Source organism: Tasmannia lanceolata, unplaced genomic scaffold (assembly GCF_043159265.1).
Source record: "Tasmannia lanceolata isolate RefF3 unplaced genomic scaffold, GAP_Taslan_0.1 ptg000020l, whole genome shotgun sequence".
In the NCBI taxonomy this organism is placed as follows: domain Eukaryota; kingdom Viridiplantae; phylum Streptophyta; class Magnoliopsida; order Canellales; family Winteraceae; genus Tasmannia; species Tasmannia lanceolata.
The window spans coordinates 31,022,477-31,094,565 of record NW_027518697.1 but is presented as its reverse complement, the minus strand read 5'-3'; the positions used below and the strand labels follow the sequence as shown (position 1 = coordinate 31,094,565).

The 72,089-nt window shown below is 42.4% G+C and overlaps 2 protein-coding genes and 1 non-coding gene across 3 annotated transcripts; 2 read left to right on the top strand and 1 right to left on the bottom strand.

The window, feature by feature from the left end:
- Nucleotides 1-11,045: 11,045 nt before the first annotated feature.
- LOC143855211 (uncharacterized) lies at nt 11,046-12,302 on the top strand. Its single transcript, XM_077365435.1, has 2 exons — nt 11,046-11,850; nt 11,962-12,302. The coding sequence occupies exons 1-2, from the start codon at nt 11,050-11,052 to the stop codon at nt 12,157-12,159; spliced, it is 999 nt and encodes a 332-aa protein (XP_077221550.1). The 5' UTR covers nt 11,046-11,049; the 3' UTR covers nt 12,160-12,302.
- Nucleotides 12,303-45,517: 33,215 nt separating this feature from the next.
- Nucleotides 45,518-45,624, top strand: LOC143855367 (small nucleolar RNA R71). The gene has a single exon (XR_013237859.1). It is a non-coding gene; the product is annotated as a small nucleolar RNA R71 (small nucleolar RNA).
- Nucleotides 45,625-49,075: 3,451 nt separating this feature from the next.
- On the bottom strand, nt 49,076-51,627 carry LOC143853957 (uncharacterized). The gene is made up of 5 exons (XM_077363651.1): nt 50,931-51,627; nt 50,414-50,762; nt 50,287-50,325; nt 49,528-49,992; nt 49,076-49,415 (listed from the first exon to the last, which is right to left on the bottom strand). Exons 1-5 carry the CDS (start codon nt 51,625-51,627, stop codon nt 49,076-49,078), a joined length of 1,890 nt encoding a protein of 629 aa, XP_077219766.1.
- Between the last annotated feature and the right edge of the window lie 20,462 nt (nt 51,628-72,089).

Sequence of the window (72,089 nt, the reverse complement as noted above, 5' to 3'; positions counted from 1 at the left end):
TATACATATGACAATATAGGATACAGGTGCCATAGGGAAGCAGATAAAAGATGGAGTAAGAGTGATGGGTCGTGCTGCTGAACATATGAAATGGCCAATTCATCTTGAGGTAACCTTCATTTATGATCTTCAAGCTATTTCAAGATGAGCCTTTTCTTATATTGTATAACCATGACCTTCATTTTAGTTCATTAACTGGGAGAGAAGGAAGCTTCCGCTACACCTCCATTAGCTCCATTAGCTTCATAAACACTAGTAAGCATTAGATTGACTCATTAGAATCCTTGGCTAGATCTCTTTGTTGTCATGACCCCTTTTTTTTAAACTGTTGTTGTCCTGACACCATTTACAAGTTTACTCTATGTTGTACTTGGGGTAGTTCAATGGGCTTCTTGGTTACCCAACTATTGATTAATTGATTGATTATCCTCCTATGTGTTTGTTAGTGATGAATTTGGTTAAAATTCTTATTTATTATTTATGATATTAGTGGGTTTACATACAGATTCCTCTGTTTGGACTATTCTCATACCGCGCAATGGGAGTCAGTGAGGTTATTTCCGTAGCATTATTTAATTATCACTTTATCTTTTAATTCTACATCGTACTTTCTTTCTTTAATTTTCCTTCATCTATCTAACCAATTTTTACCAAATAATGTTCTGCTACCTTTTTGGCTGCAATTTGGAGGATTTTCTGCAGATCTGTGGCTGAGTTTGGGGGTAGAATTCTCTGTTCGGGATTTGGGCTCTCATGTTAGAGGTCTACGTAGGTTTTTATATGTTTCTTGAGGTTGTGGTCTGCTCTTGGGGCAGAGGATTGCTATTTGGTTTCTCTGTTGTGGAAGGCTTTCTTCATCAAAATTTAGTGAAATGTATTTCCGATAAAACATTATCTCTATTTCGACTTTTCTAGAATCTTATTTGTATCACTAAATTCTGTACCCACTTTTATTGATGCCGATTATTATCACTAAATTATCTACTCTATGTAGTCTCTCTAATTTTAGTGTTTGTTCCAAATTCTGTTGGATCCTTTTATTGCTTTACCTAATTAACATTTCTAATGAGTTGGAACATTTAGTGTAGTTTTAGGCACCGTTTGGATGGCATGAATTGCTTGGAAAAGAAAAGATTTTCCAAAATTTCTTGTTTTCCATCGTTTGATTAAAAATAAAAACAATAACTGGAACCACTGTGGTTCAATATTTAGAGGGATCTTCAATTTTTAGTGATATCCTCTTAAATAAGCCATAATCATATGATTTCCCTATGAATCAGGGAAATGGAAAAAAAAATTAGGAAAAGAAATTCCATGAGAAATGTTTTTCTTGCAATCCAATCAGGGCATTTGATTTGAGTTAATTCATTCTAATCAGATTTTATTTTAGTTATCTACTTCTCTCAAATGCATTTCATTTTATCAAGGCTACTGATATTTGCACTACCAAGTTTTGATAATGAGATAAACTCACCTTGTTCTTTCCTTTGTGATAACTGTTTCATAAAAGATAACCTTCTATTTTCATAGCAATAAAGAAATTACCTGTCACTTGGGCCTAATGTATGCGTCTGGGTTCAAATGTTGAATTACAGTTCCTATTTGCTATTACTAGCCATACATAGTTTATTTAGTTATTCCTCCCTTATTTGCAGTTTATTTATTTATTCTCTTCAATTACAGGTTAGCAGTGGCTCTTATTTCTCATTGTATTCTAGTAGCAGCTTCATTTCCATAGGATGATCCTAGCACTCAGATCTATAGATGAACTGCATATTATGGAAACCTCTATAGATCAGAGGGTTGGGATCATCATATGGAAATGATTATTTGGGCACAACCTATTTACATTGGGGATCATCCTATGGTAGGGCCGTACTGTACTTTTTGAAAAATAGTGGACTATGCGGGCTTACACCGTATAAAATCTCTCAATTTCAAGTGCCGTTCAATTATCGTCTTCCAGTTTTTGGCATCATCTCCTGATAAGTTCTGTTGAACTAATGTATCTCATACATTTGATTTCTGTGACTGATATAATCCAAAATCCAATGCTGAACATCGGCAGAGCTCTGTTCCGCTACATTTAAAAATTAGTTTGAAAATTACTGAATAATTTGCTTATTATTATAATACATATTGTTGTTCTAACCTACAAGTTTGATTTTAGATGCTGAACAAAGAACATGAGAAAGCCGAGGACACGAAGAAGCCAACAGCTATACCAGCTGCAGCTGGAAGCTAGGTTTGTTCCCTCCCTGATTTACATTTCCGTCACAAGGGATGGAGTTCTGTGTACCAGGCCTATTTCTTTCGGCAATCACCGGAGAATTTTGTACTCTATTGATTAGAGATAACTGGTTCTCACTTGATATCCCTTTGTTTTTAATATTTATAGCTCTTGTTTTATCCATATTATACAAAATACAAATCAGCATGCCTCATCATTCAAAACATTTATCTGTTTAATCTTTGATCATGGTTTTCTCAGCCTACCTTTCTCACTCGCATAGGTTGGCGAATGATTATTGAGGTGCTTTGGATCATATTATTGAGGTGCCTATTCTCTACTCCCCTTGTGTTTATATCCTTAGTTGCATGTGAAACCAGGTGATAGTTATGACTTAGTACGATGTTGGTGAGTAATATATATATATATATATATATATATATATATATATATATATATATATATATATATATATATATATATATATTTCTATTGTGATCATTGGCAAGCATGGAACTTTTGGTTACATATGATTTTGTCTTCATGACACAGATTTGGAGGAGGCTGCTGTAGGGTGTGGATTTCTTGAAGTTTATGGGTGTGATGCTTACTTGCTTGGGAAGAACATATATTACCAAGCCTAGACAGCCTTTATGTTAGTGTGAAGAAAATATTTGTAGGGATGAGTTGGGCCAAGAATTGTAGGCTTTGGCCCAATGTAGCTCCCCAGTCATGGATTCATGTGGATGTATTATATAGATGTTGTGTATACAGGAGATTAACTCATGTGGATGTATACTTTTCTTCAGTTCATGTGAGATGTGGATGTTGTGTATACAGGTTCTATTAATAAAATTTGTGGATGTAGTTACTTGTACTTGTCAACAGGTTGTGCATAATGTAATGGTTGTGTATCCAAACAAGTTGTGGATGTGGATATATTTATGTGGTTGTTTGTATTCAAATGTAAACAGGTGTACACCAGATTAACACGTGTTGCAGTGTAAATGTACCGAAATTTAGGGAGAATTAAACAATCAGTGATTTTTTATTAGAAAAAAAAAACCAAGATTCACCGATGGTCATGTGAACGTCGCTTTATAGTGACGGACTCACATTTAGCGACGGTTATGACCATCGGTAATATTAACGACGGTTACTAAACCTTTGGAGATTCAAATCATAAATCCCCATGATTCTGTTAGTGACAGACTTTACCGTTGGTCAATAAGACATCGGTAATCCTTATACCGACGGTCAATAAAACATCGGTAATTCTTATACCGATGGTCAACTAAACATCGATAATTCTTATAAGTACAACCCTTATGGTTCTATCACCGACGATCGTGGCCGTCGGTAATTATACCGACGGTCAATAAAACATCGGTGAATGGATAATCTACACCGATGCTTTATAAACCGTCGGTGTAGAAATATATACACCGACGTTTGTTAGAAAGAGTCGGTAAACACCTTTAGGCACGGTTGAATTGGCAACAGTCCATGAAACCGTCGGTGCATCATATACCGACATTTTTGGGTATATACACCGACGGTCGTGACCGTCGGTGAAACTCATTTTTCTTGTAGTGTGGGGGATACAAAAAAATACTAAACGTGAAAAAGAGAGAGAGATATGGACGAAAATTAGGGGGGGGGGGGGGGGGGGGGGGGAGGAGGAATTGTGTTGGGCGAAATTTTGGAGGAGAAGATAAAGAGAGAGTGATGGGCAAAATTGGTAGAGAGAGATAGAAAGGAATCCCCTCAACGCAACCGACCATCCTCATTTTTTGCCTTGGTCGTCGCCCAACTGTATATAGAATGAGTATTGCTCGGTGGATAGAAAGTTGCCAATTTTCCAAAGTCCCAGAGCAGCCCCAATCACTCCCTTTTTCTAGAATCTTTTCTGCTCTAACTCTCTCTTACCGTAGATACATGGAATCCAAAGAAACCACACAATTGCTTCTACATTGAATTGGGTATCTTCCCAATTAAATTCCACACCCTACTTTTAGAAAATGAATAATACAAGAAAGATAAGAAATGGTTGGTCAAAGAAAATGGATGTGATAGTGGGTTGCCAAAGGAAATATGCCAAGTGACATGGGTTGCCTTTTAAAATAATGGAAAAAGACAAAAGATGTTGGATGCTTGCCAATTTTTTAATCGAAAAAATGTGGAGGCTTGCCTCTTTCTTCTTAGACCATAAGAAGAGAGTGATGGCTTTCCCTTTTTTTAGAATAGGTCGGTGGATATTTTACGTGCATGAGAGGATGATCCAAAACGGCTCCTATTGGTGGCTACAATATAAACAGGCCGTTCCTCTAATTTATCTCCACAAGCTAATCCGACCATCCATTGAATGGCCAAAGATGTGAATTAATAAAACCCATAATCCATTTCCATAGGTTGATCTGAACCGTCGGCATTGTAGCCTATCACATGATTGGTTTGGATCATCCATGGTGTAGGCAATGGTTGGGTGGAACTTGTCACATTAATATTGGGCTCATCATCTTGTGGTGAGTGCAGTACACATGGAGGCCTTTCATATTCAATGATTTCCTGAAATTTCTTGTTGGGTTATCAAGTTGATGGCTCAGATTATCCCATGATGTGGTCTGTACCACATGACCAAATTGTTGTGTGGGCTTATCAAAGGGGTGATCCGAATCGTCCATGTAATTGGCTCCAATATAAATTAGTTGTGTCTCCAAATCAGTTCCATAGATAATCCAGACCGTCCAATTAGTGGGCCAAAATGTGAATTAGTTGTGGTCCATAAATCAACTCCATAAGATTGTTCTAATGGTCTACTTGATGGGCGATGATGTAAATTAGTTGCATCCCCATCTTGGCAATAAATTGATTTTCAATTCTAAGATAAATTTCCGAAACATGGTGGTCCTCTCCCACTGTCGACCAAGACCTCATGGCATAAAATTCGAATATGGGCCTTTCCCCAAACCAAGTTGACCGAATTCCATCTCTTGGAATTAATTTTTCCATAAGGAGAATCCCTTGGAAAATGATCGAAAATTCTTTAATTTTCGATCTTCTTAGCTCCATTTTCCATTGAAAATTCAAGAACAACCCTGAAACACAAAAAACAAAGAAAATACCTTAGTAGTACCTCTCTAAACATGAAATATGCATGCTTTTCCTACCTACAATTCACACATAAATGTACTCATCATCCATAACGATAAATGCCCTCTCCCTAGTCATCTCCGACCCCTCCTCCAAAGTTGTCTCGATGCCTCATCTTCCAGATCAGGAGACCCACGGTTCAGTGAAGTTATCCTATGACGGGGGTACTCTCCGAAGACGTCTCCCCGGCCTCAGACAGAGGGACATCCTCTAAACCTCAGAAGGTCTCCTCTTCCTTAGAAGATAGGTTGGGAAGCGGATTTAACCCCCCCCCCCCACTGAGTGTCGAAGTCCCAATAAAGTAGAGTTGCATTCTCCCTACTAAGGCTCACTCCTCTGCCTATCCAAGCAAAGAAGTATCTACTCTGAGAAAACTCGACCCCTCAGATAAAGGACCTATCGAAGGTCGATGACTTAAATAGAATCGTCCCATCCTACTGGGGCACGTCCTCAGAAGAAAGTACATCCGATAGAGATCCATATTGACGCACCTCCTCAGGCCCACCACAGAATTAATAAAGGTCATAATACATCGCCAAGACTCTAGGATCATTTGTGCAGGAGCCAACCCATAATATCTAAGGATCTGGGGGCTGACCTCATGCAAAGGAAACTGAAGGCAGACTCATTATTTTCATAGAGACATGCATCGACCGGCCTACCCCCTGTAGCACGCTCCCAAGGGTGTAGGAAGCACAACGTAACAGATTTAGGCACATGGTATTCAGACCTAATCCTGTCGAGATAATCATCTATCAATAAAGACACCTCATACCAAAGGTCAAAGCCACGTGGCACATCTTCCTCAGCAGGGACGCCCTTCTCTCCCAAAGATCGAGGTCAACATATGAATCCTTGAAAGAAGGTTTGACACCAACATATTGGCTATAACTACTTCCTGCCACATTGCCTGGGCTAGAGAGATCCACCCAAATCTAGACTAGGACGACTCTCCGATCTTTCCCAAGACATGGTTAGGATAAACGAAAAGAAGTAGGAAAAGAGGAAACTTACTACAGAAGAAATGAGATAATGAAGATTAAATCAGATGTCAAAACACCAGTTCTTCCTGAAATACAAGTGTGGCAACCCAAGAGGGGGTTTGTCCTAATTAAGTGTATTGTTAAAACCAATTTTAACAATTAGCAATTATAGGTTTAATTAGAATTTTGAAAAGCATTACAAGTTTGAATCTAACCCTTGTTCATATAGCAAGATGATAGAATTAGGGTTTAGACTTCACTATCAATTGTATTCTCTAATCCTTGTTCAATAAAACATAAACATAAATAAGGGTTAGAATTTACCAATCACCACATGTAAGAAGAGGGAAAGCAAGAGAAGAAGAGACACCAAGATTTATAGTGGTTCGGTCTATCAACAAGACCTACTCCACTCTTCCAAGTTTAGCTCCTTGGGTACTCCACTAACTGTGAGATTCTTCATGCCAAATCTCCAAGCTTTAATAAATGCCTTCTCCACCTCCGAGGGAACAAACCCTCTTCGCTTTGGATTCTCCTTTCTTAACGAGTCGAATCGGAGACCCTCTTACAATCAAGCTTCTCCTTAAGGCCGAAGCAAAAATCCTCTTCTAGAATCACCTTTCTTACCAGGCTGAATCGAAGACCCTCAATACAACTCCAAGATTCGCCTTTCTTAACGGGCCGAATCAGAGACCCTCAATACATAGAAGAACAAAAATGAAAAACCTCCTCTCTTAGCCTCTTGATAGGCTTGATAAAAAGATAGAAGCTCTCAATCTCTCCAAAAGATAACAAATGTAAAATCCCTATGGAGATCCTCTTGATAAATGAAATTGCACAAATCAAAGTTCAAAGAGGAAAAACTAAAAACCTTTAGATTTGAAGGTGTAAGCTCACAGAGATGTTAAATGATCTTCCAAAAGGTTGTTTAGTTGGTTTAGGATACGGTATAAATAGCCCATTTGAAAATATGACCGTTTGGGGGTAAAACCGTAAAAAACTGGGTTGAAAAAGTCAAGCCCTGCAAGCACCAACGGCTAGTTTTTCAGACCGTCGCGGTCAACCGAGGTGTCATGGTCGCCCGCCCTATCAGGCACTATCTTTTTTATTTTACGATTTCTATCGCCGCGGTTGACCGAGCTTATCGCGGTCGCCCGTCGAGAGCAACCTGGATATTTTTATTTTTGTCCAAATCCCTATCCGCGGTCAGCCGGCCCTATGGCGGTCGACCGGCGCGACCATGCTGGCTTGTTTCTAGATTTTAGAAACACATCTGCAGTCGCCCGGGAGGTCCCGGTCGACCGGCTAGCTAAAATTCGATAGGTGCTGGACTTCCAGCCACCTTACCGCGGTCACCCGGGGAACCCCGGTCGACCGGCCCTGGTCTTTGGGCTTTTGTCCAAGGTTTTCAAATATGTTTTGGGGAGTGTTGATGGTTTCTAAAGATATCAAATTTGTTTTAAGAAACTATTTTAAAAACCTTTCAAACTGCAAATACATTTAAAACAAAATGACTCCAAATACAATCTAAAAAGATAAAACCTTGAGTCTTCTTGGATTGCTTGGCTCCACCGCACTTTCTTGGACATCTTGAACTTGCGAGTGAACTCTTCGACTTGATTTGGCTCTTGTGACATCCTCCATTCTTCGAATCATGTTGAGGATACATGAGGTGTCACCAATGCTTGTTCAACTCCAAGCTTCTACTAGCACCGCATGCTTGTGGGATCTTCATCTTGAGCTCTTGACTTGAATTATCTTCCAAGGATGATGTCTTCAATGTATGTGCAAGCTCTTTGGTTCCTTTGTGCATGTTGATCCGCAAGCCATGTGTTGAGTTGAGTTGTGTAATGGCGATATGACATGTGAAATTCCTATATAAGGCACAACACTTCAAAGCAACACATTAGTCCATAAAGTCTAATCAATTTGGGTTTGCTAGCATCAAAACAAGAAGAAAAAGGTGAATGATTGAACCCATGGGAATCCTTGGGCTTACACTTCTAACGGCAAAAGAGAGAACTGATTCATCACTCTAGAACTCTACGGACTTGGCTTCGGATGAATTAGCAAAAAGGAAAGCTAAACTCTCCCATATATAGACTCTAAACCACCTCCTGTGGGAAACTGCGCCATTCATCGCAGTTCAACTGTTCACACATGTGGCACTACCCCAATGGTTACTACCATGAATCACATCAATATTCTCCTCAAACAACGTGCCACCATGTTTACTAATGCAACGGCTCAGTAAACCATAAACATAAGATTTATTCCATTTACCAGCACAGCGATTGGACGAACAAAGTGACTCATTTTTATGGAAACAATTGAAATAACCACCCACGCCATCATTAATGCGACAAAAAATTCAACCTTCGCCGCCTAAATCAACGCCTTAGAAGATATTCTATACTAATCATTACAAGGCAAACCAACAGGATCTCAAGGGGTAAAGATGAAAGCCCGCCTCGATCGCATTTACTTGACCAGATCCAATCCAGGAAAGTCCCCTCGAAGCCGAGAGTCCCCTCGAAGACAAGTCTAGACCCATTTAAAATGTGTATACTTTCTCTCACTAAAAATTGGCCCCATAAAGTAGGGAGCTTTATGTTAGGAGAAAAACCGGACATCAACGCGTGGCATAGGACTCATAGAAACCCTTTTGCATACATCTGCCACACGGCACTAGATAAGCACCACGAAGGTAGGAGCCCAGCTTTTCATCCGACACGGAACCCTCAATCTACACGGCATCCCGAAGCCATGTGCCACCTCATTACTCAATCAGATGTCATCGTGAATGTCCTAGAACATTGCAATAGCAGGGCTAAGCATGCCTTTCACCAAGCGACTAAACGATTCCTACAACATCGATGCAATCACCAATGCCAAAAATGGCATGGCATGTTAGAAACAGGATGTGCAAATCTGTAATTTAAGGATTCAAGAATACCTTATAATTAGGGTTGCAACATGGTCGGGTTGGGTCGGGTTTTTCAAAACCCTAGCCCAACCATGGAACCCATTATCTCGGCCTTGACCCGCCCTGATCCTGAGTCAGGGCCGAAAAACCTCAACCCATTGCCCGCCCAGGCATTCTTCTTTCGAGAGTTCCTTGGTAGAGCTCTCCATTCACGTGGATGATCCATAGAGACCTTAGCGCGTGGGGGGCCGTCCCTCACCGCCGCCTCTCTCGGATCGGGGTCCACAGGCTGGCGACTCTGCTGGGGAATTCTTTCAAGATATTGCCTAACTCTGTTAAAATGCCATTTGTCATTAATTTTGAAGAATTTTGAGCTAAAATCATTATAAATGGGAATTTAATCGCTTAGAATCCAGGGGCACCAAATAGGTGTTTAAAACAAGGGATTCACACACTGCACAGCATACATTATTTTTGTTCTTTATTTTCTTTTATTGATTTTATTATTATTAGCTCCATGGGATAGATATAATGCGTGCCTCATGGGATATAACTATCCAGATGGTGCTGTTGTATCTATTACCAAGATATGCGCCGGTGCTGCAGTCGTAAACACTAGGCGTACTTGTGTTTACAGCAGCCGATGAGCAATGAAGCATACTATGTATAACACTAGGCGTACTTGTGTTATACATTTTAAGTATGGATCATAAGCATAGTACCCGATATATTGAGTCCGGAGCTCTACTTTCATTTTACATATATTATGTATATTTGCTAACTTAGTGAAACCCAATTAGGATCTGCATGTGCTTATATATATATATTGCATTCATATAAGGACGAACATGTGTTGCTTATACATGTTGGAGCCTAGATTTAGGAGCCTTGTCCTATCCATTGATTATTGTAGCTCACCTTATGTGGCTACAACGCAGTCCTAGTGCACTTACATGTCTGTCTTGAGTCAAGTATCTTGACTCTATGGGATTATATTTAGGGCTGGTGCCCCTGGTTAGGGTATATATGTATATATGTATATATTGATTATCAGATTGAGGGCCTACTCTTTAGTGAGGTTTCCTTGTCTAATCTAATCAGTTGTGTCAGTCCGTTTTTCAGATCTAGACCCGACCAGTGGTTTTTGCTTGCCCCTCTCATGGTCGTGGCCTCTCTGTTGTTCTATTTATTGAGATTATGCCCCTATATCTGTTGATTATAAGATCAGGACCTACTTTCTAGTAGAGATTTCTGGCTTGGATCAATCAGTCATGTCTATGCATCTCTCAGATCTAAACCTAGCTAGTGGCTTCTACTTGTCACCCTCATAGCTACGGTTTATTCTTTGACTCGATGATGATAAAATTCACTTGTTTTTATCCCTCAGATTGAAACTTCATTTATCCATTCTTTTGTTGTGTCATATATTATTCAGATTGTTTTCTTCTCTTGTCTTTAGATATGGTCGACAGTTTGTCTGCTGTCTTCATGGCCATAGTCTATTATTGATCTCTTTGATCGTTCAGTTTTGACATCCATCTTCCAGATTTAGATCCGGTCTATGATCTACTTTTGTCATTTTGTGACCGTGGTCTCGTTTCTGAGTTTCTGATCATCTTTGATCAGTAGTGGAACATTCGATGTCATCCATAATATCCTTCTTATGCTTGATCGTTAAGTTTATTTTTATTCTTTGTTTATTCGAAGTTATCTTCATTCCCTCATTATCCCGTCCTATCTTTGTGTCAGGTCTGATTATGGCAAACCTTTTGTTGGACAACTGGATAGCCGATACCATTAAAGCTCTTCCGCGTGAACTGTCACAGAGAAATATGGCTGATCATTTCATCAATTCGTTCACCTATTTGAACAGTCGGGATATAAATTGGAAGTTTCTCCAAGCAGCTGCTGGACTTTGGAATCCTGTTCTTCATGTCTTTCGATTTAGCCGTTTTGAACTTTGTCCCATATTTGAAGATTGGTGTACCATACTAGAGCTCCCATCTGAGGGACTCTGGATCAAACCTTCAAGGATAGAATCTCCTCATGGTCTGTTTTGCAAACTGTTCAAAAATGAGACTGTGGATGCTCTGCCATGTTTAACGGATACGTGCGTGAAAATTCAAGACCTTGTTAAACTTTTTTCGAAAAACGTCGATCCTACTAACTCTCGTTTTCAGGATTGCAGACGTAATGCTTTAATTTTTATGGTCTTCGCACGTCATGTTCTTCGCAGAAATTCCCATGTTGCATCTTTGATACTATTGGGAGTGGTAGATCAGATCAATGAGGGGAGGAATCATATCCCTACCATGTTAGCAGAGACCTTCTTGGGACTAGATCTTATTGCTTCCCAAGAGATCAAGGACAATTTCTATGGATGTGTCAAGTTGTTGTATGTATGGCTTAGTGAAAAACTTCAAATTCTTCAGCGACAAAACCAAAATCCATATGCCCTGAAGAATTTCCATACATGGAAACCAATAGCCCATCAACCTCAGTCTATCGATGAATGGCACAATTGGTTACAACATGTAGAGGAGAGCCAGTTTCGCTGGGTAAGTCATTCATGTTTCCACGTTTTTACTAGCACTTACCCGCATTCATTTGTTTACCTCATGGGTACTGAGAAATCTTCCTTTTATGCACCCATGCGAATTCTCCATCAGATTACGGGAATTCCATGTCCTCCCGGAATCATAGTCCCTCCTCTTTGTGAAGATCTCACTCCTGATCTCGTCCGATCCATTGTGGCTGCTTGGGGAAACAAAAATATAGAAAGGAGGTTAGGTTTATCTCGCAAATTCCGACGTGGAGAAATATCGGAAGAGCCCGCAAGCAAGAGAGCTCGGATGGAGGAGCTTTGAAGATCTGTATCATGTTTTGTTATTCCGATTTCTGCATTTCCCATTATTGTCAGTCTGTTTATCCAGCTGTGATCAGAGATTAATATTTTTCATCCGTTGTAATCACAATTTGAATTTTATTAATGAAAGTGTGTTTTTGCCTCTTTTGTCATTGTTTGATCAAAATAGTTTATCTCGATTATCAAAATTTTAATCTAGTGTTTATATTTCCATATCAGGATTCTTGATTGAGCAGCCATTGCTCCTAAGAAAACCCTTGTTTCAAAATCAACCTGGTCCCGTCAGTCCGCTGATTCCAGGCTGAGTCGATTTTCTTCCTCACCAATTTCTTTTACCTCCCCTGCATTACCTTTCTCCAATCTCCAGGAAATCCCTTCGCCCGTCCAATTTCCTATTGCACAGATGGCTGACTCTGGAAGTGCTTTGGCCGAGATGAGTGAGATGATGAAGGCTATGCTTCAACAGATGAATAACATGAATGAGGAGATAGCCCGTCTGAAAAATGATAGAGAATCTACCTCCAAGGAGCATGTAGCTCAACACCCTTCAGCTATACCTCCTCACCCTCCTGCAATGGCCAGGCCTGCTGTTTTAAATGTCGAAGATGATATTGATGATGAGCAGTATGCAGAAGAAAATTGTCATCCTAATCTAAATAGAGCCAATGAGGACAGAGCGATGGCGGACAGAATGGATATGTTAGCCCGAGAGATGGAAAACATAAAATTTCAAGGCCCGAAAAAGTTGAACATGGCTGATTTTATGTTGTATCCAGGAGTCACATTGCCCCCCTAGATTCAAAGTTCCGGACATGGATAAATATGACGGGACCGGGTGTCCTAGAAGCCATCTAATGTCTGTCCTTCCGCTTCTTCAGCAGCATGGTTTATCTCCAGAGCAAGTTGCTCTTCTATTCCCTAGATCCCTTGTTGGAACAGCTAAGAAGTGGTTCCTGAGTTTGAAATCAGAGGAGATTCGAACTCTAGAGAATATTGCAATATAGGTTCGTCGAGCAATTCTCTATGGAAGAGGGGATCGATGTAACTAAGAGGGATCTTAAGGCTTTGAAGCAGGGTCACAATGAAACCTTTACTTCCTTCATCCGCAGATGGAGAAGGAAAGCTGCACAAATGGCTCATCGTCTTTCAGATGAGGAGCAAATCAAAATTGTGGTGAAAAATTTGTCGCCGCAATATTATCATCATATGGCTATTCAGTATTTCCTCGATTTTAACCATCTCATTAAGACTGGGACCCAGATAGAAGATGCATTGGCTAAAGGCCTGAGATCAAGAATTCCATCTGATGTTCGAGAGGGAAAGCGACCTGTGATGGCGCCGAAGGAAGTACATAATGTCAATTATGTCAGGCCCCCACCCAGGGTAATCACTGAAGTGAGAAGGCCGCCAATGGAGCAGAAACCTCCTCGTCATTTTGATCCCCTTCCATATTCTTTGTCCGTAGCTTTGAAGAAGCTGTTGAAGGACAGAAAGATCAAGCTGCCTGATATTAAGCCTCCTCCCAACCCGTTGCCGAGATCCTGGAGAGAGGATCAGTTCTGTGATTATCATCGTAACACAGGTCATATAACTGATAGGTGTTTAGCTTTGAAACACCAAATACAGAACATGATTGATAGGAAGGAGCTGTCAATAGAGTTACCAAATGTAACCAGAAATCCCCTGCCTACACATGCAATGCCTCCTCCGCCTTCAGTCAATGTCATTTGTGCTGAAGAGTCTGTAATTGATCCTGCTTCCTACATATTCGCTATTGAATCTGAAGGGAACTATGTTTGGAAATTTGAAGAAGAAGATCAATGGACAGAATCAGAAAAGCCATATGTTTTATCCTGGAACGACCCTGATGTGGCTGGGCCATCAAACCAGTCATATGTTTTCCAGTGTGAGGATGAAGAGAAAGAGTCCGAATCTCTGTACATCTTAAGGGTGAGTGATGATGAGGAAGAAGAAATAAAAACCCCATACATCCTTAAGATAGATGATGACGATTTGTTGCTCTTGAACGATCAATGCGATGAGCTCCGCCACGTCACACGTGGTGGACGAGTCTTCAAACCAGCTGAGCTTAGAGTTGAAAATCCCGCTGAAGTTGCAAGAGGGGTTGACAGTCAGAGGCAGAAACAGAGACTTGAGGAAGAAGAAGATAACTTGTTGAATCAGCTCAAGAAGACACAAGCTAATGTGTTCATTTGGGGTTTATTGATGGCATCGCCGAAGCACAGACAAGTTGTACTTCGTGAGTTGAATTCGTCTCAAGTATCAGTTGAGATTACTCCAGACGAGTTGGTCGGTTTGGTGGCCATGACCAAGGCTTCAAAAGCCTTATCTTTCTCAGATGAGGACTTGCCTTCAGAAGGAAAGGATCATACTCGTCCTCTCAAGATTACCCTTCTATGCAATAGGAAGAAAGTATCAGAGGTGCTGGTAGACAATGGGTCAGCTTTGAACGTGTGTCCTTTGAGTACTGCCACTACTTTGGGGTTTGGGCCTGAAGACTTCATTCCATCTGAGCAAGGCATACTGGCATATGATGGTACTCGAAGGGACGTTATCGGAACGTTGGCTACTGAGATTGTCATCGGAGGAGAAACCTTTGACATTGAATTCCAAGTGTTGGATATCAAGACTTCCTTTTGTCTCTTTCTTGGTCGACCTTGGTTACACAAGGTTGGAGTCATTCCTTCCACACTTCATCAAAAACTGAAGTTCATTCGAAACAACCGGGTGATCACAGTCAAGGGAGATCCCGAGCCAGAAGTCAGACAAATATCTCAAGAGCTTGTTACTGAAAACACAAGAGATATCAGTCTGACAGGATTTTCAGTGGAAGTTTCAGCTATCACTATGAAAGAGGCTATGAGTGAAGAAATTATGTTTCTCTCTAGCACCAATACTCGGGTAGTCAAGATGATGCGCCGATTTGGATATCTCCCAGGGGCAGGTTTGGGAAAGAATATGCAGGGTCCGACTGAGCGGCCTGAGTTGAAAGCGGTTGACGGATTATTTGGGTTGGGATACAAGCCAACTCGCAAGGAGATGCAAGAAATGAGAGCTTACATGTTCAAATGGGCCGAGTGTCGCCGCAAGGGTTTAGAATTTCCAATGGGACCCTTTAGTATGATCATGAATGGCAGATTCCGGAAAGAAGGAGCTGATTGCCCTTATTACGGTTTCTCAGAGCCATGGTATGATGAGAGCGGGGTAAAGCTGCTTGGTCTTGAGATCTTCTTCGCAGATGAGCTGCCAGCAGAATTTTACAGTAAGCAGATTGCAGAGTCAGTTGTGACAGAGGAATCAGACTTAGACTGGGTTGAGAACTTCGAACCGGAACTCTTGAATTCTTTGTTTCAGACCGAGGCACCAGTCATTACTATATCACCCCAGCCGAGGGACATCTGGATAACTGGACGTCACAGGTTATACCCCATATAGTCCTTCAGTATATTCCAGTCCCTTCAAAAGAGTCAGTTGTTTCAAAGTATGTGTCAGTTTCTGAGTCCGTTCCAGAGTCTGTCATTTCTAACTTTTCTTTTGATGCAGGTACTGTAGAGGTCGGGTCTACCTCTGGAATAGGTGACGAGTCTGTCCTTGGTGGCGTTGAGTCCGAGTCTGAGGGCGTATTCATTGATTCTTTGGCGGTACATGTTTCTAGTTGTGTCGATACTAATGTCGACTTATTTTTTCATCCTGTTTTAGAATCTGTAACGCCTGATGTGGGCAAGTCATCTGATGTAATCATTGATTCTGATGAAATAAAAGACTCTTTTGCTTATATTCCTGTACTTGTCTCTTCTGCTGATTCTGCTTCTGAACCTGATCAAGTAAATAATAATAACAATCAAGACTCCCCCTCTAATGAGGAAGCCGATGACACTCCTTTTGAAATCAAACATATGATTCAACAAGAGGAGAGTCACCGAGCTAAACCACTTGAAGAGGAAATTGAAACCGTAAATATAGGTGATGAAACCTTAATTCGGGAAATACGAATTGGCAAAATTTTATCTCCTGAGGAGCGCGAAGAATTAATCACCTTGCTAAAGGAGTTTAAGGAGGTTTTTGCTTGGTCTTACGACGACATGCCAGGATTGAGTGAGGACATTGTCCAACACAGATTACCTCTAATCCCTGGCATCAAGCCGAAGAAGCAAAAACTCCGAAAACTTAAAACAGAATGGGAGTTGAAAGTTCATGATGAGGTTAAGAAACTACTAGAAGTGAAATTCATCGAAGTAGTTGAGTACCCTGAATGGCTTGCAAATACTGTACCGGTGCCCAAGAAAGATGGGAAAGTCAGGATGTGTGTCGATTTCAGAGATCTGAACAAGGAAAGTCCAAAAGATGATTTTCCGCTTCCGAACATTGATCTCCTGGTTGACAATACGGCTGGTCATGCACTCTTATCCTTTATGGATGGATTCTCAGGGTATAACCAGATCAAAATGGCGCCTGAGGACATGATGAAGACGGCATTTATTACTCAGTGGGGGACATATTGCTACAGAGTGATGCCATTTGGTCTCAAGAATGCTGGTGCCACATATCAAAGGGCTGCGACTACTCTTCTTCATGACATGATTCATAAGGAAGTCGAGGTCTATGTAGATGACATGATTGTCAAAGGCAAAACTCGGCCAGAGCATACAATCGCTTTGAGAAAGTTCTTCGAGCGAATCCGGAAGTTTCAACTTCGCTTGAACCCAAATAAATGTGTATTTGGGGTCACATCAGGAAAGTTGCTCGGATTCATGGTCAGCGAGAGAGGAATTGAAGTGGATCCTCAGAAGATCAAGGCTATCCAAGAAATGCAACCACCAAAGACATAAAAGCAGATTCGTGGATTCCTGGGCAAAGTGCAATATTTGAGGAGTTTCATATCTCATTTAACTATGACGTGTGAACCCATCTTCAAGTTATTAAAAAAGAATTCTTCCAAGAAATGGAATGAAGAATGTCAGGAAGCATTTGAAAAGGTCAAGCAATGCTTATCTTTGCCGCCTGTTCTATCCCCAGTCAACCATTGTTGATGTATTTGTCCATCACAGATACAACAATGGGTTGTATGCTTGCTCAGCAGGAGGCAGGGTCTAAGAAAGAAAAGCCCATCTACTATATCAGTAAGAAAATGCTAGAGTATGAAATCAAATACACTGTTTTGGAAAAGACATGTTTAGCATTGGTTTGGGCAACTCAAAGGCTTAGACATTATCTTCTGTCGAACAAGATATTTTTGCTCTCACGGATGGATCCGTTGAAGTATTTGTTCGAAAAACCCGCTCTTACTGGAAGAACAGCTAGATGGTTGCTATTGTTGTCTGAGTTTGATATCACTTATGTCACTCAGAAATCAATTAAGGGACGGGTAATTGCTGAGCAGCTGGCTGATGCTCCTGTTGAAGAGAATGCTTTTCTGAAAGCTGATTTTCCTGATGAAGAGATTATGGACATTGAAGAAGAAACTCCGAGTTCCAAGTGGCTTATGTACTTTGACGGAGCTGTCAATAATCATAGTCAAGGAATAGGGGCAGTTTTGGTATCTCCAAAGAAGGAGTACATTCCGTTATCCATCAAGTTGCAATTTGAGTGCACCAATAATATGGCAGAATATGAAGCATGCATCGCAGGGCTTGAGGCAGCTTTGGCTTTGCGAATTCAAGACATCGATGTATTTGGAGATTCAATCCTGATCATTTGTCAAATAAATGGGGATTGGAAGACAAAAGAGGCGAGGTTGATCTCATATCACACTTATCTCGAATCTCTGGTCAAAAAGTTCAGGAATGTCACCTTCACTCATCTGTCGAGGACAAGGAATCACTTTGCTGATGCTCTGGCTACTCTGGCATCAATGTTGGACATTTCTGCGACAATGGAGGTTCAACCTTTAGCTGTAAGGTTGCAATGGGCTCCAGCACATGTGAATGCCATTGAAATATCTGCCAGGTGTCCAGATGGTAAACCATGGTATACAGATATCAGAAATTTCATTTCAGGCAATGGGCATCCGCCTGAAGCTTCCAGCAAAGAGAGGAAAACTCTTCAGAAGTTCGCTGCCAACTTCATCATTTGTGGTGAAGAGTTGTACAGAAGGTCATTTGACGGTATTCAGCTTCTGTGTGTTGATGAAGATCAGGCTGCAGAGCTCATAGAGCAAACACATGAAGGTGTTTGCGGTCCTCACATGAATGGTAAAATGCTATCAAGGAAGATCCTTAGACTCGGTTTCTATTGGCCCTCAATGGAAACAGATTGTTTCGCATTTGTGAAGAAATGTCATAAATGCCAAGTCTATGCGAATCTTATTCATGTGCCTCCATCAGAGCTGCACTCTATGACCTCTCCATGGCCATTCTCAGTATGGGGGATTGATATCATCGGAAAAGTCTATCCTAAATCGTCAAGTGGACACGAATACATCTTGGTGGCCATTGACTATTTCACGAAGTGGATAGAAGCTGCTTCATACGCTTCCATAACTTCCAATACAGTTGCGAAGTTCATCCGTGCAAACATCATTTGCAGATATGGAGTACCTCATGAGTTGATTTCTGACAATGGATCTCACTTCAAGAAAGAGGTAGTGCACCTGTGCGAAGAGTTCAAAATCAAGCATCACAAGTCATCTCCTTACAGACCGCAGACAAACGGGGCTGTAGAAGCAGCGAATAAGAATGTCAAGGTCATAATCAGTAAGATGACCGAGACTTATAAGGACTGGTCGAACAAGCTTCCTTTTGCTTTGTGGGCTTACAGGACATCGATCAGATCTTCTACAGGTGTAACTCCATATTCTCTAGTGTATGGAATGGAAGCAGTCCTCCCTGTTGAAGTAAGAATCCCGTCCCTAAGAGTTATGATGGAAGCGAATCTGTCAGAGTCTGAGTGGGCCAAAGCCAGACATCAGGAATTGCAGATGATTGATGAAAAGAGGTTGAGAGCCTTGTATCACATCCAAGGGTATCAGAGAAGAACTGAAAGAGCCTTCAACAAGAAAGTCAAGGTCCGAGAGTTGAAGCCAGGAGATCTCGTCTTAAAGTCTTACCGGGCACCAGTGTTTGATCCCAGAGGGAAGTTCAGGCCAAATTGGTCAGGTCCTTACATTGTTGATGAAGTCCTGCCTGGAAAAGCCGTAAGACTCCTCAATGAAAATGGAGAAAAATTAGCAGAACCTACAAACCTGGACCAACTAAAGAAGTACTATGCTTAAATACACCAGGAGGCCGTCTTTGATCGATCAGAGCTTAAAAGCCAACAACCTCAAAGTCAAAAATCATTTACAAACCTTTTGAGCCTAAAAACAAAAATATTCTTTCTTTGATAAACTTAAACCAGGGGCATCTTTTATGACTTGCGTCATAAAAGATATTTAGCCTGAACTACGTCATGACCTGATCCCTCTCTACAGGGTACGTAGGTAGCCTGATTAATTCGGGTTCGGTCAAAGCCTTCAAACCTTTCAAATCCTTAAAAAAAAAAAAGAAGGAAAGAAAGAACAAAATAAATAATTTTTGAAACCCAAATGGGCGAACTACGCGGACCTGATTCTCATTTCTTTGGGGATACGTAGGCAGTCTGGAGGGCCAGATTCGGTCAAATACATGAAAACTTACCAAATGTTAACCTGTTTGAACCCAAGCCTACCTAAAAGTCCTTCTGGTATACTTAGGCCCAGGTTTGTAGAGAAATAGAAAGAAAATAAAAAAATAATGGAGTCTTAGACCCGCTAGGCTGAAAACCCGAAAGGGCGGCTTAGGCAAAAAAATTAGGGTGTTGAACCTGCTGGATGGAAAATCTGCAAGGGCAGACAGTCCAGGCAAAAATTAAGGCATACGGTCCATCAAATCGAAAACCTGAGAAGGCGATTTGGTCATGGCAGTGACTTCATAAAGGACAGAACCTCTGAAAGCCAGCAAGACTTTCATTTCTTCGGCAGCACTACTCCAAAGTCTGAGTAAGTGCTGTCAGAAATTCTTCTGACACTCTTAAGGCTAAGGGGGTTAAGACTAAGCAATTCAAGGGAATAATAACCATGATGGAAATACCGGAAAAAGGAATGAAACACCTTTAAATATGGTTTTCAAAAGATTCTAAGAGTGGTAGACTGTACCATTTTAAAAAATACTTATCAGACTAAGAAGCAGATTCAGTCTCTCTTAGAGTTTAAGTCATTGTGCCCGTCGAAGTCCTCATTTGCTGGTTGTACAAGTCTTTTTCTATGTCGAGTCAAGGTCAAATTCCAGAGTCCTGTGTGGTTAGTATTCCTCCCAAGGCTGGGGTGATGAAAAAAAAAATATGATGAATTTGTATCCCCTCAAGGATGATGCGCAGCAGAGTGAAGTTCAGAGGATGATTGATTCTCAAATCCGTATGACGGACTTTCAAGCCCATATGAAATGGCAGAGATCGTCACAATTGAAAGACAATTGTCGGGCAGATACAGTCTGTTGTAAACCTGAAAGCTTTGTAACCTCAAGTATTCAATGAAATGAAAATTTTTGACCTTTTCCCTGTGTTTTGCTCTCTTACGAATCTGTCATGGAAGTATTTCATACTAGGGGCATCTTTTATGACTTACGTCATAAAAGATATCAAAAGTGATGATAACTGGGATAACTATTCTCAGCAAATGAAAACTAGAGAAGCTTGAGCACAATCTTTGAGCCAGTCTCTTCAATCAAATTGTTTTCTTTTAAAGTCAAGTTTTCAGAAAATTTTATCCCTAGCGGAGTCTAGAATTTGCTCCTGCAATCGTCAAATCCTCAGCAAAATGCTTTTCACTCATTCTAAAAGGGTCAATACCTGAAATTTTCTTCAAGTTTCTTGAGTTTTATCTTCAGCAAAGATCATGCATTTTCAATCATTCTTGGCAAAGAATGACTTTTCACCTTGTAAAATCGATCAAAGTTGGTCATTTCTTTCACCATTTGAAAGATTTTAAAAGCTGTTTTCGCCAATGGCTCCGCGATTTGGAGTTTGGTCATTTCTTTCACCATTTGAAAGATTTTAAAAGCTGTTTTCGCCAATGGCTCCGCGATTTGGAGTTTGGTCATTTCTTTCACCATTTGAAAGATTTTAAAAGCTGTTTTTGCCAATGGCTCCGCGATTTGGAGTTTGGTCATTTCTTTCACCATTTGAAAGATTTTAAAAGCTGTTTTTACCAATGGCTCCGCGATTTGGAGTTTGGTCATTTCTTTCACCATTTGAAAGATTTTAAAAGCTGTTTTCGCCAATGGCTCCGTGATTTGGAGTTTGGTCCTTTCTTTCACCATTTGAAAGATTTTAAAAGCTGTTTTCGCCAATGGCTCCGCGATTTGGAGTTTGGTCATTTCTTTCACTATTTGAAAGATTTAAAAAAGAAAAAAAAAAGAAAAAAAAATGTGTGTTTTCACCATGGCATTCAAAGACCGTTTTCACACGGCATCCAAAGTATTCAAAGACCGTTTTCACACGGCATCCAAATCATTCAAATCCATTTTCTCTCCAAATTTCAAGATCATTTACAATCAAATCTATCCTTTAATATTTTGCAAGAGAGGCTATCTCGTCAATATGTACTGAGTTAAGAGTTGGAGAGAGGCTATCTCACCAGCGTTTGCAGAGTCAGAGTATGGTGAAAGGCTATTTCACCATGTTATCTTGTGGATATCATTTTCAAAAATTAAAAAATCAAAAAGTCTAAACTCTTTAATCTTGGGCCAGTCAAAATGTGCTGTCTGTTCAGCTTTGACATTCGCGTGACAAACACGCTCTGCCAAAGAGGGGCATCTGTAGACACCCCATTTTGACCGTGCCCTAATCCCTTCAGTTTGAGCAAAACCCCATCAAATCAATAAGGTAGAATCCCAAACTCCACCCTTAGCTAGGTTAGGGTTTCATCTAGGTCCCTCCAAAATTTTGTCAGAATCCGAGCGCGTTTGCCTAGCAAACGAACCCAGGCGAAGCCGTAGTGTAAAACAGAAGAGGGGGGTGTGTTTATCCTGAGAGGGGGGCGATTTTATTCTGGAATGGTGTATTTTTTATCCGAATGGGACGCGCAAAATCGCGCGCTCATCAAATGGAGTGTCAATATCATCATCAAAATTTTCTATAAATGTCGTCTTAATCTCATTTTTTTTTAAAAAAAAGAGAGAAATCGGCAGAAGAAAAGAGAGAGAGAGAGATTCCAAACCCACCTTTTCTCCGTTGTCTTCTCCGGCAGATCTCCGGTCAGATCCCGGCAAATCTCCGGTCAAATCTCCGGTCTTCTTCTTCTCCATTGTTTTCTTTGTATTTCAACCTTAGATCTCTCTCTTGAAACCCTAATTCATTGCTCTTTACTCTTCGATCCTTTTTTTCGGCCATTTCTGATCGAAATTCCATTCCAAATCTCGATCGATCTGCAGAGAGAGAGAGAGAGAGAGAGGAAGAAAATTTTTTCGTATGTTTAGAGAGAGAGTGAGAAAAGAGAGAAACCTAGTGAGAGAAACTAGATCTGGTTCTCCGATCGTCTTCTCCGGTGAGAATTGTCGGAATTTTCGCTGAAATCTTTGCCGGAGGCTCCTATTCGAAGCTATTAGCAGTTGTTTCTCTTCTTGATAAGTTTTATCCCCATTTTTTTCTTTTCGATCAATCCTCTTCTTATCTTCTCCGACCAAATGCTGGTGAGATTCTGGCAAAATTTCTGCCATTTTTTGTAGTCAGCAAGCTTTTCTACACTCTGTTTTCTCTGTTCTTTAACCTCAAATCACAAGCACGTGCTTGAAACCCTAAATTTTTCTAAAATCCGAAGTCATAAACCTTAGATCTAGTCTTCTAAACCCTAGATCCACATCCTTTCTATTCTGAACCTTGAAACTCCAGATTTTTGCAGAGAAGAGAGATATCTGTGAGAGATCTGCGAGCAGATCTGAGAAAAAGAGAAGAGAGAGTTTTCCCCAAATCTAAAACCTAAATCTCATTTTTCTTCTTTTTTCCGATCAAAATCTCTTCTTCTCCGGTCAAATTCCGGCTCATTTCTTCTTCTCCAATCGATCATTTCTGCCCTAGAATTTCTAATCTCCTTTGGAAACCTTCATTTTCTCTGATCTACTCTCATCACTCGAATTCTTTGCCATTACTGACGAGATCTATTCCGATCTGTATATTTCTGGAAGGAAATTAACTGAGAAGGAGGAAGGAGAAGCAGGAGAGATTAGTTCACTACAATGAGTTGAGAAGAGCATAGAAAAGGGTCTGTGAGAAAGACAAAGCAGCGAGAAGAGAATTTTCATCTTCCCCGGTCACTTTTGCCGGAAATCGGAGAGAGGAATTTCAGATCTAAAATCGCTAGCCTCAAAACAACAGCAGCTGGTTTGTCTTCGTCATTATCTTCTATTAAAGAAGAAAAGGTGAAAATTCGGCAAACCAAGGAATCAAGAAGAAGAAGGAGAGGTAGATTTTGGATATGAAATCTCAGATTTAGAAGCAGAGGAGATCTATGATCTCAAATGAAGCAAGTGTGAGCATTCCTCTGCAATTTTGAAAGCAATTTTCAGAGAAGAAGAAAGGAATTGCCTATATTTTGCATCTTGTGCAAGCAATCTCTTCAATTACAAGTAAGTATCTTTGATTCATGGTATTTTCATTATGAAATTCTAAGTAATGTGTGAAATTAGCTTGTTCATATTGATTTGTCAGATGATGACATTTGAAAGAGACAATAATTTTAAGGCTTATCCTTCTAATATATTGGATCTTCTTTTGTATTTCTGTTATTTGGTGTATTTCTTACGCTTTTATCTGACTGTTGTTTTGAGAAGTTTATATATGTCTGGATTTTTTTTTTTAGAAAAAAATGTTTGCTTCATTGTGTCTTCTTGAAAAGATGATGTCAGACAGTCTATTATATTTTTAATGAGCAAATATGAGCTTTCCCTTCGCATTGTCAGTTATATTAGGGATCATCATGATATGAGATAGTTTCATTCTGAGTTTACAAGTTGAGTCATTCATTTCCATAAAAATATTAGTCTTGGGAGCTATTTAATATGAGTTGAAAGGGAGGGCCTGCTATGAACATTATGATGGGAGTGTAGCCATTGTTATTACCTATACCTTTGAGAATAACAGCCCCTCACACACTTACGGTTGTATCAGCTCTTATCCTCTTGATTTGTAGCAGCCATCCCCTTGATCATAACAGCCCTTATGGTTTTGTGTTGTCAGCTGTCTCTCTGATAATAACATCTCTTATAACATTGTTTTGGCAGCCACATTGAAACCTCATTTATATTTCTCTCTGTTACCTCATAGCTCAAGGCTTCCAATATCATTTCCTTTTGCTTATGTCTATTTCTCTTCTTAATTCTTAGATTGTATAAGACTGAAATTATGTGGGCTCGAGATGCTTAGTTTTTTTATGTCCATAGTTTAAATCCTATAATTACATTTTTAGAATTTTTTTTGAAAATGGCATTAGCATGATCATGTTTTGGTTCAAATTTTTAAGTCTTGTATCAGTGACATATTGTGCTACTTGTACAGTTCAGAGTAGTTTTTATGTGAACAATATTTTAATTCAAACATATTTCCTTATAATCCTTATCACTGATTATTTATATCATTTAGCCAAGGTGTTATACTAGTTCAGTTTTGCTCTAATAATGGCATAAACTCATCTATCCATTTTGTAGTTGCTATGTAAGGATTTCTTTTTAGAAATCGTAATAATGTTTCAAGGGTAAAAATTCTAGATTCAATTATGAAATTAAAGTTAAGATGTAGAAGTATCATTATTATCTAAGCCCATTTTTGATGTGTATATCAATCCCATGTCAGCCCTGCGTGTATCAGCCCCATGTCAGCCCTGCGTGTATCAGCCCCATGTCAGCCCTGTGTGTGTCAATCCCATGTCAGCCCTGCGTGTATCAGCCCCATGTCAGCCCTGTGTGTGTCAATCCCATGTCAGCCCTGTGTGTATCATTCCCATGTCATACCTGTGTGTATCAACCTCATAAGTCAGCCCTTGTTTGAGATACCCCCATTTCAGCCCTGGATCATGCACAAAACAGCCCCTGTTTTGGCACAATTCGACCCCGTTTTATGTATAAAATTTGTCCATCTTGTGGTCATAGTTTTAGACACAAAATCTGTTCATTTTCGCCACAGTTTTGGCACATAATCTGTCTCACCCATGGCACATATTACTATTACTTTTGGCACATAACCTGTTACCTATGGCATGTTTTTACTATCACTTTTGGCACATAATCTGTCTCATCCATGGCACACAAGTCTGTTACTAGTTTAGCACATTTTTCTGCACGTAGCTACTGTCCTTCATTGTTCCCTGTTTGCTATTGCACGTAGCTGCTGTCATTTATTGTTCACTGTTTGCTATTGCACGTAGCTGCTGTCCTTTATTGTTCATTGCTTGCTATTGAACATAGCTGCTACCTTTGTAAGTGGCTATATTCTTAGGTGATAATTCACGCTTGTTTAAATTTTCTAAAAAAGACTTGTCATTGATAATATTTTGAGCTGGGATGATGTCATTTCTTTAAGAAAGGTATAGACTGCTGACATCTTATTATTTTAATGTTTACAATATTTCCTTTTTGTATTAACAAGATCCTCCTGCATTTTTTTTTATCATTATCTCATTTGATCATTTTAAAATATTCTATACAATCTTCTTGGGCACCCCAAATTCGGTAATAAATAGATTGTTCAGGTGAGATTATTTCAAAGCTTATTATACTCATTCCTTTTTATTTAAATAAATTGTTTAATAGGAAGAAGGAAATCAGATGACTACTCTATTCGATATTATCGACATGAGTACTGTCTGATTTCAAGGCGTGATATAGAAATATTATCATGTGTATTTGATATCAGATGATTACTTTAGCATCATCTGATTTCATCCCCATATTGGGGTGGTGTTTTTGGTTGGGCATAGAAGTGTTTGATATTGTTTTCTTTTACTTTATTAGGCTATCCAGCGGCTGGTCTGAACTAATTAATGTTGTTTATCATTTTATAATTGCTATAGATCGTGTATTATTTTATTGAAAATTTTTCTTTGTTTATTACTTGATTTATTTTTATAAGAATAGAATGGAATTTGTGATTATCTGGTAGACTTTTCTTCTCTCTTTGATAGACTAACACAGTCTTTTAGATTTTTGTTAAATTCTTTAGATACTAGAATTCCCTCTCATTGCAAGGGCGATGAAGGTGATAGCCCAAGCCCATCCTAAGAGACTTGCCCAGTCTTGCAAGCATTTTTCTTTATCCTACCTCTATGTCTAAGAGACTTATCCAGTCTCATTTTCTTGCTAAACATCCTCTTTGTGCATCTTCTGGTTTTGGGAGAACACCTTACTCGGCTTGGCATCATACCCCTACTCTTATGGGTATTGGGTTGCACATTTGTTGCACCCTAGGGCTAGGTAGCTGTCCGGCCCGGCTGGGTATTTTACCTTTGCCAAATATGCACAAGGTCTCTTTTTCCTTGTTAGCATTTTTCTCTATCCTACCTCTGTGTCTAAGAGACTTGCCCAGACTCATTTTCTTGCTAAACCTCTTCTTTGGTGCGTCTTTTGGTTTTGGGAGAACACCCTACTCGGCTTGGCATCATACCCCTACCCTTATGGGTATTGGGTCGCACATTTGTTGCACCCTAGGGCTAGGTAGTTGTTCGGCCCGGCTGGGTGTTTTTACCTTTGTCAAATATGCACAAGGTCTCTTTTTCCTTACTATTTGTGAGCTTTATCTTAGTTTGACAGTCCACTAGCATAGGAATCCGTCCCTAGTCTAGGGAGTCAATCCTATCATCATAGGGGTTAGGATTCTATTCTACCTCTTATCAAATCATCTGTTTTTCTATCCGCTCCTGCAAGGTATAGGATGCTGTCCAACCCTTGCAGAGCTGTGTTTTCTGTTCTTTTCCCTCGCAAAGCATAGGATGCTGTCCAACCTTTGCGGGATATTCAGGAGCCTGTCCTCCCCTTATGATGATAGGATTTGTCTCCCTTGAGTCAAAAACACTTAAAAACAATAAAAAACATCTAAAAAACCAAAAAATCTCAAAAATCTTGAGTCATTTAGGAGTAGTTAGGAAAGTCGTTTCCGAACTACGTTGGCTTGATCCCTTTCAACAGGGTACGTAGTGCAGCTTGGGATCCACATCCCAAGTCCAGCCAAACCTTTAAAAATAAGCATTTTAAATCTTTCAAAATTACAAAAATCTTTCAAAATATTGTTTTTTCGAAAGGATCTTCCTCTAGAGTTAGGAGGTTGTCCTAGTTAGAGAGTTTTTGAGTCGGGAGTTGCTCCCTCGTTCGTTGTTTGTTTGTTGTATGTTTTATTTGTTTGTATTAGAGTTAGGAGTAAGTCCTAGCTAGGAGTTTTACGCCTCCGTCCGGTCAGTTGGCGATCCACATCGCCAATTGATGACTAGGTCTAAGATGCGATAGATCCTACTGTTTTTCTTAGGATATACAGCCTAGCTACACATAGATTATAGGAACCACCTGCATTAGCTTAGGGCTAACCTGCATTTAGTTAGGGCATATAGGGTGTCCTAAAATCTACAATCCATTGGAATTTAAATAATCACACAAGAAGCTTTAAGAAATAGTCCGGTCTTTTAGATCGAGTCTAGGATAGAGGTCTAGATGTCTTAGGCATCATAGCTTAGAATAGGTGCGAAGAACTACGTTGCCTTGATTCTCGTGGAGGCGGGGATACGTAGGCTTCTTTGGATGAACATCAGATCATCTAAAGACTCGGGCCTAGGTATAGATTAGAGTCTTAGGGTTGTATGGTATCGAGTCATTTTCTATGTTTTGCAGTGTTTTCTTACTTTATTGCGCAGACCTTATGCTTTTAGCTGTAGCATGCATGTGTTTGCATATCAGAACTTAGACACCAATTTAGGTTTGACATTCATAACCTAGTTATTCTCAGGTGACATTTTTATTTCTTTTATGTGTGTTTATTATTCCTCCGAGACATGCATGATTAGATAGACATCTTCTCGGAGATTTGTGTTCCCATTTCATATGATTTTCGCCCAAAACTCTTCAAAATTATTAAGTAAATGGCATAAGAAACCAGGTGTTTGCACTTGGGCGGATGAGGTGCTCTTTAGACCTTCCGAATTCGTAACCAGGCACGAACCTTATTTTATATCTCTGGTTATCCGTTGCAACAGAGCATAGTATGGGATCCAGGGCCTATTTGCCTTTTTCCTTGGATGGCGACTCTTCTTTGTTTAAGGTACGCCTCGAATCTGGGCTAGTCCCCGAATCGAGAGGTATCTCACCTTTTTATCGCCACTCATGCTGTGAGAGGCATTCTTCTTTCGAGAGTTCCTTGGTAGAGCTCTCCATTCACGTGGATGATCCATAGAGACCTTAGCGCGTGGGGGCCGTCCCTCACCGCCGCCTCTCTCGGATCGGGGTCCACACCCGCCCTGATTGGGCAGGACCGGGCCGAGCCGGCCCTAATTAAGAGTGCCAAACTTTCACCCCTACTTATAATGATTTGAACTTGTAAAAGCAGAAATCAATAGTAACTATTCTCTGCAAGAATTAACTGTAAACAAGTAGAGGAAATCGTTAGATCACTTATCGAGTTGGGGAATGAAGGATCTTCGTTTTCCTTAAGGCAAATCTCGCCCCCACTATGACGAATCAACGGTGTAGATGGGCGTGTCAGCATATGCCTCTAGGATACAACAACTCTTGCTCCAGGGGTGTCCACTCACGCAACCCGGATGCCTTAGAACTTGCTTATATTTGCCAAATCGCATTGACCAGAAAGCTTGGGGGAGAAAACAGAAGTTGTAGAAAATAGATCAAAGCAGAGAGAAGAATAATGGAAACCAGAAAGTCGTTCTAAAAAGATATCTTTCTGTTTTCCACAAACCCAGTTTTATAAAATAAGAATAGACACGTTAGATGAAACGTCGCACCCTTTAATGCGTTAATGACATTTCCTAAACTATCACTAAACCACGTTTCTCAAACGGTAAAAAATAATAAACATCGTTTAAAATCCATTAAGTTAAATGAGAAAAAATAAAGATTAGGAACCAAAGAAAAGAACACTTGGGCCCATGCGCGCGGCCGGCCGAGCAGAGCCGGGTTGGGCCGTTCCACTTGTGTGGTATGTCCTAAAGCCCATCGGCCAAATGGATGATTCGTGCACGTAGGATCCCCCTTTCCTCTTTCTCATTCACAAGACAATGAAAGTGAAAGTATATATATGGGTCACTCTCTTCCTTTTACACTTCCCATCTTGGACTAAAAGTTTTCACATGACTTTAGCCAATTTGGAGGGAGATTCAAGTTTTGGTGAAAAACCTCAAACACATAAAGTAGGTCACAAAAAGACAAATCATAAAGGACAAAGATAGAGGCCACTTGTAATTTTAAATTACAAAAGAGTTTTTCTTTAAAGAAAAGTCAACAATCCCTCACTAATTCAAAATTACAAGAAAACAATGAAATCACATAGAAATTGATTTGACAAAGGCAAAATATGTTATGCATCAGTAGAGGTGTCTTTTGGACTTGAACCTTTACTTAGTGTAGGTGTATCAAGTTTATCAAGTACTTGGTGAACATATATCTTGAACCAATTACATTGAATAATAAACTTAGACAACACACTACAGACACAACAAAGAAGGCATAAGCGAGTTCGTACAGTGTTGCACTTTTTGGCCATGTGCTATATCCTGCTTTTATGAGCGCTCTAGAGAATTTAGCCCAATTCTCATAGGAAGCGGCCACACTTCCACACTCTTATAGGTGTATCTATCAGGAGTGCCCTGTAGCTATGCACCCCACTGACATTCAGCTAGCCAGCTAGTCAACTATAGATAACATTAAGAGTCCTACAACTCATCCTCTTATCGTTACAGGTTGCACCCACATCATAGGGATAGGCTTAGTGAACTTAATTCACATACAATTTGGTGCAAAACAGATCACTCAAATAAATCGGCTTTCCATTAAACCTACTTCTTAGGATCTCCAGTCAGATAGGTTGGGTTCCTGTTATAGGTGATCTATATAGTGGGCTTCAGCCCTATCACCCTCGATGTGCTACTGACTAAATTTTTATTTAGTCCTTTTGTAAGACAATCTGATATATTATCAATTGATCTTGCATAATCAATGGTTATCACTCCATTCTTTAACAATTATGGAGTTATGCCTCCGACGAATGTGTCAGGATTTACCATTATATACATTATCACCTTCTCTTCCAATAGCAACTTGACAATCACAATGGATTGTAATACCAGGTACTGGCTTATTCCAAAGTGAAAATCAGTCAGAAGGTTTCTAAGCCATTCGGCTTCTTCACTTGCTTTCTCTAAAGTAATGAACTCAGACTCCATAGTGGATCTGGCTATACATGTTTGCTTGGCAAGAAACTGCTGCATTTAGAGTGAAGACATATCTACTCCTAGATTTTGTCTCAAATCCATATACCCAATTGGCATCGCTATACCCCTCTAGTACAACATGATATTTAATGAAATGTAAACCATAGTTTATGGTTCCTTTAGATATTTCAATACTCTAATTAGAGCTTCCCAGTGATCACTACTAGAATTTCTGTTATAGCTACTGAGTCTACCTACTGCATAGGGCATATCTGGCTAGTGCAGTTCATCAAATACATTAGACTTCCTATAATGTCACTTGGGCTTTAATGGACACTCTTAATGACTCACTTTACATTTCTTGAGCATTCATAAGGGTTTGTATCACACTCTAACAAGGAAATCACTCTCTCCACCTTATTTGTGCATTGATCTTGATTAAACCCTTTTGAGAGTGGATTAAGCTTTACTTGTAATTTTCTTTGAGAGTCTTGTAGTGAGCTTTATTTGTGTAAATCAAGCCTACAAAGAAGCTAAAGAAGTGTGCTCAATTTTCCTTCCTTCAACCATTGTAAGGAGAGGGTCTACGATTCATCCCGATAAGAAAGGAGAATCAAGCTTGTGGAGAGAGGGTCTTCGATTCGGCCCGTTAAGATAGGAGAATCAAGTGTTGTATAGAGGGTCTCTGATTCGGCATGCTAAAAGAGGTGAATCGCATTATAAGAGGATTCATTGATCCGGCCCGGTAAGAAAGGATGATCGTTTAGTGAATTGCCTCAAGGAGCCAAACTTGAGAAGAGTGGAGTAGGTCTTGGGTTTAAGGCCGAACGACTATGTGTGCAATCGTCTTCTACTTCTTGGTGCACTTCTCTCAATTCCTTCTCTTTTCTTTATGCTTACTTTATGATTGGGATTATTTTCTTGAGTGATTTACTTGCACATCTTTGAATTGGGCATATTATGAGCATCTTGCAAATAGGCCAAATAGTTTCTAAATCAAGCATTAACTAGGGATTAAATTCTTATCATTATTATTATCTTAAGTCAATCAATTTGTCTTGATTAAGTAAATAACTTGTAACTATGGATTAACTAGGGACTAACTAGTGTTGAGTGTTAAGTGTTGTTAATCAACCTAAGTCTTTAAAAGCAACATTAGAAATCTAAATAGCAAAAGTTTGTTTTTTTTAAAAGAAAGGGGTAAAACATTTAAAGACAACCAATTCACCCCCTCTTTGGTTGCTTACTAGGCATTCACGACGTTTCTCAAACCATAAAAAATAAGAAACAACGTTTAAAATCTGTTAAGTTAAATGAGAAAAAAATAAAGATTAGGAATTAAAGAAAAAACCACTTCGGACCGCGCGTGTGTGGTATGTCCAAAAGCCCACCGGGCCAAATGCGTGATCCGTGCACGTAGGATCCCCCTTTCCTCTTTCTCATTCACAAGACAATGAGAGTGAAAGTATATATATGACCATTCTCTTCCTTCCACATTTCCCATCTTGGACTAAAGATTTTCACATGACTTTAGCCAATTTGGAGGGAGATTCAAGTTTTGGTGAAAAACCTCAAACACATAAAGTAGGTCACAAAAAGACAGACCATAAAGGACAAAAATAGATGCCACTTGTAATTTTAAATTACAAATGACTTTTTCTTTAAAGAAAAGTCAACAAGGCAGACCATGCCAACTTTTCCCTATGAGGCACCCAACTCCAACAAATAAAAAGGGAAACCCAGACACCAAAGGAAAAGAGAGAGGACACAAGAAGAAGAACTACAACGACACTAAAACTATGGGTACACTAGACTGAACCCTCATAGCATATTCCTTGACGTTTTACTCCAGCTACTGCCTCCACTAACTTGAGTTTCCAAGTGTGTTTCAAAGGGTTTCCATAGAGCTATGGCTCTAGGAATTCCCAACCCCTTTCTGTGTGCAGATAACCCTACTGACTAGTTTCCTGCCCCTATTGGACCGGAAGAGCACCATTTGATCGACTCCAGATGGATTCGTGCAACGACAAGATGCATCTCTATTCATGTTTCTTGAGCAACCGCTATCAAGATACCATATAGCCTTTATTTGATAGGCTTTTTAGGCACACCTATTAATATGAGACATTACATTGACACTTTCGGTAACCAAACCTTTTTGGGTCCATCTTGGTTAGTCTCATAATAATTTTCTTTTCTAACCCACATGAATTTAGAATTATAGAACTTTTTGTATTTGCATGCAAACTTTTAGTGACCAATCATTCCATACTAATGAAAATGAATGTCCGAGGTATTTTTACTTGAAGTTTTTTGTATTTTAGCGAGTGGTTGTATCCCAACTCAACTCTTCCTAAAGATAAAATTTGTTTCTTAAGAATTCTATCAGGGCGTGTAGTTCCACATTCAAACTTTTCAAAAGAGGACTTTAGATCATTGATTTCCAAAAACAATTTTTTATTTTCCTTTTCTAACATCTTATCTTCAAAAAATAGATTCTCATTGATTTCATTTAAGGATTTGTTGAACAAAACAACCTTTTCATTTTGAGAAACAAGAAAATCACGCCGTTTCTTTAGTATACCAAACTCTTATGTAATGTTTGCAAGAGATTTTCTCATAGTTTGGTTTTTTAAGATTTACTTTTCTAAATATTTACGAAGTTCTTCAAAAGAATCTAACAGTTTATCAAAGGTAAAGTCATCTAACTCATTCAGAGTATCACATTTACTTACGTCATGGCCTTCGGCGAGTCCCATAAAGCATATGTTGCTTTCCGCATCACTCGATTTGCTTTTTGATGGGTCTCTTGCTTCTAATTCATCCCATGTTGCACTCATCCCTTTTTGTTTTTTTTTTCTTTTTGAACCTGTCCCTTGAGGTGGATGTCTTGTTCAATGGTGTTGACAGCAAATTTCACGCAATTCACTAACACAAAATTTGGGGACAAATTACAAAGAAATTGTAATAAAAATGAAAATGGTACAACTTTTTACAATCCTCTGATTAACGATCAAAGTGTTGAATACAAAGTTGACTTTGGTGAAGACGAGGGCCTTTGTGGCGTGATTCTCGCTTTCGTCGGTGTTTAAAGATATTTGGACTTGACTTCACTCCGGGCTTCGCGCTTTATCGGTTGTGAAGATGTTTTGATTTACTCCAATGAAGGGCCTTTGTTTGGTGGCTTGATCTTCGCGGAGAGTTTCTTCAAGTACTTGATTGCCTTTTTATTTTGGATGGAGATTTTCTCTTCACTTGGGAGATTTCTTTAGATCCTTCTTCTTTTTGTCCTTGCTTTGGTTTTCTTCTCCTTTTGCTTTCTCTCCTCGCTTGCCTTTTTTGCTATCCCTTGAAAGAGAGAGGAAAGATCTATTATATACTACTCCCACATGTAATAACTACCCACACAACCACTTGCATAGTGGTGTAAGTGGTTGTGGGACCCACTACTTCCTTGTTTTGGTTTTGGTGGTGGTGAGTTGTACTTGAAATGGTGGCCCTTGGACTTGCCACTTAGTGGGCCTCCCATTTGGGCTCAAGTGGGTCCATTTACATGTAAAACCCCTTTTTATGGGTAGGGCCCACTTAGGGATTTGAAGGGCAATTTTGTAACTTAAAATGGACCCTAATTTTTTTAATGCCCACAAATGCCCCCCAAGGATGCGTTAGTGGCCCGCGTGTGTAGCGAATTGTTGTTGTCGCATCCTTTTTTGTAGGGTTGTAAACGGATCGAATTCGAATCGGATATGGCTATATTCGAATTCGATTACAGTATACACTATTTGAATTCGAATTCGGATTCGAATTTGACGGATATTTAATATCTATTACCGAATTTGTATCCGTCGGATATTGTTCGAATTTGGATATTATCCGTATCCATTTATCCGGTAAATTCGAACATTTTATTGCATCACTTTATCTTTCTTCTCCTTCTTACTCCTCGAATAAATTTTCCAAACCCTAAAATATATGAGATCCTCTTCTTCCTTTTAAAACAAAGGCAGAGAGGGAGAGAGGCGGTGGGGATGGATGATGGTGTTGGTAGTGGTGTTTGGGTTTTTTCTTTCTTTTTATGTATATGATGAAATGGGTTTGGGCTTGTTAGAGTGAAAGAAGAGAATGAGAAGAAAAAGGAAGAAGTTCTGTTTACTCCCCCTCACTTTAGTATTTATATAAAGAGAACATACAAAGACCACTATGCCCTTAGGCTATGCAATACACCTTCTAACACTCCCCCTCAAGCTGGAATGTATATATTGTACATTCCAAGCTTGTTACATATGTCACTCAATTTTGTATAGCTTAAGGGCTTTGTGAACACATCTGCTAACTGATCAGCAGATCTCGTGAAAGAAACATGAATCTCGCCTCTTTGTATCCTTTGGCGAATGAAGTGGCAATCAACCTCTATATGCTTGGTTCTCTCATGAAAGACCGGATTGGTAGCTATATGAATTGCAGCTTGATTGTCACAATACAGCTGAGCTGGAGCAGATGAAGAGAAACCAATCTCTGAAAGGAGAGAACGTAACCAAATAAGCTCCCCACTGGTATGAGACATAGCACGATACTTTGATTCGGCACTCGACTTGGAGACTATGTCCTGCTTCTTACTTTTCCACGACACTAGATTGCCACCAACAAAGGTGCAATATCCACTGGTGGATCTCCTATCTACTTGAGATCCTGCCCGGTCTGCATCACAGAAGCCTTCTACCTGGATATGACCATGCTTCTTGAATACGAGTCCTTTCCTTGGTGCTTCTTTCAAGTAGCGAAGAATCTGAATCACTGCTGCCCAGTGAGAAGTACGGGGTGAGCTCATATGTTGGCTGACTGAGCCAACAACAAATGATATATCTGGACGAGTGACTGTAAGATATATGAGCTTACCCACCAGCCTCCTATATCTGCCAGGGTCATCTAATAAATCTCCTTCTTCTGGAAGGAGTTTCCCATTTGGGTCCATGGGAGCAGACGCAGGTTTCACTCCAAGGTGACATGTCTCCTCAAGAAGATCTAGTACATATTTCCTTTGTGAGAGGGAGAGACCTCTAGTAGAATATGCAACCTCAATGCCAAGAAAGTATCTGAGACGACCCAAATCTTTAGTTGAAAACTCTTTCTGCAAGAAGGTTTTCAACCTGCGTATCCCCTCTGAATCACTGCCTGTAATGATGATGTCATCGACATATACTATCAATAGCACACAACCAGTAGTGGAATGAGAACTGAAGACGGAGTTATCAACTGCACATTGCTTCATGCCATAGTGCATGATAGCATCACTGAATCGTCCAAACCAGGCTCTAGGAGACTGCTTGAGACCGTATATAAACTTCCGCAACCGACATACTGAGGAGGACATCTCCCCCTGAGCAACATACTCAGGAGGTTGCTCCATATACACCTCCTCGGTAAGTTCACCAAGTAAAAAGGCATTCTTGACATGTAACTGATGCAGAGGCCAGTCATGTGTAACTGCAAGAGATAGAAGAACACGAACAGACAGAATATTGGCGACCGGCGAAAAAGTCTCTAAATAATCAACACCAAAGGTCTGAGTATAGCCTTTTGCCACCAACCGCGCCTTAAGGCGCTCAATAGTACCGTCAGGTAAGTGTTTGACGGCATAAACCCAGCGACAACCAACTGGTCGAGCCCCAGGAGGAAGAGGAACTAACTCTCATGTCTGATTGGCCTGGAGGGCCTCCATCTCAAGATCCATGGCCGCACGCCATCCTGAATGATCAAGTGCAGCTGGTAAAGACTGTGGCAAAGAAACAGGGGACAAAGAGGAAACAAAACTCCGAAATATCTGGGTGAGAGAATCATATGAAATAACAGAGGAAATAAGGTGAGCAGTACTGTGAGGACGAGTACGAGAAGCAATGGGAGAATCTGAAGTAGGAGTAGGAGAGATAGGTACCTGAGATGTGGGGGGTGTGATCTCTGTTTGAAATATTAAATAACCGCAAGTGCACGGATCGTGTAAATACGGGTCGAACTCAAGGAAGAGAAATCTAGTTGTTAATCCTATTCTTTTACCGATTAGAATACTAGCTATGATATAATGTTGCCTGGAATGGACTCAGGATTTCCGTGGACTTAGACCTCGGAGCCAACACTATATATAAGCGTGTATTCTATTCAATCTAAGAATCAAATTCAACTACGATCTTGATTTGAAAATCTTAATTTAGGCAAAGTGCACCAAAATTCTAATGATCTTTATTAACTACTTATCTAATCTAATTAGAAAACTAAAATTCTAAAGGCCTAAGTTAATTGAAAAATTGCGAAAGTAATTTGGAATAGTGTAAAAATCTTAATTCAATATAAAAGATTACTTAGGGTTAGAATCCACCATGGGTTTGGATTAAATTGATTAATTAAAACAACTCTTGAATTGGGTTGAAAATTCGATTAACTAGTCAATAAGGAATAAGATCAAAGGGATGTCATTCCTTATAAGTAATTAATCAAATCCACTCTCCAATTTACATTGATTATATAGAACTTTATATTTGTTAATCAACAATCATTCATACGAAAGGGGAAAGCCAATGGCATGAATGATTGGGATTTTCCAAACACAAACTCCTACACAAATTTTTCAATTGAGTAGATTGCTTTAATTGTAAATATTTCTCCTTCCCCATGGTTTCAACTAAACCCTAAGTAAATAGGATTTAGTTACTCATGAAGAAGGGAAGAAAAACAAAAATAAACGAGATAGATGGGAGAAGAATTGCCATATAGAACTTGAAAGAAAATTAAACAAAAACTAATTACTTCTTCACTAACTTGAATTGAAACAAAATTACATCAAATTGAACTTAAAATAAATAACAAAAATTAAATAGAACTTAGTCTTTTTCTCATCCAACTTTGGTTGTATCTTCCTCCTTCAAGCTTTAATGTCACCTTGAGTTTGCATGGTGGATGATGATGCCTTGGATTGAGAGTTGAAAAGAAAAAGAAAAAGAAAGAACAAGAAAACCTAAGGGAGAGAGCTTGAGAGTAGTGGAGAGAAAAAGAGAAAATAGAGTGAAAAGAATGTCTTCTTTTTTCCCATATGTAGCTTTCTTCCCCTTCTATTTTTATCTCCAAGAAAAGACACAATCTTGGCATCTTTTTGTATTTTTGGCAACCCCACCTGTCTTTGGCAATTTCTGAAACTTTTAGTATTTGTTGGTAAGAGCAAACTTACTCTTTTCTTTATTCACAATTTTAGCAACTTAGCACCCATTTTTGGTAAGTTGTCTCTTCCTTTTTGACCTTCCAACGTAGGAATATGGGTTAAGATTTTTGCCACAAGACGAAATAGAATGATTATGCATATATTATAAACCATATAAAATCTCATACATAAAGGGAATGAATTTTAGCAAATGCAAGTGGGTCCCACATAATTGAATATATATAAATTACATGCAATTAGAAAATACGTGGGAAAGGTGGAGAATTTGGCAACTCTTTGTTTCCTTCTTTGGTGGGTTCCACTTATATTATATAATATATATTGCAAGCCAAAAACCAAAAACGTGGGTTGCTTTCCCAATCCAATAGAGAGAGCCACACGTGGGTCCCACCATTGCATGTAGAAAATTGCAAAGTATTTCTTTTCTTACAAATTCAAAAACGTGGGCTGCATGCATGCTATATTTTTACCCATGTCCAAGTGGGTCCCACGTGAGTATGCATGTGTAGCAATTAGGAAATATTGCCTTCTAAAAAGTGGCTGCATGTGATTTCTTAAAGCAAGAATAGAACAAGAAAATTCTAAACGTGGCATCTTGCTCACTGCCATGGTCAACAATTCCAAAGTTTTTAGAATTTTCAAATTAGTAACCACAGCCCCTTTTTCCCAACGTTTTGTGAATTGAGGCAAACCTCAAGTGGGCCCAAATTATAAAAGTGAAGCTTCTATTTATCAAAGAATAGATATGCTATTTTCCATGTTCGAGCATGTTTACTTTTTTTCGATCCATGCATGGCTTTCCAAAAGCCATGCCATACGTGACACAAAGCTTTTAGAAAGAAGAAGATATCCCCAAATTGCCCCCCTTAGCATGTGCTCTCGGAAATCCCATTTTTATTGAACTTATGCATGCATGCACTCATTTTCAATTGATTAAATTCCATCACTGTACGTGCATGTCTTCCTTCAAGCTTGGCCGAATCCCACTTTCTAAAAATTCCATCACTTTCTAAAAATGCTAATGTAGTTCCCTCTTTTAGAGAAAGTGAATTGCGCATCATGGCATGATCCAAACCACCCATTTGAAAGTCCCCATAGTGGTTTTCATAGAGCAATCTAACCGTCCAAATGGTGGGCGATAATGTAAATTGGTTGTACTCCTCTAATTCATCTCCATAACTTGATCCGAGCCGTTAATTTTAATGAATGTTAGTAAAACCCCTCAAATCATCTCCCACGGCCGATCCAAACCATTCACTTTATTGGGACACAATGTAAATGTTGATTGCACCTTTTTTACAATTCCAATAATATGATCTTGTCCGGATATATCAACAAATCCAACAGTTGGGTTGCCCAACAAATTGTCTGGATCATCATATATAGTCAAAATTTCCACCCTCTTGGTCTCTTGTGAAATTCAGCCAACATTGGAAATTGGTTGTTTCTCTTCAATATTTCATCTTTTAGCTTCAATTCCTTCAAAAATCCACTTAGAACCCTGAAACACCATAAACAAGAAAATACCTTAGTAGCACTGCTTTAAAGGACAAAATATGTGTGTTTCCTATCACTACCATTCACACATAAATGTGTTCATCAAATTCTCCCATACTTGAGCTTTGCTTGTCCTCAAGCAAACAAAAAGAAAAACTAAAACAAACACAAAAACTAAATAAAAATAAAATCCTAACTCACTTTCGTAGGAATCACGATTGCACTTAGCGCGTGCAACAAGCCTTTAAACCCTTAGGTTACCCTAGTGGACGAGTTGTGTCTCGTGAGTGTTTGCAGTGAATAAACACACAAAATTCTAAAAATAAACTTTTCTTTCAAATCCCACTATAGAGTAAAGCCAAAAAAATTTCAATCCTTTTTCTTTGATAAATTGCTCAAAATAGAAGAACAAGAATACCCCCATACTTAAACTTTGCATCCTATCCCAAGTTGGAAAAATTAGAAAAATATTTTAATCAAGGAATCCTCTTTTGAATTTGTCATACTTTGCTCCCTTAAACTTGCCTCTAATGTAATCGTACCATAAAAGAAATTTGATTCGGAAACTTCGTAGAAAACTTACAAATTTATATGGTCCACCATACTTTCAACTTTTCCCATAGTTTCTAAGAATAGAACTCATTTTTTTTTGTAATCCTCTACTGCTTTTGGCGTGAATGACATGCAGGGCATGCACCAGACACCCGGCTACTAAGCAGTGTCCGACTAATCTTTGATTTGCATATGTCATAGACATTGATGCATATGAGTTCAAGCTTTACTTTTGATTACGTGCAATGCTTTGATTTATTAAGCTTTCTAATTGACCCATGTATGGAGTTTTCAGTCAGTTGCTCTGAAGCCAGTTGGCTTTAAGGAACTAGGCATAAAAACCCTTCAGACTTAATAGCTCAAGTCAACAAGGCTACAAATCAAAACTATAATCAAGAAGCAAACTTTCTAAAAATCATTCTTTCTTTCTTTGTTTCAACCTTTCTTTCCTTTTTATATATACCATATAAAAAGCAAGTTTCTATTTCTATTTCTTATTCAAATCCTTTTAAAAAGAAAGATTCCAAAAGAAAACAAAACTAAGAAAGGAAAGTATTCTTTCTAATTTTTCAAATTCCAAAATTAAAATATCCACTAACTTTATTTCTTAAAATAAGAGAACAACTTTCTTTCTAAGAATACCAAGTTCTTTCTAATTTGCGAAAAATTACCAAAAATAAAAAGAAAGGAAATTTTCTAACTTTAAACCATAGAAAAGAATAGAAAATGAAAGTTTCTAAAAGCTACCCCCCCATACTTGAATTATGCACTGTCCTCAATGCATTAAAAATAGAAACAAAAATATGAGGACTAAAAATAGAAAGGAGGGTACGTACCGTATTTTCTTAAGTAGAATTGGAATAGGAAGGTTCATGGAGATCCATGACTTCTTCCATATTCGGCTGTGACAACTCAATAAACGGCTTTAAACGTTGACCATTAACTTTAAAAATCTCACCATTGCTGGGATTTAGAACCTCGACCGCACCATGGGAGAAAACTTTGTTAACCACATATGGTCCATCCCAACGGGATCTTAACTTACCTGGAAAGATATGCAATCTTGAATTGTAGAGAAGCACTTTTTCGTCCTCTTGAAACGATTTTCTCAAAATATGTTTGTCATGAAAAGCTTTTGTCTTCTCTTTATAGATCTTTGTATTCTCGTACGCTTCATTGCGCAACTCCTCCAATTCAGAAAGTTGTAATCGCCTTTGAACACCTGCAGAAGACAAATCAAAGTTTAGTTTCTTAATAGCCCAAAAAGCTTTATGTTCCAATTCAACCGGGAGGTGACAAGCTTTGCCATACACAAGGCGGTAAGGAGACTGACCAAGATCAGTCTTGAATGCCGTCCTATGAGCCCACAAGGCATCCACTAATCTAATGGACCAATCTTTGCGGTTTGGATTCACTGTCTTCTCCAAAATTTGCTTAATTTGCCTATTTGAAACCTCCACTTGGCCACTCGTTTGAGGATGATAAGGGGTGGCCAACTTATGAGTAATACCATATTTCTTCATAAGAGCTTCAAACGGTCTATTACAAAAGTGCTTACCCCTATCACTAAGGATGGCACGAGGTGTACCGAAGCGTGAAAAAATATTTTCTTTAAGAAATTTGACCACCACCTTGTGGTCATTGGATTTGCAAGTAATGGCTTCAATCCATTTTGACACATAATCTACACCTAACAAAATATACAAGTTTCCAAAAGAGTTGGGAAATGGTCCCATAAAATCAATACCCCACACATCGAAGATTTCTACCACTAAGATCGGGTTAAGGGGCATCAAATTTCGCTTTGTAACTCTACCTAATGACTGACAAGATCTACATGCCTTACAAAAATCAAAAGCATCCCTAAAAAGACTTGGCCAATAGAAACCACACTGTAAAACTTTGTGCGCGGTTTTGTTTGCACTAAAGTGGCCACCACAGGCTTGATCATGGCAAAAAGATAGAATCGATTGGTGCTCATGATCGGACACACATCGTCGGACAATTTGATCCGAACAAGTTTTGAACAAATAGGGATCATCCCAAAAGAAATACTTTACCTGTGAGTGAAACCAGTATTTGTCTTGGTTGGACCAATGATCCGGTGTAGCACCTGTAACCAAGTAATTCACAATATCTGCATACCATGGCTCACTAGAAATAGCAAACAATTGCTCATCAGGGAAGTTTTCATTAATTGGACCTTCGTCATTCTTTGCATTAGGAAGTCTAGACAAGTGATCGGCAACCAAGTTTTCCGTACCCTTTTTATCTCTAATCTCCAAATCAAACTCCTGAAGAAGTAAAACCCACCTAATGAGGCGAGCTTTAGCATCCTTCTTTCCAACAAGATACTTGATTGCCAAATGGTCGGTATAAATTATCACATGCGATCCAATCAAGTAGGACCAAAACTTCTCCAATGCAAACACAACCGCTAGAAATTCTTTCTCAGTAGTGGTGTAATTGAGTTGTGCATCATTGAGAGTTCTACTTGCATAATAGATTACATGCGGCAATTTATTGAATCTTTGACCCAACACGGCTCCTATTGCAAAGTCGGAAGCATCACACATAATTTCAAACAGTTCGGTCCAATTAGGTGCTCGAATGATGGGAGCCGTAGTTAGCTCCTTTTTCAAACACTCAAAAGAATCGAAGCATTCTTTGGAAAACTCAAATTTTTGATCTTTTGCTAACAAGTTGGTTAGAGGCCTAGCATTTTTAGAAAAATCTTTTATAAAACGCCGGTAAAAGCCCGCATGGCCCAAAAATGATCGAATATCCTTCACACTTTTGGGTGGTGGAAGATGGACAATGAGATCCACCTTGGCTCTATCAACCTTAATTCCCTCTTTAGAAATCACATGTCCTAGAACGATGCCCTCTTTTACCATAAAATGACACTTTTCCCAATTGAGGACAAGGTGCTTTTCTCTACTCCTTTCTAAGACTATTTTTAAGTGATGTAAACATTTGGCATAGGTGGAGCCATGAATAGAAAAATCATCCATAAAAACCTCTAAGAAGGTCTCCACCATGTCAGAAAAGATACTCATCATGCATCTTTGGAAAGTTGCTGGAGCATTGCATAAGCCAAAAGGCATGCGTCTATAAGCAAACGTTCCAAAGGGGCATGTGAATGTCGTTTTCTCTTGATCTTCAGGAGCTATGAGAATTTGGTTGTAACCGGAATATCCATCAAGAAAGCAATAATACTCATGACCCGCTAACCTTTCTAACATTTGATCAATAAAAGGCAAAGGAAAGTGATCCTTTCAAGTAGCGGCATTAAGCTTTCGGTAGTCAATACAAACCCGCCACCCTGTTTGAATACGAGTAGGAATAAGTTCATTGGTGGCGGATTGTATAACGGTAACTCCCGACTTCTTAGGCACTACTTGGACGGGACTCACCCATTAGCTATTCGAGATGGAATAAATGATCCCATTATCTAACCATTTTAAAATCTCTTTTTGGATGGCTTCCTTCATCACAGGATTAGCCCTTCTTTGATGTTCCCTTGAAGGTTTGGCACCCTCAACGAGATGGATGTGATGTTGCACAATCGAAGGGCTAATTCCTTTGATGTCAGCCATTGTCCAACCTATGGCTTCCTTGTTATCTTTTAGCAATTTAATGAGTTCCTCCTCTTGAGGGGAGGTTAGGTCCGCAGCAATTATTACAGGCAAAGTACAATTATCACCCAAAAATGCATAGCGTAAATGAGAAGGCAAGGGCTTCAACTCCAACTGTGGCGCTTCTTCGATTGATGTCTTTGGAAGAGATGTTGCGAGTGGTCCAACAGGTTCCACGTTTTGGATGGCAAAAGCTTTGGAAAAGAAGTCATCTCCTCCATCATCTCCTAGTGCCTCCAAGCATTCTTGAAATCCTGCATCAAAATCAATTTCAAAGTTAGAAACAATATCATCAGGAAAGGAATGCAACATATTGATTTCTTCATGAAAATTGGGCTGCTTACCCAATCTAAAGACATTAAAATCAACCGATGTGTTTTCAAAAGATAATTTCATTAAGTCATTCCTACAGTTAATTAAAGCATTGCTAGTAGCAAGGAAAGGCCTACCAAGGATGATAGGGATTTGATCCTTGATATTAGCAACGGGTTCGGTATCTAACACAACAAAATCTACGGGAAATAAAAAATCACCTACTTTAACTAACACATCCTCAACCATCCCTTTGGGTGTTTTAATTGATCTATCCGCCAATTGAAGAGTGACGGTGGTTGGTTTGAGGTCTCCTAATCCTAGTTGCTTAAATACCGAAAAAGGCAAGAGATTTACACTTGCACCCAAATCCAAAAGAGCATGTTCAATATTTGTGTTACCAATAGTGCAAGAAATAGTAGGACATCCTGGATCCTTATACTTAGCCACCATTTGTTGAGACAAGATGGAACTTATATTTGCGGCCAAGAAAGCTTTCTTGGGCACATTAGTTGTGCGCTTTTGTGTGCACAAGTCTTTCAACACTTTGGCATAAGTAGGGACCTGAGAAATCGCATCTAATAAAGGAATGTTAATTTGCACTTGTTTAAACACATTTAAAATTTTATCCATGGCATCTACCTTCTTATTATTAGCAAGTCTCCTTGGAAAAGGAGCTTTAGGAATGAAATCTCGTGCAGGGGGAGAAGTTACCTCTTCTGGACTTACCTGTTTGGGCTCCTTTTCTGAGCCTGTGGAGGAAAGTTCTTCACTTACCTCCTTTGGAAGATCTTGCGCATTTCTAGAAGGTTCAGATCTGACCTCCTCCTTGTGGTAATCTCTACCACTCCTTAAAGCATATACGGCATTACATTCGTTGGAGGGCTCTTGCGGCGGCAAAATTGGTTGAATGGCATTCAACTGATTTGGCGGTACCTGTTGATTCACATTCATATTCACGTTCCTTGGATTAGGAACGGGTTGACTTGGCATCTTTCCCTTTTCTCTCTCATGCAACGCCATGGCAAGTTGGGAGATTTGCTTCTCCATGTTGTGTTGGCTTGTCATGAAAGTGCTAGTGAGAAGTTCTATGCTTTTTTTCTAAGGAAGCTATGCGTGCCGACTCTCCTTGTTTTTGAAAACCCGGCGGTTGCTGATTTGAAACATTATTAATCATGGGGTTTTGAAAAGTAGGAGGGGAAGGGGGGGCCGAACAAAAGTGGGAGGGAAGGTGGGCCTAGGTTGGCCGAATTGGCCTTGGCCTTGGAAATTAGATGGCCCACCTTGACTCCATGAAAAGTTTGGATGATTTCTCCATCCCGAATTATAAGTGCTAGAATAAGGATTATTAGAATACAAAGCACTTACATTCTCATTAGAATTACCAAATTTAGCAAGAGTTGGGCACTCTTCCATGACATGGTCCGTGGCTTGACACCAACTACACATAGGAACACTATGTGCAATTTGATTGACTTGTGAAGGTCCTTTGACAACTATGGCTTCTAGCCTTTTGATTAGGCTATCAAGATGGGCCTCTTTTGCCACGGCACCCTCTATTAGAAATCCCTTACTTGAAGTGGCTCTCTCACCGTCTTGAGTGGATTCCCACTCTCTTGTTTTTTCCGCCAAATCAAGTAAGAAGTTCCATGCCGCGGCCTCATCCGTGAAAGATGTAAAACCGTTAGGACACATGGATTCAAGAAGTTGCTTTGTTTGGTAATCTATGCCCTCATAAACAATTTGGCATAAGTGCCACAAATCAATTCCATGGTGAGGACACTCTTGGAGGAGGTCTTTGAACCTCTCCATAAACTTAGAAAATGACTCTAATGGCTTTTGTTTGAATTGTAACATATCATTCCTAAGCTTATTAGTTTTATGTAATGGAAAAAACTTTTTTAGGAAAGCGACGGCGAACTCCTCCCAAGTGGTGATGAAGTTCATTGGTAAGCCATAGAGCCACTTCTTTGCTCCATCCTTGAGTGAAAACGTAATAAACCGCAACTTTACCGCATCATCGGTAAGTTATTGCAACTTAATCAAAGCACATACATCTTCAAACTCACGCAAAAATAAATACGCATCCTCCGAAGGGAGGCCATGAAAACGAGGAAGCAAAGAAATAAATTGCGATTTTAGCTCAAAATTATTGCCCTGCGCAATCGGCAATCTAATGCAAGAAGGTTGCGCGGTTCGGGCCGGATAGAAGCGATCGCGCAAACTCTTGGGCGTCTCTTGTTCTTCCGCCATGACTACTTGATTTGGATTTGGTGCGATGTCTTCCGCCGTCTCTAACCGGTTTGATCTTTCTAGTCGATTGGCCGAGTTCCGCACCCAACCTTCACTCATAAACACAAGAAAACCAAGTAAGAGAGATGGATAGGCAAGAAACAAAAAATATAACTAAACTAAAAATAACTACTAATCTAACATTTCGAATAATTAAGATTCTAATGCAACTCTCTTCCCCGGCAACGGCGCCAAAAACTTGTTTGAAATATTAAATAACCGCAAGTGCACGGATCGTGTAAATACGGGTCGAACTCAAGGAAGAGAAATCTAGTTGTCAATCCTATTCTTTTACCGATTAGAATACTAGCTATGATATAATGTTGCCTGGAATGGACTCAGGATTTCCGTGGACTTAGACCTCGGAGCCAACACTATATATAAGCGTGTATTCTATTCAATCTAAGAATCAAATTCAACTACGATCTTGATTTGGAAATCTTAATTTAGGCAAAGTGTACCAAAATTCTAATAATCTTTATTAACTACTTATCTAATATAATTAGAAAACTAAAATTCTAAAGGCCTAAGTTAATTGAAAAACTGCGAAAGTAATTTGGAATAGTGTAAAAATCTTAATTCAATATAAAAGATTACTTAGGGTTAGAATCCACCATGGGTTTGGATTAAATTGATTAATTAAAACAACTCTTGAATTGGGTTGAAAATTCGATTAACTAGTCAATAAGGAATAAGATCAAAGGGATGTCATTCCTTATAAGTAATTAATCAAATCCACTCTCCAATTTACATTGATTATATAGAACTTTATATTTGTTAATCAACAATCATTCATACGAAAGGGGAAAGCCAATGGCATGAATGATTGGGATTTTCCAAACACAAACTCCTACACAAATTTTTCAATTGAGTAGATTGCTTTAATTGTAAATATTTCTCCTTCCCCATGGTTTCAACTAAACCCTAAGTAAATAGGATTTAGTTACTCATGAAGAAGGGAAGAAAAACAAAAATAAACGAGATAGATGGGAGAAGAATTGCCATATAGAACTTGAAAGAAAATTAAACAAAAACTAATTACTTCTTCACTAACTTGAATTGAAACAAAATTACATCAAATTGAACTTAAAATAAATAACAAAAATTAAATAGAACTTAGTCTTTTTCTCATCCAACTTTGGTTGTATCTTCCTCCTTCAAGCTTTAATGTCACCTTGAGTTTGCATGGTGGATGATGATGCCTTGGATTGAGAGTTGAAAAGAAAAAGAAAAAGAAAGAACAAGAAAACCTAAGGGAGAGAGCTTGAGAGTAGTGGAGAGAAAAAGAGAAAATAGAGTGAAAAGAATGTCTTCTTTTTTCCCATATGTAGCTTTCTTCCCCTTCTATTTTTATCTCCAAGAAAAGACACAATCTTGGCATCTTTTTGTATTTTTGGCAACCCCACCTGTCTTTGGCAATTTCTGAAACTTTTAGTATTTGTTGGTAAGAGCAAACTTACTCTTTTCTTTATTCACAATTTTAGCAACTTAGCACCCATTTTTGGTAAGTTGTCTCTTCCTTTTTGACCTTCCAACGTAGGAATATGGGTTAAGATTTTTGCCACAAGACGAAATAGAATGATTATGCATATATTATAAACCATATAAAATCTCATACATAAAGGGAATGAATTTTAGCAAATGCAAGTGGGTCCCACATAATTGAATATATATAAATTACATGCAATTAGAAAATACGTGGGAAAGGTGGAGAATTTGGCAACTCTTTGTTTCCTTCTTTGGTGGGTTCCACTTATATTATATAATATATATTGCAAGCCAAAAACCAAAAACGTGGGTTGCTTTCCCAATCCAATAGAGAGAGCCACACGTGGGTCCCACCATTGCATGTAGAAAATTGCAAAGTATTTCTTTTCTTACAAATTCAAAAACGTGGGCTGCATGCATGCTATATTTTTACCCATGTCCAAGTGGGTCCCACGTGAGTATGCATGTGTAGCAATTAGGAAATATTGCCTTCTAAAAAGTGGCTGCATGTGATTTCTTAAAGCAAGAATAGAACAAGAAAATTCTAAACGTGGCATCTTGCTCACTGCCATGGTCAACAATTCCAAAGTTTTTAGAATTTTCAAATTAGTAACCACAGCCCCTTTTTCCCAACGTTTTGTGAATTGAGGCAAACCTCAAGTGGGCCCAAATTATAAAAGTGAAGCTTCTATTTATCAAAGAATAGATATGCTATTTTCCATGTTCGAGCATGTTTACTTTTTTTCGATCCATGCATGGCTTTCCAAAAGCCATGCCATACGTGACACAAAGCTTTTAGAAAGAAGAAGATATCCCCAAATTGCCCCCCTTAGCATGTGCTCTCGGAAATCCCATTTTTATTGAACTTATGCATGCATGCACTCATTTTCAATTGATTAAATTCCATCACTGTACGTGCATGTCTTCCTTCAAGCTTGGCCGAATCCCACTTTCTAAAAATTCCATCACTTTCTAAAAATGCTAATGTAGTTCCCTCTTTTAGAGAAAGTGAATTGCGCATCATGGCATGATCCAAACCACCCATTTGAAAGTCCCCATAGTGGTTTTCATAGAGCAATCTAACCGTCCAAATGGTGGGCGATAATGTAAATTGGTTGTACTCCTCTAATTCATCTCCATAACTTGATCCGAGCCGTTAATTTTAATGAATGTTAGTAAAACCCCTCAAATCATCTCCCACGGCCGATCCAAACCATTCACTTTATTGGGACACAATGTAAATGTTGATTGCACCTTTTTTACAATTCCAATAATATGATCTTGTCCGGATATATCAACAAATCCAACAGTTGGGTTGCCCAACAAATGGTCTGGATCATCATATATAGTCAAAATTTCCACCCTCTTGGTCTCTTGTGAAATTCAGCCAACATTGGAAATTGGTTATTTCTCTTCAATATTTCATCTTTTAGCTTCAATTCCTTCAAAAATCCACTTAGAACCCTGAAACACCAAAAATAAGAAAATACCTTAGTAGCACTGCTTTAAAGGACAAAATATGTGTGTTTCCTATCACTACCATTCACACATAAATGTGTTCATCAATCTCCGGCTGCAAGGACGATGGCGCAGGCGGAGGAGGATGAGCTGTAGATCTCAGCCTACGAGGATATGTCTGCGGAGGAGCGGGAGGAGGAGCCTCAGTAGCCTCAGGAGCCTGTAGTGAAGAGGAGGGATCACAGACATGAATAGTCTCAGGAACTAATACAGGAGGGGAGATGAGAGGAGCTGGAAGCGCGGGGAGGGGAAGAGAAAGGTCCGAGTCAGGAACTGTGGAAGGAGTCTCATGAGAAGATACAAAGTAGGACTCAGACTCGAAGAATGTGACATTGGTAGACACAAAGGACTGACGCAGGCGAGGACTGTAACAGTGATAACCTTTCTAGGTACGGGAGTACCCAGGAAAGATGCATCGTTCAGCACGAGGGTCCAGCTTATCAAAGCCAGGACCAAGGTGGTGAACAAAACACACACCCCCAAAGACCCTTAGGGGTGATAGGAAAGGGGTCATGACCAGGGTATAACACAGCAAAGGGGGAAGAGCCACCAAGAACCGAGGATGGAAGCCGGTTGGTAAGGTGGCATGCAGTAAGAACAGCATCACCCCAATAGCTCTTGGGAACTTGCATCTGAATAAGAAGAGAGCGAGCCCCATCAAGTAAAGAGCGCATCTTCCTTTCAGTCACACCATTCTGCTGAGAGGTGTGAGCACAGGAAGACTGGTGGAGAATACCTCGACTGGAAAGAAAATCCTGGAACCCATGGGTAGTGGAGAAATATTCTCTAGCATTATCTGTGCGCAAGCATTTGAGGGTACAATCAAACTGATTTGTAACCTCAGAATGAAAAGTACGAAAAGCAGAGAAAACCTCAGAACGATCGTGAAGCAAATACAGCCAAGTCATGCGAGAATAGTCATCAATGAAAACAACAAAATATCTATATCCAAAAATAGAAGGAGTTCTCAGGGGACCCCATACATCAGAGTGCACTAAAGCAAAAGGGTGCGAGGCCCGACTAACAAACCTAGAGGGAAAAGACACACGGTGGTGTTTTCCAAGTTCACAGGCCTCGCACTGAAAAGACTGAATAGGAACAGAAACTATAGAGGTGCGCCGTAAGCGCTCAATGCATGGATGACCAAGGCGGCAGTGCCACTGGTAGGCGTCGACAGAACTGTGTAAAATGGTACGGGGGGGGGGGACCTCCATCCAGACGATACAACCCATCTACCTCACGTCCTTTACCAATCGTCCTCCCAGTCGCAAGATCCTGGAATAAGCAATAAGATGGATAAAATGAGACATAGCAGTTAAGATATTTAGTGAGCTGACTGACTGAAAGTAAGTTAAAGGGAGACTGGGGAACACAAAGCACAGAGGAGAGGGTAAGACCAGGGTAGGGAGAGGTACTCCCTGTACCAGAAATGGGAGTAGTACGGCCATCAGCGAGGGTCATACACTGAGAGGAAAGAGGGTGAAAAGACCTGAGTGATGATAGAGTACCTGTCACATGGTTCGAGGCTCCCGAATCAATGATCCAGGAGCTCGAGCTACTGAGAAGAGAGGCAGGAGTGCTACCTGGCTGTGCAAAGACAGCACTGGGAGGATGGGCGGCCAAGCGTAGGCGCTGAAGCTCATCATAGTCGGCCTGAGTGAAAGACGGTACAGCTGGGCTGTAGCCGGAGGAAGATGCTCGAGGATCAGAGTCTTCCAGAGTAGAAAGGTGCGCTGATCACCCGAACTGAGATGGCGGCGGGGGACGACGCTCAGGATGTAGCACATAACAGGTCTCATCACGGTGGCCCTCGCGCCGGCAATGTGTACAATATGGATGAGGTCGGCCACCTTATCCCCTGCCACTAGAGAAATCCGTACCCATGGTACGTCCGCCACGGCTAGAGTCACGGCCACGGCCTCGGCCAAACGTTCCACCACCACGGGCAGGACGATCTCCTACTGCATATGCCGCGGTAGCATGACCATAAAAAATAGCAGGAGTAAGAGAGGCTCCACCTAGACACTGTTGTGCCCGCTGATAGACCTCCTCGAGGGAAGGTATAGTGCCAGAACCATAAATCTGCTGGCGAAAAAATATAAACTCGGGGCCCAAGGTCTCGAGAAACTGAACAACTCGAAGCTGATCCCGCTGCCGAGCGGCGACGGCTAAGTCTGTCGTCAAGGGCATAAAAATGTCGAGGTGCTGACAGTGAGAGACGAACTGACCATAGTATGTAGAAAGAGGGGTGTCACCACGCCGAAGATGCATCCACTCAGAATATGTGGCACAAATACGGGAGAGGTTACCGACGCCTGAAAACATAACCGCAGTATGATCCCAAATCCTCTTTGCAGTCGGAAGCTGCATCATAGTCCCTGAAATCTGTGGGATCATACTCTGCCAGAGTAAACTACGAATATGAGCATCATCCGTTTCCCACTGCTCATAAGTGGGATCCAAAGCCGCAGGAGGGTCACGACGTATGGTGTAGACCTTCCTTTTGGCAATGAGATAAACTTCCACCGCCACTTTCCAATTCATGTAATTGGAACCATCAAGCTTGACCGTGGTCATCGGGAGGAAGGAGGCATCACCCGATGAAGGGGAAATAGGGGTAGAAGAAGAAGAGGCTGTGTGTGAAAGGGATGCCCGTCGAAGGGGTTCGCCCGAGAGAGGGATTTTCTATAGTAGGAAGCTCCATAGAATGATGAAGATGAAAGAGACACAACACACCACGTCAAATCAAGGGAGAAGAGAAAATGAGAATGCCTCTAGGGCATAAAGGGACCACTATGTGTGGCGAGAGAGTGTGTCGCGGCTCCGGAGAGCTTGAATAGAAAAAGAAGACATAGTAGAACCTCTAGGGCATAAACGTAGCCGAGAACGAAGAAGAAAAAGAGATAGGAAGAAATTTAGACCATAGAGATAAAGAGGGGAAGAAACTTAAGGTTGTTAGGTTAGATTGGAAGTTTAGGAAGGGGAAATTTAGGGTGGGAGATTATTTGGGAAAGAAATGGAGCGGAAAGGGTGGTGGAGTGTGGCGGAGGGTTTTACGGCAAGAGGGACGGGAAGGGGGGCATGAAGGTGAGGGAGGGGCGGGAGGTGAGAGAGGGGCAAGGGACAGGTTGGGTTGGGTTGGGGCGTGAGGGAGAGAGGGAGAGAGGGGCGAGGGTTGGGGCAGGGGAGAGGGGCGAGGGTTTGCGAGAGAGTGGGAGTGGGAGAGGGGCAAGGGTTTGAGAGAGAGAGGCGGGAGGTAGAGAGTGGAGAGGCAGGAGGAGAATGGAGAAGAGGGGCTTCTCCAAGGTCCCTAGGGCACAAAACCCCTAGGGCTCTGATACCATGTTAGAGTGAAAGAAGAGAATGGGAAGAAAAAGGAAGAAGTTCTGTTTACTCCCCCTCACTTTAGTATTTATATAAAGAGAACATACAAAGACCACTATGCCCTTAGGCTATGCAATACACTTTCTAACAGGGCTATTTTGAACAGGGGAAGTGGGAGTGCTGATTGTGGAAGATGAAGAGAAATGGGGATTGGATTAGATATGGAGGTGATTGGCGGTGATGGAGGTGGCTGTGAGAAGGTGAAGAGGGGTGACGGTGGATTTTGGTGGGGTTGGAGGTACCAAGGAATGCCGAAGATGGTGTCTCAGCCTCCTCCTTTTTCCTCTCTCTTGCTTCTCGTTGCAAACCTTAAAAGTCCCCTCTTTTAATTGCATTTTGGGTTTTTATATAACCCTAAGTTGGAAAATTAATCTGAGCCATCCATTTACCATCAATGGCTATGGCCTTTTTGCTCTAGAATTCTCTAGAAACTATGACATCTTCTTTCAATCACCATCATCCATTTGTCTCTTTCATCCTACAGCCCACATTTGTTGCTTCATAAAGAAGCCATGTCAAACTCCAAGAATGCCCTTAAAATGAGAGATTACTTCATTTATTACCCAAAACAATTTTTGTTTTTGTTTTTTTCTAGAAAGAAAATTCACTTTTCTTTTAGAAATAAAAGATAGTGTGTCATTACTACAAGTAAATATTAATGATAATATTAATAATAAATAAAAAGGATTTACTTCTCTAATTCTGATGTTAAACGGATCGGATTTACCATTTACCAGATTCGCATCCACTAAGAGCCAGATAGCTCATAAACGGATTCGGATAATATCCGCTTGAAACGGATTCGGATAATAATCGCTTTAAACGGATTCGGATGCGGACGGTAATCAAATTTTCGAATATCCATTTACACCCCTACTTTTTTGTTTCAAAGTCAAATACCAAGGTTTAGGTCACTTTGAGTTGGAGTAGGAGTTTAGAGAAGATAAACCCTATTTAAGCAACAAACAACTTCCCTATTGTTTCACTTTTGACTTCTTTGTTGACGTGGAAGTTCTATGGAGAAACTTCAGGATACATTCCTGCACAACATCAACACCAATAAACAAAATGGTAGTTTTTTTATATCAAAAATATGGAAATACAACAGATTCCCCTCATGCCTTCTGTAGATTTGTTTTTTTCTTCTTTAATCATCCAAATTTTAGGCTGCAATAATCAGCCCATTGTTCGCGTGTTTGATCGGGTTTATGCCAAACACGTATCACATACTTGCAAACCAGACGGAAGAAGTCCATGAGATTGTGATAGAGGGGTGCTCATCGATTTGTGAGTTGTGGGGTATCTTCATGAGGCAAGTGAGCCCATTGCATCCACCAATGTTCATGGCGCTGGATCCACACGTGCCCTTGTTGCGGGCCCGGCATAGGGCGAGGAAAGGGTCGATCCTTTGTTCCTCTTTTCTTGATTAGGGCGTTCAAACAATGGGACCACAGTCCTTGATGGTCTTTTAGGACTTTGATGGATTGTCCATCAGTAGATGGAGAGGATATTTTTTTTTGTTGTTGTTAGGCTTAGTTTCGGATGAGTGAATTAAAGCCTGGATGAGCTTTGTGATGGCGTCGGAATCCGGGTCTGCGATCGTACGGTCGGTAGAGAGCCTCCGCGGGGTCTACAATCACAAACACAGGCGGTCAGGGGGGTCCGGGGTGGGTCCCGAACGACCACTTCGACACCCAAGTCATATTCTTTGACCAGTCAATATAAAGAAAAGCGAGAGGAGGAGAGGGTTTGATCAGGTTTACCAAGGCCAAGACGCGGGTTCTTTTCTTGGTTGTCTTGTGGAAGATCTAAGGGAAGTCTTTCAAAAAACCGGATCTTCTCTCTTCTTCCCTTCTCCCCCTTTTAAGAGGTGGCATGCGGACCTTTTCATCATTATGGAGAGAAAACCTTCCTTTCCAGGATTGGGCCGTTCTCCTGTTCCGACGGCGCGCGTGGCTCCGCCGGATAATCCCCTCCATAATTTGTGATGATGAGACTTAGACGGTGAGAAAGTGACACGTGTCGTAATCATACGGCTTTGCTGTTTCCCAGCGCCTTTCCTCATGATGGTTTAGGCTTTGTTGGTGCATGGACGACACGTGGCGAGATTTGAGAGCAGCGCGGTATTTATGTCCCATCATAACACCCCCTTACTCCTTTGGTCCATTGAATGGGCCAAGGGAGTAATGTTTGGTCAAGCGGTGCCATGGTGAGGGCATTTATGGGGGCTCCAGAGTACGAGGAGACGTGCCGTTTTATCCGGCGGTCATCCCCGGGAAATGGTAGCGTCATCATGTGGCTTTCGGTCGAAGGCACGTGCCGGGTGGGTCGCTTTGTTTTGAGACACAAAGGTTTCTCCCTCGAGCTTAAAAAGGAAGACCATCCCGGCGTTCTATCATTTCTTTTTTCTGAGATAGGTGTTTCTCCGCACCTTTTCCCTTTTTTCGGCAACATGTCTGGTTCCCCTTCGCCGGTTAGGGGCAGAGCCCCTCTTTCCCAGGAATCATCGAATGACCCCGACCTCTCCTCCGACCCGGAGAAGGACCTTGCAGCCCGTTGGAAAAGGGCTAGGAGGGACTCGGGCCCTTCCTCGGGCTTTCCCCCCCTTCGTCTTTCCTCCTTGCCTAGGAAGGACAAGTTGTCTCGCTCCCGTGTCGCCACTGTACTTGGCATTTTCCATCTGGCAGAATTGTATGTCGGACCCTTGTGATGGGTCCCGAGCCTTTCCCCACTGTACTTGGCAATTTCCATCTGGCGGAATTGTATGCCGGACCCTTTGCTTGGTTTTCCCTCTCCGGACCCTTCCTTTTCATTAGGTGGGGAGGAGTTGAAACTGGGCCAGCGCGGGTGATTTGAAGTCCGAGCCCTTCCTTTGATTAGGTGGCGAGGATATAGGGATGGCTTGCTGGGGGAGTCATTTAGCGGTAGGGGTAGCAACGTCTTTTCAGTCGGAGGTGGGGGGGGGAATGGCGCTTCGATTTTTGGCGGTTTCCCCGAATTTCCCAATCTGCGCCACGTGTGCGCGTCCCATCGGATTAGACAGAGAGAGAGATTAATCGACGCGTGTTGAAACCCTAGCTCTTTTGAAAGCCTTTTTGGGGATTTCATTCTTGTCTTATTTCTTCGTCTTCCTCGGGTGAAGTGGGCTTCCTTCTGCGGCGATTTCTCTAGGTATTATTTTACAATGTCTGTCGCAACCGGTTCTCAGAGTCCGTCTTCCGAGTCGGTAGAAGTAGTGGAGAGGGCTCCACCAAGGAAAAGGAGGTGGTTGGTAAAGGGCGGGGGCGGCGATTCTCGAGATGTACAGCTGCCCAGGGAGTTGGAAGATAGCTCCGAGGCTTCTGGATCGTCGTTGGGGGCCGCTCCCTTTGAATCTCTCGCTCGAGTCTCTTCTGCTCGTGAGGCGGAGATTAGGGATATTCGATCTGGTGCCATTATCCGCCCTGGTCGGGTGGCGTGTTGTAGGAGTACTTTGGAAGAAGGGGCGGCAGAGAGGATTAGGAGGGAGTTTCACATTCCCGATGATTATGGGATTAGGGTTCCTTCCTTTGGGGAGGGGGTGTGTGAGGGTGTTACGGAGGAAGAGGTAGCCTTCTATGTGGAGGCTTTCCAGGCGGGGATTAGGTTTCCACTCTTGGGTATCATAGTAGAGGCCCTCGAGTTTTACCGGGTGGCCCCCTCCCAACTGGCGCCTAATAGTTGGCTTACTCTCTTGGCCTTTGTGGCCAAGGCGGGTCTTCACAAGATTCAGCCTACCCTCCCTCTTCTCTGGAGTTGTGTTGCCCTTAGCCCGTTGGTGAAGCGGGAGGACAGCTGGTTGTACCTGACCCAGCGTCCTTAGGTGAAAATCGCGGCGAACTTGCCTTCTTCCATTAAGAAGTGGAAGGAGGAGTACGTGTTTATTATTCCTCCGTCAGACGCTGGTTGGGGCTTCCCTCGTTCTTGGAGGCGCTCCATTGAGTGGCGAAGGAAGTCCCTCCCCGACGAGTCCGACTGTAGTAAGTTTGACTTGGGGAAGCTCGCCTCTGGGGAGGCTATTGATGTTTCTGAGTTTAGATGGAAGAGGGGTCCGAGGAGGCTCGATTTGCTTGGAGCTATGGAGAGGAGGGCCCGCTACACGGGCGAGGAAGTGGGGGAGAGTTCCGCCAGTCATCGTGGTGAGCCTTTTTCCCTAGGTTTGTCCCCCCATTTTATTTTTTTTAGGTGTCGTTTTCTTTGCTCTGAGTGGTTGTTGTTCTTCTGTTTTTGGAAGCAGGTATGTCTTCTTCTGACGATGCTGGTAGGGGAAAGGGGGTTGCGGCGACGGTGGCGAAGGTTTCGGTTAGCCGTCAGAAGATTCCTTCCGGCTTTATGGCCTTGGCCAGGAGAGAGTGGTCGCAAACTAGGCTTCCCCCGTCCGTGCAGTCTAGCTCTTCCGGTCGATCGGTCGGAGAGAGGGGTACGAGTAGGTCTCCTCCCGAGGAGTTGGAGCCTCCTGCCAAGAGGGTTGCCCCTTCTCGTGCTAAACAGGGGAAAGCCGGCCCCGGGGCCCGTCCTCCTGCTGCCTTTGCGGAGGATATGTCGAGTCGGTTGGAAGGGTCGGTTATGACCAAGCTGCTTCTGGAGCGAATGGAGTTTTCTCCAGAGTGCTACCGGGTGCAAGGAGAAATGTTTAAGCCTGACTGGAAGATCGGCGTTGAGGATGGTGCCCTCGGGAACCCCCGAGTTGGGGTGGAGCTTGGGTTGATGACCGCCCTTCCCGGCGATAAAGCTGAGTTAGAAAGCTTCCCCCGTAGGGCTCGGTACCTTCAGTCGATGTCCTGTGTAAGTATCTAGTGGCTGGCTTTTCTGCTTGTGCTTTCCCTTTTTTGTTCCCTTTGAGACCGCACGTGGCAATTCTCTAATGGTTTGGTTGTGGCGGGGGCTTTTGTAGGCTCAAAGTTATGCTAGGAAGATGCTGCAGTACATGGTTGAGAGGATGAGTCCGAGATCGGTGCTTTTGAGGAGCGGGACCGCAAGCTGAGCGAGGAACTGGAGAAGGCCCAAGCTGAAAAGGTGGCGCTTGACGACACTGTTTCTCAACTTCGGAGGGAACTTCAGCTGGCCGAGGATGGGAGGAACCGTGCGGAAAATAGATTGGTGGTGACCCGACAAACGCACACTGAGGAGCTGGCGAAGGCGCGAGAGGAATGGCGAGATTCCGAGGAGTTTCTCAAGGCCGCAGCCTTGTTCAGCGTGGATATTAAGATAGATGCTTTCGTCGAGTGCCGGCGGCGCGTTCACGAGGTTGATTCTTCCTTCCCTGTTGAGAAGTTGGTGCATGAGGCCGAGGCCGAGGAAGCCATGCCGGAGGATCTTTTGCCGGAGCCAGTGGTTACCATGAAACCGGTCGAGGATCCGGCGGTTGCCCCGGGAGCTCCTACAGATACTGAGACCTCTGCGGGGGCTCGGTGAGGCTCGGATGCATTGGGATTTTTTTTTTGCTTCTTTTTATTTTTCTGTTGACGTGCTGGGTCTGTAATAGCTAGTTGAACTCTCTCTCTCTCTCTCTCTCTCTCTATATATATATATATATATATATATATATATATATATATATTTATATATATACAATGCGCCGGGGGCCATTTGAGCTTTCCAGTATTTTTATTCACGGTGGGTTGTTAAATTCCAATTTGGTTGGCGAGAATACTTCTAGTGCGCCCTTGTAGGGCGTCTTGTTCGTGGAAGGACCATCTTCCCCTCGAGTGATCAGCTCGGAGTTAATGGGTCCCGCCTACCCTTTTAAAAAGGGGAGGTCTTTTTTTCATGGGGAGCGTTTTGGGGTATTTTCAGAGGGATCAGCCCAGATGCTACCTCTGTCTCACTCCCTGTCTTTTTCCGGCCTTTTATTCATTGTAGGCCGGAAAGTGGAGATGCACATGGCTCAGGTAGAAAACGCTATTCCATTAATTTGTAAAGGGAAAAACATGGCTTAGCTTCTGGGAATAACAAAAAAAAAGAAAACAAACAAAACATCCGTCATAACTTAAAAAGAAAACACGGACCTTACCCTTCCTTTTTACTGGTAAAACTCTCGGAGGTTATCCATGCTCCAACTTCGAGGGACTGGGGTCCTGTCGAGGTGCTCTAGCTGGTAGGCCCCGGGGCGGAGCGTTCGAACGACCCTGTAGGGTCCTTCCCATTTTGATGCGAGTATCCCGGTGTTTCGGGAGTCGGATACCTACGCCCGCCGTAGTACTAGGTCTCCGGGCTTTACCGTGCGCTTTTTTACTCGGGCGTTGTAGTATCGTGCCACCCTTTGCTGGTAGGAGGCAGTTCGGAGGAGGGCTTGCTCTCTTTTTTCGAGTACGGGATCGAGGGTGTTCCAGAGGAGCTCAAAATTTCCTTGTTCGTCGTAGTTCTTCGTGCGGAAACTGGAGAGGCCGATTTCCAGCGGAATGACCGCTTCGGCCCCTAAAGTCAAGCAAAAAGGGGACTCCCCGGTTGCGGAATGACCTTGTCCGGTAGGCTCAGAGGACGCTAGGGAGTGCTTCTACCCAGCTCTTTCCAGCTTCTCCCAATCGCTTCTTGAGGCTTTGGAGCAAGATTCTGTTAGTTACCTCTACTTGTCCGTTGGCCTGCGGGTGCGCTACGGAGGCGAAACGGTGTTCGATGCTCAGATTATCACAGAATCTGCCGAATTCAGCACTTACGAACTGGGGTCCGTTGTCTGTAACGAGTATCCTTGGGATGCCGAAATGGCAGACCACGTCATGATAGAAAAACTTCTCTGTTGATTTTGAGTTGGGCCTTGCTACGGCTTTAACTTCAACCCACTTGGTGAAGTAGTCAATGGCGACGTACAACATCGTGTGCCCCCCCCCGGGGGGGCTTTTGGGAACGGCCCGAGCAGGTCCATGCCCCACATGGTGAAAGGAAAGGGTCCTGCCACCGCGGTGTATGGGGTGGCCGGTTGACGGGGGGTAGTGGCGAACCTTTGGCACGGGCTGCATTTTTTGAAGAATTCCTTGGCGTCTCTGAGGATTGTAGGCCAAAAGTAGCCGTGCCTTATGATCTTCTGGGCTAGGATCCTGCCCCCTCCGTGGTCTCCGCAGATCCCCTCGTGTACCTCCCGTAGTGCGTATTCCGATTCGGAGGGTACCAAGCATCGGAGGTACGGTTATGTGTATGACCGTTTGTACAGCCTGGGTCCTGGACCACGTAGTGGGCGGCTTTTGCGGTTAGGCGTCGGGCTTCCAGCTTGTCTTCGGGTAGTATCCCATCTTTTAGATACCGCATGATGGATCCATCCAGTCTGGTCCTGGTGGAATTTCCAAGACTTGTACCTCATTGATGCTGGGGTGGGGCAGTATTTCTGTGAGCACCGTACCAAAGTCATGGGTTTCTTCAGAGGCCATTTTCGACAGAGCATCCGCTCGATTGTTCATGTCTCGCGGTACCTGGAGAATCTCAACTTCCCCCATTCTCTGCAGCTTTTCTTTTACCTTCTGGAGGTATCTCTTCATTCTGAGGCCCCTGGCCTCGTATGCCCCGTTTACTTGATTGACGATGAGCTGGGAATCGCTATAGACTTTCAACTTTCCTGCGCCGAGCTCCGTGGCTACGCTTAGCCCTGCTAACAAGGCCTCGTATTCAGCCTCGTTGTTGGAGGCTTTGAAATCTAGCCGGAGGGCGTATTCTAATGTGAATCCTTCAGGGCCGTGGAGGACCACTCCCGCCCCGCGCCCCGTTTTACCTGCTGAGCCATCAATGTGCAGGGTCCAGTGAATCTCGCCGCTCTGTTCCGTCGAGTCGGGCCCCATGTCGTCGCAAGCTGTTTGTTCAGTGGGGTCCCTGGTCTTTTCCATTATTGCTGGTTCCGTGGCAGGGGCTGTGGATTCCACTATAAAGTCGGCAAGGCCCTGGGATTTAATGGCCGGCCTCGGTCGGACCTGTATGTCAAACTCTCCCAACTCGACGGCCCAGCTTGCCATCCTGCCCGAGGTCTCCGGTTTTTGGAGAATCCTCCTGAGGGGTTGGTCAGTCAAAAGTATTATGGGATGGGCCTGGAAGTAGGGGCGGAGTTCCGGGCGGCGCTGACAACTGCGAGGGCGAATTTCTCTATGTTCAAGTACCAGACCTCCGCACCATGGAGGGTCTTGCTTACATAGTACACCGGGTGTTCCTTCTTGTCGCTCTGTTTGGCCAATACCGCACTTACCGCCGTAGGGCTGATGGCCAGATACAAAAATAGTTCTTCCCCCGGCTCAGGTTTGGCCAGTACGGGCGGTGTCTGAAGGTACTGTTTCAAGGCGTCGAAGGCTTCTTGGTAGGCCAGGGTCCATTCGAATTCTCATATGTTTTTTAGCTGTTTGAAGAAGGGCTGACATTTCTCCGGAAGTTACCTCGAAGGAGCATTTTGCGGGATTCAGCTTCATCCGGGCTCGTCGCAGGGTGTCAAAGGTTTCTTGAAGGTCGGAGATGTGTGTGGAGGCTTCCAAGCTTTTTACCAGCATGTCATCAACATACACCTCCACGTTCCTTCTGATCTGTTCTCGGAATAGCTTGTTCACGAGCCGCTGGTATGTGGCCCCCGCATTTTTCAACCCGAAGGGCATTACGGTATAGCAGTAGACGCCTTGATCGGTGATGAACGCAGTTTTCGGGATGTCCGGTTCGTGCATTTTTACCTGATTGTAACCGGAGAAGGCACCCAGGAAGGTGAGGAGCTCGTGCCCGGATGTGGCGTCGATGAGTTGGTCTATACGTGGGAGAGGGTAGGGGTCTTTCGGGCAGGCTCAGTTTAGGTCTGTAAAGTCTATACAGGCCCGCCAGCCCCCACTGGCTTTCTTGACCATGACCACATTTGATAGCCACTCGGGGTACCGGATCTCTCTGATAAATCCGGCTTGTAGCAGTTTCTCCACCTCGGACTTTATGTGAGTCTGGCGCTCTACTGCGAAGTTCGGCTTTTTTTGTCGGACGGGTTTGAGGGTTGGATTTACGTTTAGCCTGTGAACGGCCAATTCCTTGGGTATTCCGGGCATGTCCTGAGCGGACCATGCAAACACGTCTTTGTTTGCTCTGAGAAAATTGATCATTTGGTCTCGTAAGGTGCCTCTCAGCAGGGAACTAATCCGGACTTCGGTTGGTCTTGGGCTATGGGGATGGAGTCTAGCTCCTCGGCGGGCTCTCCTCTGATCATGCGGGCCGGCTCCCGGGGGTCTTCACTCCCGATCGTGAAGTTTTCGGCCGGGGCGTTGCTTCTTCTCAGGCTTGTCGCTTAGCATTGGCGTGCTATCATCTGCTGCCCCCGAACTTCTCCTATCCCGGTTTGAGTGGGGAACTTCATTTTGAGGTGGGGGTGGAGACTACTGCTCCCAAGTCTCTCAGAGCGGGGCGCCCTATGATGGCGCTATAGGTGAAAGGTATGTCCACGACCATGAAGGTGGTCAAGATAGTCTTTTGGAGGGGATACGTCCCAAAGGTTACGGGTAAGTCGATCTTCCCATTGACCCGTACCGACGCCCCGGAGAACCCGTAGATGGAGTACTTCGTGGGTCCTAGTCTCTCTTCGCCCAGTTTCATCTCTTCGAAGGTTCCGAGGTGTAGCACATTGACGGAGCTCCCTGTGTCAACCAGAATTTTTCCTATGTCGAAGTTGGCGACGACCAGCACGTCGTCGTGTGGAACTTGTAGTCCGTTGAGGTCTTCGGAGGAGAAAGTGATGACGTGGTCCTCGTGGGGAGGATCCGTACGGGCCTTTTTGGAGGGCATTTCCAGGGAGAACACCCGTTCCGCGTACGCTCGTCGACCAGCTGTTGTTGGTCCTCCCGCCGCGGGTCCGCCCGCGATGATGTTGATTTTTTCGATAATGGTGGGCGGTTGTTCGTGGGCCTGCGGCCGTTCAGGGGGCTCTTCTTTCTTGGGGCGCTGGTGGCGGCGTGTGTCGTGTCTGCTGTGAGATCGGTGTCTGCTCCGGGAGCAATGCCTGCCGGGGGATCGGTGTCGGCTAGTGGATCGGCGTCGGCTACCGGACCGGCGCCTACTATGTGACTGATGCTTGCTTCTGGTTTCGTCGGCGGGGTGATGGGCCTCGTGCGAGTTTTCGACAGGGCTCCTAAGATATTGATTTAGGTGCCGTTCCTCAGCCAGTTTTTCTAACTGGAGCCGGAGGTGGAAACAATGGTCGGTTTCGTGGCCGTGGTCCCTGTGGAACTCGTAGAACTTTCTTGTGGACCGCTTCTTCGGGTCCGTGGCCATTCTCTTGGAGGAGGTTAGGAGACCCTGATCTCTGATAGTAAGTAGGACATGGGAGAGGGGTCCCTTCAGGGGGCGCTTCCCAATCTTTCGAAGACGGGGACGGGGTTCCGGCTCATCTGTCTTTCCTTGGCCCGTGGCCTCATGGCCCTTCGGCCGTCGTTGCTTTTTCTTTCATCGGGGCCAGGCCGGCTCTGTTCTCGTGCGCAGGCTTCTTCTGCACGTACAAATTTGTCAGCCTTGGATTCAAGCTCCTGTAGGTCCCGCGGTAGGTTGAGGGTAAGATGCAGTTTGAGATTCGGGTCGGTGGTGGCATGCTTCAGTGTTGCGACCGCTATTTGGACATCCATGTTGGAAAGTTGGGCTAGCTCGGCGTTGAATTTCAACATGAAGTCTCTTAGGGTCTCGTTTCTTCCTTGGCGGAGGGCTAAGAGGGCATCCGCTGGATCGTGGCGGAGGCGGTTGTTGGCGAATCTTGCGCTGAACTTCCTTCCAAATTCGTGGAAGGATGCGATGGAGTCGGGCTCCAATCTCATGTACCAGTCGTTAGCAGTCTTTCTTAACAGAGAGGCAAAGGCTCTGCACATAAATCCATCCAATGCTCCCCGGAGCGTCATTACCCTTTTGAAAGTTTGGAGGAACTCAAGAGGGTATGTGCTCCCATCGTACAGACCGAATTGGGAGAGGTCTATTCCTGCTTCCACTGGGGTTTTTAAGACCTCCGAGGTGAACGATGATGCCGTTTTCCTCTCCCATTTGTCGAGGATGTAGTGGGCGTAAGGCTTTTTCATTTCCAGTTTTACTTCTCGGATTTGCCTCTGTAGGTCGGCCAGAGGGTCCAACCCGAGGGGCTGTGCCGAGGTTGCTACCTCCTCTGTCCGAGCTGGGGGTGGTCCCTGGAGACAAGTCGTCCGGGCAGGGGGAGCGTGGCTTAGCGTAGCTTGCTTCCCGTCGTTTCGCTGGTGCCCCCTAGCTGTGGGAGGCAAGGGGCTATTTGCAGATGGGGAGCGCGTCTGGCGGGCCGGTACTCGCCTTCGCCGGGGATGACGCTCCCCCGGCTGTTCCTCGTCACCTTCGTCATAGGCTTCCGTCTGGTCATGTGTTGTCCGGGGCCTCCCCGGGGCCGGAGGTTCCGGCGGAGGCAAGCGTTGGAGCAGCTCTTGGCGGAGTTCATTAAACATTTCCATGGTGGAGACCATTTGCGGTGAGCTGGAGGAGGACTGGCGTCGGCCCGAGAGCGGCGACTTTGGCTCCCGGGAACTTGAGGCGTGGGTTTGTGCGTGTTGGGCCTGACTCCTGGTCATTACCCCTATTTCTTGCTATTGGGTGTGGTTTCTCATCGCCGTAAGGCGTTCAATACTCGACGGGTCCCACGGATGGCGCCAATATGATGGCGTCAGAATCCGGGTCTGCGATCGCGTGGTCGGTAGAGAGCCTCCGCAGGGTCTGCAATCACAAACACATGGGGTCAGGGGGGCCGGGGTGGGGCCCGGACGACCACTTCGACACCCAAGTCAGATTCTTCGACCAGTCAATATATAGAACAGCGAAAGGAGGAGAGGGTTCGATCAGGTTTACCAAGGGCAAGACGCGGGTTCTTTTCTTGGTTGTCTTGTGGGAGATCTAAGGGAAGTCTGCCAAAAAACCAGATCTTCTCTCTTCTTCCCTTCTCTCCCTTTTAAGGGGTGGCGTGCGGACCTTTTCATCATTATGGAGAGAAAACCTTCCTTTGCAGGATTGGGCCGTTCTCCTGTTCCGACGGGCGCGTGTGACATGGTTTTCGAAATTATTTTGAGAGTGGCTAACCTTACCATAAAAAAAAAAACACATCAGGTCTAAGGGTGAATCAAAAGTGAGTCGAGTCCCTCGAATAATGTACGTCTTCTTTGATAGAGTCCTTGAAAGTCTGTTCTTCATTCATTTTGTTTTCCTTCAAGGTCCAAGTCGTCTGGCACTGGAAGAATGGATGTATACCTTCTGAAGTGATAAAAATGAATTTACCCCTGGTTTAGGTATCAGAGAAAGGCAAGAAATATCATGTTCTCACATGATAAAGATGACAAATTTCAAGCAGTAGGTGGTGGAAAGAGTGAACCTCAAATACTTCAATGGAATAAGAAATTGTTCTGGCTCAGCCATCATTCTATCTTTATTCCAAAGAAAGAACCCATGCAAACTCAAATTTTCCTACTTACCCTATTCTACTTTCCTTGGGACTCTTGTCATGGAAGTACAATATACTAGGGGCATCTTTTATGACTTGCGTCATAAAAGATATTAAGCACATAAAGGCAATCAGTGCCAATGTTTACAACAAGTTGAGATGAGAGAGATACAAGCATGTCTCGAGCCAAATCTCTAAACTCCTCAAATGAACCCTCTTTCTAAAAGAGTCAACTTCCAAAGAAAATCAATTTCCCTAGCAGAGTCGCCAGCCTGTGGACCCCGATCCGAGAGAGGCGGGGGACGGACCCCCACGCTAAGTCTCAGGATCATCCACGTGAATGGAGAGCTCTACCAAGGAACTCTCGAAAGAAGTGCCCCTCACAGCATGAGTGGCGATACAAAGGTGAGATACCTCTCGATTCGGGAACTAGCCCAGATTCGAGTCGTACCTTAAACAAAGAAGAGTCGTCATCCAAGGAAGTAGGCCAAGGATCCCATACTATTCTCTGTTGCAACGGACAACTAGAGATATAAAAAGAAGGTTCGTGCCTGGTTACGAATTTGGAAGGTCCGAAGAGCACCTCGTCCGCCCAAGTGCAAACACCTGGTCTCTTATGCCATTTACTTATTGATTTTGAAGAGTTTTGGGCGAAAGTCATATAAAATGGGAACGAATATCTCCGAGAAGACATCTATCTAATCGTGCATGTCTTGGAGATGATTAATAAGCACACACATAATAAATGAGAGAAGTGTCACCTAATAATAGCTAGGTTTTGAGTGTCATACCTAGTTGGTGTCTAAATTCTTATGTGCAAACACATGCATGCTACAGCTAAAGGAATAAGATCTGTATATGAAAGTAAGAAAACACAGCAAAACATACAACATAAATCAACTCTATACACGACTGGACAAGACGAATCCTAAAACTCTAATGCAGGACTTGACTCGGACCAAGATGGCCGTCCATCCCAACTGCTCTACATATCCCGGCCTCGGGAAGAATCGGAGTCAACATAGTTCGATGACCTATTCTAAACTACGATGCCTAACCATCTAGAACCGTTATCCTAGACTCGATCCTCTAGACTCGACTGATTTTTAAAGTTTTTGTACGATTTAATTCAGTTCAAGTGAATTATAATTTTTAGGACTCTCTATATGCCCTAACTAATGCAAGTTGATTAGCCTTAAGCTAATGTAGGTGGGCCCTACATCCTATGAGTAACTAGGCTGTGCATACTAAGGAAAACCACGGGCTGACTATATGCTTCCTAGTCTAGCCATCGGTTCGACTAAATGTCTAACCGATCAATTCGAGGCCTCCTAACTCTAGGGACACTCACATGATAGGACACACCATATCAATACAAATCAGGACAACCTCCTAACTCTAAAACAACCTAAACAACTAGGACAGACTCCTAACTCTAGGGGAAGATCTTTTTGAAAAGGTTTTGAAGAAGCTTTGTATTTTTAGAGAATTTGAAATGTTTTATTTTTAAAGGTTTGGCTGGACTTGGGATGTGGATCCCAAGCTACACTACGTACCCTATGGAAAGGGATCAAGCCAACGTACTTCGGAATAGAATTTCCTAACTACTCTCCTAATGACTCAAGATTTTTGAGATTTTTGGTTTTTCAGATGTTTTTGAATTTTCAAGTGTTTTTTACTCAAGAAGACAAATCCCTATCATCATAAGGGTAGGACAAACTCCTGAATATCCCGCAAAGGTTGGACAGCATCCTATGCTCTGCAGGGGGAAAAAAATAGAATCATGACTTTGCAAGGGTTGGACAGCATCCTATACCTTGCAAGAGCGGATAAAAAATCACATGACTTGACGAGAGGTTGGAAAGAATCCTAACCCCTATGATGATAGGACAGACTTCTGAAAGAAAAACTCTCTAGCTAAGGATAGATTCCTACGCTAATGACTTTGAGAAGGGCTCTAATAAGACATGACATGTCTCCTAAAAAAGGATAAGTAGGGCCAATGAGACAAAGCCTGTCTTCAAAAGGTTTGAATTTTTCTACATGAGACATAGCCTGTCTCCCTGAGGGTAAGCTTTTCTACGAGACAAAGCATGTCTCTCTAAAAGGGTGTGACTTTTCTATGAGACAAAGCATGTCTCCTAACAAGATAAGACATTTCTGCACGAGACACAGCTTGTCTCCTAATAGGGTAAGCCATTCATGTTGAGACATAGCTAGTCTTCCTAAAAGGGTTTGATTTTTCTGTTGAGACATAGCTTGTCGCTCTAAAAGGATGATAACCACTCAAACAAATGAGACACGGCCTGTCTCCTAAGAAGGCTCTAGATAGCTCCTTCATTGCCCTTGCAATGAATAGGGGAACCTAAGGTCTTAAGGGATATACATCTAAAAGACTTGGGCAAGTCTTTTAAATGAGAGAGGGGAGTGCTACTTGGACTGAGCAAGTCCCCTAATAATGGGCTTGGGCTAACCCTTTCATCGCCCTAGCAATGGGAGAGCAAACTCTAAGAGTTACTAAAGACTGGACAAGTCTAAAATTGAAGAGGGGAGTGCTATTCAGACTATGCAAGTCCTCTAAGGATGGACTTGGGCTAGCGCCTTCATCGCCCTTTCAATGAGAAGGGATTCTAATGTTTAAGGAATGTACATCTAAAAGACTAGGCAAGTCTTTTTAAACAAAAGAGGGGAGTGCTACTTAGACTGAGCAAGTCCCCTAATGATGGGCTTGGGCTAGCGCCTTCATCACCCTATTACTCAAATGAACATAAACAAAACATATATCATAAAAATAACATGAGACATATTTCGTGAATTTTATCTGAAAAATAAATTCCAAGACATGATTCGAAACAAGGATCAAAGGCCCAAATAGTCTATTACACAGCTGATTAGATGATCTGATATGATATTACATATATTTACCAAAAAGCTAAAAGCAAGCTGCTTATCAAAATCTAATGGAATCATATTAGCAAGAAGTAAAAATTTTTTGATAGCACATCTAGAAACTTAGGAACAACGATTACAGTCATATAAAGAAGGGGAATGGGCTCAAAAATTCAAGTCACGACGATGGAAGTTGAAAACTTATGTTCTCCATTTTCCGATGCAAAAACCAAAAATAAGAGAGTAGCAACAAACGAATTTGTGGACTCTTATTTTAAAAAAAATGACTCAAACCTTCAAGCACTTGGGTATTAAAATCATAAAGGGAAGTAAGAAGGCTGGGTTCTAAATTGAAACTTCATGTCTTTACTTTATTCGAGTCATGCATTCGAAACCATGGCTTCTAGGCAAATTTGGATTTAAAAACATACTCCACACTTCGAGCCATATATCCAAACAATTCAAAGAGAAAATCTCGATTGGTTTACAAATACCCCAAATTTTACAAAATCAGTCATGACATTATCACTTCCTTGCTGAAAGCAAACCAAAGAAAATATGTGCTTTGAAATCTATGGAAGTTCTATTGAGAGTCCTTGTTTATCTAGCGATTTATTACTCGAATTCAACATAGAACACATAAATATTGCAGCAAATGAGTTGGTAGCCTACATTGACGTGCAAGATCACTTCAACTATAGCTACAACAAACAACAAGATCAATTTAGAACTATACAAATGACAGAGAGTGGAGGTATTGGTACTATTTCCCTCGTTCGAAACACAACAACAACCTTCAAGCATAGAAATTTTGAGAATCTTATTGCTATAAAAAAAACTGATTGTACCAGAAATCTGTAGTAGCAAATTGTAATAAGAGTTTTTGCAGATATAGCCACCTGCTAATTGAATCCTTAAAGTTAATGAAAGGAAATCCCAATCCAATTGTAAACACAGCAACACATGGATCAAAGCATCATAAACACAGAACTTTAATGGATCTCTAAAAAAATTTGTAAACCATCAGTAGCAATAACCGTTTAAAGAATCCGATGGTCAAACTAGAAATCCATACCTACTGGGAATTGCTGATTTCTTTGTTTTCTGTTGATTGAGATTTTCTCAGGAAATGAACAAATAATAATGGTTGCACGGTCAGATTGATGCCGAATTCCGACAAGATTTTCTCCGGAGAAGACGAAAGCTCTCCTTTGCTCGGCCAATTTTCTCCCTCTCTGTCCGAATTTCTATTCTCTCTACTGATCTTTCCCTCTCTACAATTTTCCTATGAAAACCTTAAAAAATGTTCTAATGCCTTGGATCTCTGGAATCTAGAGAATCATGAGCTTTAAGAGATTTCGAAGAAAGAAAAATTGGCAATGGCAAAGGAGTAATCGGATTCCGGCAAAAATTGCAGGAATCAATGAAGGTTAAGGCTAGAGATCATAGATCTAAGGTCTAGGAGTATAGATCTAGGGTTTAAAAGCTCGAATCCATGACTTAGAGCTAGCTAGTAGGAAGATGAAGTTCGGGCACAAATCTCATGGTAGCAGAGGAGATCGGAGAAGACGATGATCGGTGTTAGGGTTTGGATCTGTGATCTGAAGGTTTGGATTGAGAAAAGCAAGATGAACATGATCGGATTCCATCGGTTTCCATCGGATCTGGTAGGGAAGATGATGGAGGTGTTGATGATGACCGGCCGGAGAGTGAAATCCCACCGGAGAAGATGGATTTTGACCGGAGAAAAAAAGTAGAAATGGGTTAGGGTTTCGGGATTTTCTCTCGTTCTTCCTCTCTCTGCAAAAATTCTTTTTTTTCTTTTCCTTTTAAAAATGAGAGAAAACTGATATTTATCTCAAAAATAGGGTGCGGATATTGGCACTCCTATTTGATGGGCGCGCGGAAAGTTGATATGGCGCGCCCGCATTTTTTGTCCTATTCGGCCCAGGTTCGGCCTCATCCAAGATAATTCGCCCCCCTTTTCTGAACTTGCCCTACGACTTTGCTCGACTCGTTCACTAGGCAAACGCGCTTGGATTTTGACAAAATTTTGCAGGGACCTAGCTGGGGCCTTAACCTAGCTTAGGGTGAAGTTTGGGACCCTAATTCGTTCATTTGACGGGGTTTTGCACAAAATTGGATGGTTTAGGGCACGGTCAAAATGGGATGTCTACAGTGTGGCTCTGCCGGATAATCCCCTCCATAATTTGTGATGATGAGGCTTGGACGGTGAGAAAGTGACACGTGTCGTAATCATACGGTCTTGCCGTTTCCCAGCGCCTTTCCTCATGATGGTTTAGGCTTTGTTGGTGCATGGACGACACATGGCGAGATTTGAGAGCAGCGCCGTATTTATGTCCCATCATATCCTCCCCACCTAATGAAAAGGAAGGGTCCGGAGGTGGGAAACCGATAAAAAGAAATTCGACTTCAAAGATACTAGAAGAAAAATACGCGCCCGGGTCCAGAGCCACGGCACAAGAGCTCGACACACAAACACAACAGGCGGAGGGAACTAAACGCGCTAGGTAAAGGCTCAGAACCCCTCACAGGTTCGGGCAAAACGTCACGATTCCTCGCAACAAGGAAAGTATATACCAAACACAGTGGAAAAGCAACCAAACAGACGGAAAAAGCAGCATAAGAAACACGGCACAAACTCATAAAGATCATCCATTCACATCCTCTTGGCCCACAGGCCTACAAAAGGGGGGGATAAGAAACAAAACATAGGGCACGCAGGCCCCAAAATCCCCGACAAGAAAGGGGAAGAAAGAAAAAAAACAGGAAAACAGGAGAAGCCAGAAACTAATCGGAAGAAGACTCCTCTCCCGAAGGGTTCCCCTCCTCTTCCTAGGAGCTCTCCAGCAAGGGGTCCACCTCGTATTCAAGCAGCTGCTCGTTGAGGGAGTGAACTTTTCTCTGTAATGCCTCGTTCTCCCGCTTCAAGTCCTCAATCTCCTTACCCATTTTCGAAACACGACCACGCAGTTCCATCCCCTGGTGATAGGCCCGGGAGAAAAAAGACCACTCCCTGGCGACACGGGAGAGAGACGACTTGTCCTTTCTAGGCAAGGAGGAAAGACGAAGGGGGGGGGAAGCCCGAGGAAGGGCCCGAGTCCCTCCTAGCCCTTTTCCAACAGGCCGCAAGGTCCTCCTCCGGGTCGGAGGACAGTCGGGGTCACTCGACGATTCCTGGGAAAGAGGGGCTCTGCCCCTAACCTGCGAAGGGGAACCAGACATGTTGCCGAAAAAAGGGAAAAGGTGCGGGGAAACACCTATCTCAGAAAAAATCAATGACAGAACGCCGAGATGGTCTTCCTTTTTAAGCTCGAGGGAGAAACCTTTGTGTCTCGAAACAAAGCGACCCATCCGGGGATGACCGCCGGATAAAACGGCACGTCTCCTTATACTCCGGAGCCCCCATAAATGCCCTCACCATGGCACCGCTTGACCAAACATTACTCCCTTGGCCCATTCAATGGACCAAAGGAGTAAGGGGGTGTTATGATGGGACATAAATACTGCGTTGTTCTCAAATCTCGCCACGTGTCGTCCATGCACCAACAAAGCCTAAACCATCATGAGGAAAGGCGCTGGGAAACGGCAAGACCGTATGATTACGACACGTGTCACTTTCTCACCGTCCAAGCCTCATCATCACAAATTATGGAGGGGATTATCCGGCAGAGCCACGCGCACCGTCGGAACAGGAGAACGGCCCAATCCTGCAAAGAAAGGTTTTTTCTCCATAATGATGAAAAGGTCTGCACGTCACCCCTTAAAAGGGGGAGAAGGGAAGAAGAGAGAGGATCCGATTTTTTGGAAGACTTCCCTTAATTCTCCCACAAGACAACCAAGAAAGAAAGAGGCGAGGCAACGGCAGAGGAGGCCGGGAACTTAATCCCACCCTCCCTGTTAGTCCCCTCCGACCCATCCACCCACACATCAAGAAAAGAACCCGCATCTTGGCCTTGGTAAACCTGATCGAACCCTCTCCTCCTCTCGCTGTTCTTTATATTGACTGGTTGAAGAATCTGACTTGGGTGTCGAAGTGGTCGTCCGGGACCCACCCCGCACCCCCCGAACCCCTGTGTTTGTGATTGCAGACCCCGCGGAGGCTCTCTACCGACCGCGCGATCGCAGACCCGGATTCCGACGCCATCACTTTGGAGTTTATTCTAGAAGTCTTAAAGGAAAGACCCTCCCTAGAAGCCCCACCACCATGGCAGCAGATGAGAACTCAGAATCAAAGGAGGGTTTGGCCGGACAGAATGTTGTCAAAACAAATCAAGCCATTGTTAGTTCCTTGCTAATATATCCTCAACTCCACCAACCTCCGTAGCATCTTACGGCCCCACCTCTGCTCCTCGATTCT

Coding starts and splice junctions, on each gene's coding strand:
- LOC143855211 (XM_077365435.1), top strand. CDS start 11,050: ATGGCAAACCTTTTGTTGGACAACTGGATAGCCGATACCATTAAAGCT. Junction 11,851..11,961: donor AGGAGAGCCAGTTTCGCTGG/GTAAGTCATTCA, acceptor ATTCTCCATCAG/ATTACGGGAATTCCATGTCC.
- LOC143853957 (XM_077363651.1), bottom strand. CDS start 51,627: ATGACCACGGTCAAGCTTGATGGTTCCAATTACATGAATTGGAAAGTG. Junction 50,763..50,930: donor CCGTGGCGGACGTACCATGG/GTACGGATTTCT, acceptor CTACTCTGGAAG/ACTCTGATCCTCGAGCATCT. Junction 50,326..50,413: donor TCTGTGCTTTGTGTTCCCCA/GTCTCCCTTTAA, acceptor TGCTTATTCCAG/GATCTTGCGACTGGGAGGAC.